The following is a 70,051-nucleotide window of genomic DNA, read 5'->3' on the forward strand; positions in this document are numbered from 1 at the left end:
GACGACTTTGGCTCTTCTCGGGAAGCGCAAACTGTTTCTAGCACAAGTGAGCCCCATGCGCTCGGCAAACTTACAATTACAGTGCGCAAATCGAAGGCACCTGTGGTGGACGGTTGTAAAAGACGCCCCACGCTGGGAGCCGTAGTGAAACAGCCTCACCGTCAGCCACTTGGCTGGCCGCTGGGCTTCCATCTTCCTCACACCTCTCCTATTAATTAGGGTCATTTGAGGCACATGGCCGCTACTGGCTATGCCTCCGCACCCCTGCCCGCCACCGCCAACCGGCACCACAAGCTCATCTGGGGTCTCACAGCAACAGCACGGACATGGAATGGCGCCATACGACACCCGGACAATACTGATACAGACCGTCGAGGCTGGTGGTTTTCAGACAGAGTACAATCACATCTGACCTGGACTGCCGGTCGGCCCGACCGCCAATTGACGCTTGCGAGTCGATAAACGTTTCCAGTCGACGAGGCGGGCGACCTTGCGTCATTGTACAATTGACAGAAACTTTTCTCTTGTTGTCGTTCTGCAGTGGCCAATAGCCTGTCATGCTCCACATCGATAAACGCCGTCTCTATCAGTATCTTTCACGCCGGACACGGGGCGCCGCACTTTCCGTGTCTTCGGGAAGCACAAATACAGCACGTGGTGGCAGCGAATTCATGCTACCTGCACTTGGAGGCCGGATATGTGGAATTGTACCCAGCAGGCCGGTGGCGTACCACAATCTCAGCACCATGGCGCATGAAGTGGCTATATAAGCTTCCCAGCCTGGCGCACAAGCGGGAGCGCCGCCATCTTCTCACCTGCCCGCCACAACCATCGTCGTCGCTGCCCTTTCGTCTTATACCCTTCTCCCTTATCTTCACGGTTAAATCGGGTAGCACACAATTCTCGTCACACGCCCGACCATGCCCAACCATGCCCAACCACTCCCAACCAAGTCATTGCCTGTCTCATGGTCTCCCAGAGCAGAGAAAATCGTTACTCCCCGGCGTGGAATCGCTAGGACTGCAGATCCAATCCTAAGCCCCCACCACGTTGCCACGCCACCGCTAGAGTGCGATGAAATGCTTCCAATACCGCACGCCGAGAACCGGTTACCCGCCTCTGCCCTGCCCGCCAAGGGTTCCCGCCACGTTCCTCGGGCCTCTCGTCTGCTATCCTCGCTGCCACAGGTACCTTCCGCGGAGGAAACACCATTCGTCGCTCACGCCACCCGTTATCGAGTTTATGCCTCTGACGAAGACCCATCGTTCTCGGCAAGGGACTTCTCCGACCTTGAAGGGACTGATTCGGACAGCGAGCCGGCCCAAATGTCGGCCGTGACGCAATCCTGCCACACGGCTCGTGTCGCCACCGTGACCTTTCTTGGGCGCCCATCCATCGTCGAGCTGTCACCAAGGCGGTTGCCGCCTGGCTCAGCTAGCTCTACCAGCCTGGACAGCCCGAGACGGCATTCGGTAGACATCGTGCGCGCGCGACAGAGCCAGCTCTGCTCTGCGCGCAGTCGGTCTCCTCGGCCTCCGCATTGCTGCCACCTCTCCAGCCCCAGACCATGCAGAAGAAGAGACGGACGATTCTCGCTATCGATCCATTCGCGGCCGAGGCAGCGGAGTCCATAGAGGCGCCCGAAACGCTAATGCCGATCCTGGCAAAACCCCTCCGGGTTGTGAAGAGGTGTCAGACAATTGGCTCCACAGGGATCACAGTTGGCATCGTGTAATTGATGAGAATTATCTTGAAGAGCTATCTGCAAGCGCACGACAGTGCGCTGCTCTTTATACACAAAGGAAATATTTGCTTTGTGGTGCAAAGTCCCTGTAATTGAAGCTGGTGTGCAAATATATGCAACCAGTGTTTGAGCTTTGACCTCAACCGAAGTCAAAGCACAACGCGTGCAGGCGCTCGACCTTAACACACGGATTATAGCATCGGCTTCCGCGGGCAAATATTCTCAGTGCAGATGTTATGCAATATGAAGCTTGCTCTATGTGCGACAAGAGGCGAAGCCAGCCCGCCCTTTAGCAAGCTGAAACGGAGCCTCACGGAAGTTCTCGCGACAGGTGTCGCCGATCGCATATCTGGGCGGGAAGGACGGCGTGCCATCCTCAGGCGCCGTCCCTCCCATGACCCAAGCACGCACAAGCTACCAGGGCATTAACGGCGGGCGCAAGGAGGAATGCCAGGGCCAGGTTGAGAATACGACACCATTTATCCCACAGCGCACACAAGACTCAGTTCTGGGTGTGGGCTGTCCATCAGGCGACCGTGGACCTGTACAGCATGAGCGTGACGGCAGCGCCACCCAAAACGCAACTTTACATTTGCGCCTGTATTGTCTGTCGCAGTGTGGCTTGCCAACCAGCCACCCAGTCATCTGCCAACGACTCAGGCTTCTCCACGACGCCGAAGCGCATAGTCATGAGTGTGAGTACGATGATGCCATGGCTCACTTCACTTCTACCAAGAAACGCAAACCGGCCCCGGGCGGAACCGCATCAGCGACGCCCGTGTCATTGCTCCCAGCCTCCGCGAGCACGCCATCAAGCGACTGCTTCCTAGCCCCTACGAAACGTCGACAAAGAAATCACGGTCGTTTCCTACTCCTACACCCATCATTGCTGCATGCCAGACAACGGGACTGCCTCATAAGAAGGAGTCGAAGGTGATGTGGACTTGGCCACCACACCGCGGTTAGACGGGACACATCCGGTCCTGGGCCGTCCAAAAGAATCAACCTCCGACCCGTGTCGGCCACATCGTATCCGTCAATTGCCCAGAAAATATCAAGAGACCAAGTAAAACAGCAAAGAAGGAGAATAAGAGAAAGGCCATCTCAAGACTAAACCAAATGCGCTGGAATTTGTTAGAAGTCCTGTTACGTCCCCTGTTCGTCGCCTCATGCCATAAAGGACTACTCTGTCCACTTCGCAAAGCCTCATGCGCTGTATTGAAGCTGCGTTGAAGATGGCTTCGAGTATCACCGGCACCGCAAAGCCACACGCTGAATAGCCACCAACACTACCTTCTTTAATTTGCAAACTTGCTCGTCTCCGTATTTTGTATCCCTCGTTCAATATGGGGGATCGGTGAGACGCAGAATGTACTCGACCAAGCACTCAAACCCGACCAGAGTTGAGTGTTCTGAGGGAAGGGTGTTAGGACCGGTCAGAAGAAAGAGGTTCGGAAAGGCGACAAACACAAACGCTGCATAGATGTGGTCAGTGATACTTCGCACTTCGTGCTGCCTGTATCGCATTGGGAGATCAGAGTGCGTCCCCCATGTACGCGGACGGAATGACTCTCGTTTCTGCCACATCTCGATAATACAACATCATTTCGCCCCTTGGTGATGCGTTAAACATTTTGTGACTTGAAGTCTTTGGTGAGGACTATAACATCCGTTCGCACTGTCTCGCTGCTGTCTGTACGGCCTTCGTCCGGGCCCACGACAGTCAAGAATTCTGAGTGCACAATTGACACGCTGGGTTGATGCAAGACCTCAAGGTATCCGTGGTTTAGAATTGGGCGCTGGCCACACAACGTTCGAGACAAGTATTCGTAGTGCCTCTGGCGGCGAGGTGCGCCGCTTGTATAGTTCCATAAACCTTGCATCAGTCTCTGGAGCGGGTTACCAACCGCCGTTGGTCCCGAAAGCCACTAACGCCAAGTCCAGTTTCGCGGCCTGTCTGTAGGCCCATATTCGATGGGATATCGAAGGCAATGACTATGGGCGCTGAACAATCTTGCTACGGACGCCCGGTTATTAGACCGTGTGGCTGGATGTGTCCCTCAGACACGTTCTACCGCATGTGGTTAGAATCGCTAGAGTCTTCTGGGAACTGCGTGATCCAACTTGTGCAGTAGTATGGTGCTGGCCGTGGACTTGTGGAACCACTGATGACCTGGGGTCTAGGCGTCAAACCGACCGAACTCGCATTAAGCAAGGTGCAGAACAGCGTCCAGCCAGCTGCCTGACCCCCTCTGGGTCTATTGCATACTGATGTGCTCGTTTTCCCTTTCCACGGCTTACATCATACCTGGACATTGATACGATCCTGACACCTATTCTTACTGGATTCTGACGCATACGACGCCGTCGAGGTGGTGGGCCGCTCACCGGGGCCACGACTTTGGCGATTCCGAGGAGGCTCAGGCCCCCAATCATCCGACAGGTCCTTGTCAATATCAAGCCGCTCACTCACGTAGAACTCAACAGCACTTGCTGCCTGCCATCGGTGGCGATAGCTTAGGCAAACCGACTTCTGCCTGCCACGTCTCAGATGCCTGCCTCAATTGGATCGGTATAGATTACCAACCTCAATTCTGTCATTAAATAGAAATTGCAAGTGTCTTTCGTTGCCCAAACTCACTGGGGACATTCTGCCCGGTCGTCTGTCAGTTATGCACACATGCAGTGCGACACGACCTCTACAGGGCTTTGCCAACAGGGAACGGTTCCAGTGTTTGCGAACGAAAGGGCCTCGTCTTTTAGTAGACGGCCAGGCCAGGGCGGGTGCTCCATTGCTGTTATGTTTTCAGGGCAGCAAATCAAGCCTTCCTTGCCACAGCATCAATGGCGTCGCTACGTCTGTTCGTCGACGCCACCTCGGCTCAAGACCTTGTAATGGCGCAGACGCCGCGTTTCAGCCACTTCTTGGGGTTTCGGGTAAATACAGTCCGCTGTCACATTTTTTTTCTCAAGTATTTTTTTGGTCCCTCGATCATGCTCGCTGGAATGCGGATGGCCTGTTGGTTGGCAGTCCATCGTCGTCCTCTTCTCCAGCTAAGTAAATGCTGCAGAGCCTGGGCACGGGTGCATCAGTGGTTCGTCGTGATCCCAACATGGTCCGCGCTAGCAGCTGGTCTGTATGCCAGCCGCGGAAAATTATGAACGGGACCAGAGGACCAACGCAAGCCACTGTTGCAACCGCTGGTCCGTGTACGCAGTAGCGCTGATGACCGCCGGATAGGTGGCTGTACTAGGCAGACCATAACCGCGTCCGTTGGCTTGTTTTCTTCATTCGCACCTTGTACTTCGTCGTCCTGTGCTGTTTCAGCTCCCTTTTCGGCTCCCTTCTCCGCACCCTGCCGACGCTACGCCGTGGAAGCGCGACTCATTACTCTTTTCCCCGACCGAGTCTTTTTGGCCATGCTGTGCTTTTGTCTCGCCTCCGACACCAGCAACCGTCTTTTATCGAGCATCATCCGCTCTGACTTGCTTCAGAATCTGAAGACGGCTGCCTGCATACGGCCCGGAATAACCCCGCGGCGAGGTCATGATGCATCTCTTGGGTCGGCATTGGCGGATCGACACACTCATCAATACACTGCAGAGCCGGGTGCCTGTTGTCATCCCACGGAAGAAGGAGGAAGGCAACGGCAACGGCAACGGCAACGGCAACGGCAACGGCAACGGCAACGGCAACGGCAACGGCAACGGCAATGGAGGTGGGAATGAGCAATCTGATCCGGGAGACAGTCACACAGAACTCATGGTTCAATCCGTAGAGTCATCTCAGGCTGTGATATCGCCGACAAAGTCAATGAGCAGTCTGCCCTCTCCACCTCAGACGACTACATTCGAGTTATCCTCCCCGGCCAGCTTCCCTACTCCCGATCCAGCGTCGTCGAAAGTTTCGCAACCAGGGGCTTCTGCGCTGTCGCATCCGCTCGGGGGGAGCCAGAGTGCAGCAGATCCGCAATTCTGGCTGTTTACACTAACACAACAGCCTGCAAGCCAGGCATCAATGGTTTCGATTACGAAGAATGCAGCTCCTCTGCCCTCCGTCACATCACAATATATGGAACCAAGCGCATTGGCCTCGCTAGCATTCACACCGACAACCAACATCCCTTCAATAGAACCGTCGCCGCCTTCAAGTAGTAGTGGACACTCAAGCAGTAGCCGTACCGTGCCGATCGTAACGGGGACGATTGGTATTCCCCCTTGAGCTGCCCTACTCTTAAATCTGCCAACGCTAACTTTTCCGTAGCTGGCCTATTATTTGTGGCCGTCCTAATCTTTTTGGCATGGAAGTGCCGAAGACGCAGTTTCCGCGACCGTGTCGCCGGCCGTTTACGAAGAGCAAGACTCCCAATTCACTGCAGTCAGCACCATACTGCGCAGGGTGATCCTCCCATGACCGAGTCCCTTCTTCGCAATGCGGCAGAAATAGGAACCAACGGGGACACCGGCAACGTGGCTCCCCCGCCATATCGAGACTTCCGCAGTACCGAGAGCCTACAACATTCAACCCAGTCATCCGTTATGCGGCCGAGTCCCGTCGTACGCTCGCCTGTCATCCGGCACACAGCCTTCGAAGATGGTTTCGTACGCCTAGTCAAGGGCGCGACAACACCAGTGATATACGCGAGCCTGTTACCGAGGACTTCACACAGCGCCAAACGAGTATCCGGGGCACACGATACACCTGAACTAGTCGAAAACAACAGTATCGTGCCTCTATGGCTTGTCCCTGGCACCACTAGGTCGATGCTGTTACCGTCTGAAACGGCATCGATGGCGACGGGTCAACGCCAAAGTGTCGCATCTCACGAGTCAAGGACCGTACGCTGGAGTGGTGGCGGTCGGTACACGAACCATTCTGGCTGGTCAGAGTGGTTCAGAGGGTCCAGATACGAGACGAGGACGCGTGATAGTGTAGGCAGTGAAGGAGGCGTGAGCATCGCCAGTAGCGGGGTGCTGACTCCAGCCTTCTCCGACTGGCCCATATTACCAGCGACGCCGAGGATGGCGTCTAGTGCCCGGGAATGGAGGGACAGGGTATAGTAGACAAAAGGCCGATAGGGTTCCTACAGTAATAGCTAACTTTCAGGGCCCTCCGTTACAGCAACCTAATCATACGGAGGAAGGCTGACAGCGACTATATGATATTATGAGCATAATCGCAAATGTCGGTAACGACCGCAGGCATGAGGTCGTAGTACGCTATCAGTTCCCCATAGTATTCCTTGTCGGATGCACCTGAAGAGCGCCAACACCTTTGCCACGCCGCCCTTGTCAATAAATCTCTGTACTTCGATGGCTCAAACGTCAGATGTTGCCAGAAGAATCTCCACCGTGCTCTCACCCAAGCCACCCAAGCCAACTGGAAAGACCGCAACTATATCTGGCGTGAGGGGTTGCCATCGCCAGGGTCATTATCGCCCAAGGTTGGTTTCATACTGTAACGCCACTCGGAGAGTTCGCTTTAGCTCTTGTTGCAAGAAAACGGAGGGAAAGCAGTTAGTAGGGTTAACGAGTAGAGATAAATAGAGCACATGGGACATGGGCGATCTAGGAGTAGGGAGCAAGCTGGCCATGGCGCGCCAGCCGCCGACGCGTTTGGCTAGCGTGGTAGATAAATAGTTGTTCAACATTGACAAGCTAACATCTGGATGCCCTGACATTCTCTCCCGTTCTTACCAACTTGGACAGTCCTTTTTGCATAGAGAAGACCGTAATTGCCCTTGTAGTGGATGGTGTCTCGTGCACTCTGATGCCGCGATATCTCCTAACGCCATTGGGAGCCCGGCGACTATACAGCGGCCTTTAAGACCTCTTCAACATGCAGGTTTGAACTTGTATGAGAGAACTTTGTGTTAAACGCACTGTTCGCTTATGTTGCCAGGTTCGCTGGCCGGATTTTGTTCGGAACGGAATCGGCACATCGATGCGTTCGTGGTGTGTTGCGCGCAACACACTCATCCATCTAAAAATAAAGACTCGGAAATTTCACGGATTACGGTTGTGCAGATAGAAGAAGATACAATGTCGAACATTCTCGTCTGCTTGATTTTGCGCATGCCAGAATCATGACTATGAAGTAGGTGAACCTCTGATACTGTAGGAAGAACGGGGCCTGAACAAGCAATATTGCTCTCCCACCGTGCTTTAACTCAGCACTGTTCCCAATGTACACTGGTTGCCACGTGTGTGCAGGACAGCATCGCGGTTCTCCGACAAGGACGGGACGATTGTCATGCGCCCATATCATGGCTATCACGCAGACTTACATGACATCGGTAAATTGTTTCACCGCGCCGCTGCCAGGGGTCTCCAGGGGCTATATAAAGGAAAACTTTGTGCGAAGATAGGAAAGGGCTCCTCAGAGATCAATACAGTCACTCTGGCGCCCTTATGCTGCTCAACACTCCTTGCTGCTAACCCCACCATGACAACGATGCATCTAAAGCATTATAGGATTACGAAGCCCTCATCAGGCTGGGGTTTAGGGCCGCGAAGTGTAGGCACAGTCAAGGACATGGCCTTTTACCAGTGCAATCACCTTATTGCTAGTCTTTGTCAGTCATGAACTGCCTAGCGGAGATCAACTTCGTGTCAGGATGGTGGATACGCTTGCGGTTCTGAAAGGTGGCGGTTTCAATTACACTGGACAAGTTATCAGTGTTTCATGTGAAGTAGTGAAACGAACCGGGGCTACAGGAAACACCGTTTTATTCTCGTGTGGCAGGACTATGCTGGTATGGGACATTCTAAGTGCAGATCGCCCACCGCAATTTCCTTCTCAATTGTGTCGCTCGACGGGATTCCACTGACAGGGCGTACAAATTTGAGACCCGCACCAGGCCTACCTCCGTCAATAGTAATCGCACGTCAAGTTTCAGAATAGGACCTATCTCTTCGGAAGGTTACTGCCGATAGCCACGTTTCGGGAACTGTACGAGAAGCAATGGTGGCGTCGGATGTTACACGGCAACAGCGCTGCGCAACAATTCGTTTGCTTCACTGGAAAGCTTGGCTTTGGAGAAGTAAGTTGCCGAACTGGTCCGTGCAACGGACGTCATCTCCCTGCTATACCGGGGAGCCATTAGTGTACGTTCTGGGAAAACTTGCCTATATTATGAGCTCCCCACACGGGCTCTATCTTTGCAGGCGACCTTTCTTGTCTTGGTGTCTGGATGTTAGCGGACAAGACTCGCAAAGGAATGCTTGCTTCCTAGGACCGGACGTTCTCGACCCAGCAAGAACCACGGCGATGACCGAGATCGTGACGACAGCACTTCGGTTTATAGAAGAGAGCAGGTACTAGAAACGGAAATCCCTGTGACTTTTGCAACGGTCAGGGGCCAGAAACCGTGGAAAGTTCGCTCGCGTGGTATGAAAGGGAACGGGCCGCCTGGCCTGGCAGGGAATGGCCCTCCTGGTCTGCAAGGCAATGGACCTCCCGGTCTGCAAGGAGACGGCCCTCCTGGTCTGCAGGGGAAAGACCCGCCTGGTCGCGCAGAGGATGGCAAGAGCCCTTCCACAGCAATAACGACGTCAACGGCCTTAAGTCTGTCGAATATGGTGGTAAATGAGACCTCTTCCCATCGGACAACGACGTTAAACTTACGACGTAAAGACTACTAGGACTATCTCCGCGACAACGTCTTTAACTACCTTTACTTCCGCACAAACTTCGTCTTCTACCTCTATTTCCACGTCAGTATCCGTAACCACCTCAGGGAAAACTTCTCTAACACATACATCCCCCGACAGTAGTCCAGTCCCAGTATTGGCTCCAGCAATTACTATCTCGAGCGGGTCACAGACGATGTCACTGCCACCAACTACAACAATGTCTCGGCTCAAATCAAGCATGACAACGTCGAGGAGAGAGCTGGAGACGACGACTTCGTACTCATACGAAAGGCAGTCTACCACTACTTTTCTATCTGTAATCAGTACCTCAGGAGTTGTATTGTCGCACAAACCGCCCACAATGAACACGACGACACAAGTCGTCTTCAGGGGACCCCCCGGAGGAAGTGGATCTACTGGTGTCGCATCTCCAACCGCAACAACGGCAACAGTCATCCAAGACGCAGAAAACATGAACCATGGCGGCGTGGGAATTCTACCGAGCGGCGTGAAGGCGGGAATAGTAGCCGGGGCAATCAGTAAGTAGCACAGTTCTGCGACAGTATCTGACTGACGGATGTTTTAGCCGGGATCGCTGTGTTAGCTCTGTTGGTTCTGCTCTATTGCAAGCGACGCAAAAGTGATACGGAGAAGTTACCTCCCTCTGTTATATCCTCCTTTTCCCACTCCATAACAGACAAACTCCGATCTCCAATGTGGATCGTGAGAGTACCGGGGCCAAATGAAAAGCAAAGGCCATTTAGACGAATCCAAGAGCAATATGGCGGTAACATCTCGTTCGACCATCGAGAAACGTTTTCAAAGCCCAAGCTTGCCTCACAGTATCGAAGAAGTTTTCGCAAGTCACTGACAAGGCAAAACTCGCTTGTCATAAACCCATTGGGCTTGAATCCTACCGTTGGAGTTTCGACACCAAAGGACTTCGGATCCTCCCCGGGTGCCCAACAGCAGTCAGGGTCAGTGCTCAATGCCAACTCGCTCCATCCTTTCCGAACGGACAGCAATGTAGATGGAATACCGCCGGTCCTGCCAAGATACTCCATGTTTGCCACGGCCCGCCTGTCGGTAAGCCCTTGGGCATCAGGGACGCGTCAGCGGCACGAAGATCTCGATAACAGCGCAATACAACCAGCCTAGAGATCCATATCAACGGATGTTGGACCCCAAAATTGCCACATCTCTCCGCGGCAGGCCTAAAAATATCGCGCAGGCGATTCCAGCACGGCTGTCTAATGAGGCTAACAGCCAGCCCAAGAGACGTATTGTCCCACCATTTGACAACTAGCTGAGCGACTGCACGAGTATCCTAAAGCCAAGGAGAAAGGAAAGAAAGAGAGTAGTGCGGGCAGGATCAGCTAAAGTTTGGCTGGCAGCATTGTGTTACCCAACCCAGGAGGTCCTGAAAAACAGCGGCGAAACAGTGTCGGCTGTTTGCGCGGCCCGTTTGTCACTGGCGTTGTCAATAACGGCAAGGATACGGGCGACGGGTTCTATGTGCGGTAGATTGAGAAGAACATGTCGGGAACAATCATGCTTTACCAACGTGCGCTTGAGTCTCGTGGTGCCTGAAGCTGTCAGAGGACGGCTTCGCGAGAAGGTGTGTTGATGGAAGTATCACACGGTAAGAGCCTGGAAACGGGACAGTGCCTGTCTCTATTTCTCACACCCGGAAAGACTTACATCTCCAATGTGTCGTCATGTCATCATCATCAGTCACCAGTGTCTACCGGGTGCAGAGAGTGAGCAATGAAAAAGAATTAATGGCCATCAATTGTTGACGGAACATGAGTGCCATTGAAACCAGACACACCTCGATTTCGGTGCAGTTGAAACGAGGACGAATATTGTCCCGAAAGTAACGGCGCTGGCTTCGGCAGGGACCGCTGCGAGACTCTAGTGCAAATGGCGTCATTGCGGTGGCCACTGACGCAACAGTAGCGTCGACCCTACTTAAGAATCGCAGATCGGAAGCAGCAATACACCACTCCTCGTAGTACCACAGTTTGAACGTTTATGCGCCTGGAGTGGCCGACGCTTGATGGACCCAGTCATTTACCTCATTCGCCACGCTGAGGCGGAACACAACGTGTCCAAGGACTTTTCGCAACGCGACCCGCCCCTGACGTCTCTCGGCATTGCCCAGGCATCATCTCTGGGGAAAATCTTTCCAGATCTCGGATCAGTTGCCATCGTGCTGTCTTCACCACTTAGACGCGCTTTGCAAACTACCCTAGCTGGATTTTCACACATTATCGCTCCGGACGGCATTGGCAACCGCCATATTGATGGCACCGGAACGGTGATCATCGATCTCGACTTGCAAGAAAGCAGCGATTTACCATGCGATACCGGATCTGATCGGGCTACGTTGGAGCAAGCCTTTCCTCAACTGGACTTCAGCGCGTTCGAAGACAGTTGGTTTGTCAAAAGCGGCTTTTATGCAGCCGACGAGACCAGTGTCGCCTCAAGGGCTAAAGTTTGTCGCGAGAAATTATGGAACATTGTTGTCTCCTTGCAACAGGAGATGGCGAAACCTGAAACGCAAAGGGCAGTTATAGTCGTCACGCATGGAGTCTTCATGAAGTATCTGTCACAAGATATGAGCATTGATCTCCCAAAGGCAGGGTGGAAGGCCTTTAACGTCCGTAAAGGCGTTGACGGGCAGGTTGTGCTGTCCCCTGTCTACCAGAAATAGTTACATCCGAGCTCAATGCCAATCGCATGTTCGCGAAAAGCGGTCCAGAGCAAGTAGCCGGCAAGAAACCGGCATTGACAGTATCAATCTGATACGACACCGTACCATGGTAAGCCAAGGACTGCTCCCATAATGTAACGGTCTCAACTCAGTGTATTGACAACTAGCTGAGCGACTGCAACGAGTATCCTAAAGCTAAGGAGAAAGGAAAGAAGAAAAGAAAAGAAGAGAAAGTTGCAGAAAGAAACACGAGCTTTTGAGCGGAGCTCCGGAGCCGGTGTGGGTCCGGTCGAGAGCGGAGCCGAGACCCACACGGGCCCAGCCCGTTACAACTGAGTACGTACTCGGCGGCTTAGCAAACAGCGATGAAGCACGACTGTACTCCAGATACACCTACACCGACATCTCCGCGAGCTTCTTTACTGCGGCTCGCGAGCGATTCAGTGGCCACTCTAATATTGAGTTTCGAACCCTTGATATTACTGAAGACCCAGTTCAGCAAGGTTTTGAGGCGTCATCCTTTGACTTGGTTGTAGCTGGCGACGTTTTGCACGCAACTCCGTCGCTGAAAGAGACCTTATCCAATGTCCGAAAGCTCCTCACACAGCATGGCCAACTGTTTCTTCTGGAACTGTGCCCAAAAATTAGGACGATCAATTTGTAAGTGCCATGTCTTTGTAATTCTGTCTCTGGTCGTGCTTTCGGATTGCCTGGATTGAATACTTACAGTGGCTTGACATGCAGCATTATGGGCATCATGCCTGGATGGTGGCTCGGGGTTCCCGACGGTAGAGTCAACGAGCCATATCTACCGCCAGACCAATGGAACGTTGTCTTGAGAGATGCCGGATTCTCTGGGGTCGATGCAGCTGAATACGACATGCCACAACCTTATCACGTAAACGCTTTTATGGTTTCTCGGCGGGTAGAAACTGCGCAACAGTCAGTCTCTGATCCGAGTCTCCTCATGGGGTACGGCCCGAACACGTTTTGTCGTCGTCTCAAAGTGCTCCATCGATCAGGTGACGAGAAGCGCGCTAGCATGACGAAAATGCTCTCCATCCTCGCAGAAGCCGGCTTTGATATTGTCTTGCAAGACGTGGAACGGTGCCGGGAAAACAGTCCCAAAGACGTGGACTTTTACGTTTCGGCCGTCGAGCTCGAGACACCCTACTTCGAGACCCTCTCTGAATCAAAGCTTGCTGCCTTTCAAGGGCTTATCGCCGGGCTAGGTGGGACTAGAATGCTTTGGCTCACACCCGCAGCGCAGGAGGGTATTAATGATTCAAGCAACCCTGCATTCGGACTATCATTGGGTCTGATGCGTACCTTACGCGCCGAACAGCAGTTGCGCATCAGTACATTGGAGATGGACCGCATCGACGAAATCAGTTTCCGGTCTGTAGCGAATATTCTGGACAAGCTCGCATACGATCAGCACGTCCATTCCATATCTGCGGAGGTTGTAGCACCTACAGGGTATGAGGATCATGAGTTCGTACTCAAAAGTGGAGTGATCAATGTCGCCAGATATTACCCAGTAAATCTGGAGCAAGAGTTGGTCAAGAGAATACATAAACCGAAAGCTTTGACCCTTGAGGCTGGGCGCATCGGCTTGCTGCAGACGCTCAGATGGGTAGCATGCCCGACAAGGGGTCCAGGCCACGGTGAGGTAGTAGTGAAGACGCAATGTGCCGGATTGAATTTTAAAGTAGGTCGCCCCTTTTCAATCTCATATCTCAGCCCTCCCCCGCACACCCCCCGCGGGGATATCGCGCCATATGTCCCCCCATGTGGAGAGGAAAAATAGTGTGCACAGATGTGAGCTGACTGAATGTAGGATGTGTTACTCTGCATAGGCGTTTTGGAGGCGCGGGACGCTGGTATTGGGCTGGAGGGCTCTGGAGTTGTTACTGAAGTGGGCAACGGGGTCGACGACTTTAAAACCGGCGACCGTGTCATGTTTTTGGCAAACAACTGCTTTTCCCCAGTTGACGATTCCAGCGAAGCGATGCGTGAAAATCCCAGTCTCGGTGTCATGGGAGCAAGCGGCTACGATGCCTTGCGTCTACGCGACAGTCACCCACAGTCTTCTGGACATTGGGGACCTGCGGCCGGGTCAGTCGATCCTGATACACTCCGCGTGTGGCGGCATCGGCCTTGCTGCTCTAAATATTTGTCGAAGTGTTGGAGATTTGGAGGTAAGAAGCACATCGGTCGCAAGCCCTGATTCAGGATCTGATTTTCTGTCATTATAACTTGTGCTAACCATTGTACGGCACAGATTTATGCAACTGTTGGGAGCAATGATAAAGTGAAATTTCTGATGGAAGAATTCGACCTACCCCGCCACCACATCTTCAACTCCCGAGACACCTCGTTCCTCGCCGACATTCGAGCGGCTACTGGTGGCCGTGGTGTTGACCTCGTCCTCAACAGTCTCTCGGGCGAGTTATTACACGCATCCTGGCTGTGCGTAGCTCCGTTTGGGAAGATGCTCGAGATTGGCAAGAGAGATTTCCTCGGAAAAGCCCAGTTGGACATGGACCTCTTTGAAGCAAACCGCAGCTTCATAGGTATCGACCTCGCCAAATTTGATTCGGATATGTGCAACCGGTATGTCTTCCGACTCTCCAACCCAAGCAAGCTCTCGAGTTTTGGGATAGGGACCACCAGCTGAAGTTTCCTCTGCAGACTACTGAAGCGGACAGTGAACATGCTAAGCTCCGGCGTCATAAAGCCAATAGAGCCACGTAAAGTTTTCACAGCTGCGGACGTTGAATCCGCCTTCCGCTACATGCAAAAAGGAGCACATCTCGGCAAGATTGTCGTTACCATACCCGAGAACGGTTCCAACCTTCCTTCAACCCCGAGACCGCCACACGCAGCTTTCAATCCGTTCGCTACTTACCTGCTCGTCGGCGGGCTAGGCGGTTTAGGTCGTGCGGTCGCGACTTGGATGGTCGAGAGAGGTGCCCGCCATCTTCAGTTCTTTTCGCGCTCGGCTGGAGACACGACCAGTGACCAGGCATTTTTCCGCGAACTTCGGTGTCAAGGGTGCACGGTCCTGGTAACCAAAGGTAGCGTCACGGATATGGACGATGTTGCACGCGCGATGGCCTCCCATGCACAAGACAGGCCCATCCGAGGAGTGTTACAGCTGTCTATGGTGCTGTGTGACAAGGACTTTGGCGACATGGATGTGCTTGACTGGGAAACCGCGGTAAAGCCCAAGGTACAAGGAACCTGGAATCTACATTTGGCAGCGCCTAAGGACCTCGCTATATTCTTCGCAACTGGCTCCATTAGCGGATCATTTGGCCTACCTGGCCAGGCAAACTACGCCGCCGGTAACACGTATCTCACGGCATTATTCCAGTACCGCCGAGCGCTAGGCCTACCGGCCACGATTCTACACCTCGGTCCGATAGAAGATATTGGTTATCTCACGGAGAACAGACGAAAGGCCCATGCTCTACGTGCAGCTGGCAACTCCTTTTTGAGTATCCGGGAACTTCTGGAAGCTTTGAACTGGGCTCTACTTCCCCGGCATTCTCGCGACTCGGAATACCAACTTACCATCGGCTTGCAGTGCGCTACACCGGTGTCGAACCCTGGTCGCGTCATTGGAGGAAAGGATGCCCGTATGGCAGTTTATCATGCCCAGGTGTCGTCGCGCAGTGTCAGCGAGACCGAAGCAGAGAATGGGCTGGACAAACTCCGGGACTTCCTTGCCTCATTCAAAGAGCAGCCTGAACTGGTCGATGATCCGGCTTCACTGGAACGGATAGTCCAGGAGGTAGGTATTAGGATTTACACGCTCATGCAGCGTCCACTCGAGGAAATTGACGTTGGCGTATCCCTAATGTCACTTGGCATTGATTCGCTGGCATCCATCGAGATACGTAATTGGATCCGGCGGGACTTTGGAGGACTCGAATTCAGTACCTTGGAAATCCTCAACTCCGGATGCATAGGTGACTTGGCACAGCTTATCATGGATGCCTTGAAAGCTGAGGTGAAATCCAAAGGGAGGACAGGGCAGGACAAATACTTGGCAATGAAAGCGCCATGAATCAGTGGGGATCAGACCAGATTACCTGTGCAAGGACAGGAGTTAGGTGTTGTGTGCATGCGGCCCTTGGAATCTAGGATAACGGTGCACAGCATTCATTAGATGGTTACGGCATGGCATGGCATGGATTTATTTCGCCCGGAGGGAAGTCCCTATAGTGCCTCAACTGTCACACACTTAGGTAGGAAAACCGTGGGCAAAGGAATGCTTAATTTCTATCTGATACTGGCATGAAGCTGCTGTTCTTATACCTGTGCCATTGAGGCCGTAGACATGACTCACTGTAGGCAACGGCGTCGTGCCTGCAGGCTGCACCTGTGCAGCCTGAAGCCATACCCGGTTGTTGGCCTTGACACCTGAGGCTCGTTCTTGCAACATCAACGCTACCTGATTGACAATCTGGTTCGCTTGGTACGTGACACTTCAAGCCCCAGAGGTAGAATCGTCACACGCTTATAAGCCAACCTCGTCGCTTGACCCCATGACAGGCCTGGTTGAAGGCCAGGTTCTCCAATTGTTCAGCATCCTATTCTCAGCAGCTGAAAAGATATGGCAGAAGGTGAAGAAGAGCTTTCCGGTGAAGGCAGAGGCCGTGACGCAACCCCCAGGAAAGAGACTTAGTTAGTTAGTTAGTGTATTTTCCGTCCAGCGGCCGTGAGGCCGCTCAGGTCCCTTTTGGGCACAGGACGTGCTGGGCTAGTGGGTCTGTCCTACGTTATCGATACAGGATCTAGTGGGTCTCTCAGAGATTACCTCCTCGCATCCCCTCTCCTCCCCCTCGCGAAAAGTAAACAAACCACCATCCAGCATTTCATCGGCTCAGAGGCGCTCCAATTCGTGCTCGGTGCCCGTCAGCGGGTCGTCCAAGCGCGGCATCCAAGTGCCGTGTTCTACTGGCCTCGAGAGAGGCCGTCGTCGGAGGCTGCGAGAACAGCCTCAATTGACCCGGGCGGGCAAAGGGTGGTTGCACACCCTCCGCCTGGACGGGTCGCAGTTGTGAGAAGCAACAAAAGAAAGAGAAAGAGAAAGAGAGGACACCATCCGCCTAGTGGCGAGGACACGCCCATTCGAAGAACGAGCTTGCCTTCGCCAGCTGGACGAACTTGTCGAAGTCTCTGCCTATTGCACGATTGACTGCCGCAATTGGTGAGGGTGCCAGCCTCATCCGATGTCGCGGCAGGATCTTTCGGCAATAGAAGAGATGACTTGGTTCTTTTCGTCGGCCACACGAGCATAATAGCCGCGCATCGTCGTGGTTGAATCTCACGTGGTAGTCGGCAAAGTCTCCGTGACGGGACCTTGCCGCAAGCAGGTGGTGGAGCAGTGGTCGTGGGAGCTCTATCTCTGGCGGGCAGCCGGTAGTAGGCTTGAGATGCAGTGGCTTGTACTGGTCGGGTGCAGAGGCGTCCCACCAGGCTTCAAAAGCGTCTCTGGACTGCTGCCGGGCAATCCTGCGCAAATGAGCGAGTGTTGGGAGAGCGTCTGCGGGTTCGGGCAAGGAGGTGGCCGCCTTCGCCAAGGCGTCCGCCTGCTCGTTGCCTGCAATGTTGGTGTGGCCGGGGATCCAGCGGACCTCTGTGGCGCCATGCGTCGTGGCCAGAGCCTGAAACTCGAGGAAGGCTTCCTGAGAAGAGTTCGCGGGCGTGCCTCTCAGGCAGTTTGCGACGGCGAGATTATCGAGGCACACAAAGATGCGTCGTGGGCTAGGGAGGTTCAGTGCAGCACGCAACCCCTCGAGGGCACCCTTGGCTTCTGCATCGAAAACCTCGGCTGGGCCAAGGCGACCGTTGCCACTCGTCAAGGTGAGTCCATTGCGATGAATCACATAACCGTACCCAGCGGCCTTCTCCGTGGAGAGGGATCCGTCTGAGTAGACGATGAGCGTCTCACGAGGGATAGACCGGAGCCATTCCAGGAATTCTTTTGCAGACTCGTCTTTGAACGCGGTCTGTAGGGGCGTCGCGTGGTCGTCGAAGCGGCGGGGGAGGAGCAGTGGTCGTTTGCTACGAGGTAGCAGCTGATCGCTGCGTCTGAGTCTAGTCCGGAAAGCCTCGCGAGGCATCTGGTACTTCAGCTTGATTGACCTATGGATGGTCGGCGGCTTCGGCTGCAGTGTGCGTTTTGCCAGCGGGTGTGCCTCATCCACACGCTTAAGGCGGGCTGCGAAGCGCATCCGGCGAGTTTCGAGCAACTGGGCGATCGGCGGGATGCCACTCTCACGATGCAGTGCGGCGACAGGCGTCGTCCTCCAGACTGGCAGGACGGCACGCATAGAGTTGTGAAGCGACTTGTTCATCTTCCGCAGCAGCTGCTGGATTCTAGAGGAGCCCTCTTTCCTGGGCTGGCTCCAGCGAGGGCTGCTCAATCCAGGGTACCAGGCCTCGGCGCCGTGGAGCAGCACTGGCTCGACACAGGCTCGGACGGCTCTTTGTATAGCGCTTGGGAGGGGGCCGTGTTTGGTGTTTGCAAGTCCGCGGAGATGGTGCGCCACGGCCTGCGCCTTGGCAGTCCATTTCTCGACATGGGTCTTAAACGTCAGGGTGCTGTCAAGCCAGATACCTAGCCAGCGCATCGCCTTTTCCGGGCGTCTCACGCCCTCGTGGAAGATAGGCGGCGACACCCTGGGTTTGGTTCGGCAGAAGTGCATGACCTCGGTTTTTGCAGGGTCGAAGCTTACTCCGTTGGCGGCGCCCCATGTTACGAGCTCGCTGACATGGCGCGACGCCCTGTTGGCCGTCATCTCTAGCGAGTTTCCTACGCATAGGATACCGGTGTCGTCGGCATAGCCGAATCGACCCTTCGGATTGCCCAGGCGATAGATCGGCTCTGTATAGAGCAAGAAGAGGATGGGCGAGACGGGTGAACCCTGCGGCAGCCCGCACTGCAGTGGGGAACTGGGTGTGGTAATGTCCTGATATCGCACGCACGCTGAGCGGTCTGACATGAACGAGCCAGCCCATCGTGCGAGGTGATCGGGCCATCCCTGCTGGCGCAGACGGAGGATCAGTCTGTTGCGGAGGACGGTATCAAAAGCCCCCTGAATGTCCATTGTCACCAGTGTGGCGACCAGTCCGCGCGCGAATGCTTCTTCGATGTCGTGCACGAGAGCAGCCACGAGGTCGACAGCGGATCTCTTCGGTAGGGCTCCAGCTTGTTGCGGATGGAGCACACCATAGTGGATGGACGCCCACGCTAGACGGCGTGCGATGAGCCTCTCAAGACCCTTGCCTAGGCAGGAGAGCAGCGAGATTGGTCGCCAGGCGCGCGGTGTCGACAAATTCCGACGACCCGGCTTCGCTATCATGACCACTTCCGCCTCCCTGAATGGTTGCGGATGGTGGCCTAGTCGGAGGCAGCCCTCGTAGAGGCGACGGACATGTTCGCCGATGATATGCCAGGCGGCTTTGAGCATATTGACAGTGATGTTGTCGGAGCCGGGGGATGTGTTTCCCGTGCGGATGGTCGCGTCCTGCACCTCGGCCAGTGATAGATCCTGGGAGAATGGTATCGCTTTAGTCGGGGCGACTGGGACCCACGGGTCGGCAATGTCGTCTTCTGAGGTTCGCCTTTCCAGCGTGGCTCGTCGGAGGGCATTGGCTTTGTCGAGCTGCGTTTCGTGTACCACGCCATCCACCTCGAGGGGTGGTGGTTGGAAGGCACCTGGCGACTTCAACCATCGGACGGCTTTAAACACAGATGAACTGTCGTTGAAGCTGTCGATGAGATTGCGCCAGTATAGCCGTTTAGCTTGGCGGACAACCCTCTGGAAGTCCTTCTTGGCGAGCTGAACATCCCGACAAAATCCAAGGGGATAGACTCTTCTGATCGCGCGGTATTCCGCTGCGGCCAGGCGGCATTCCTCGGTCCACCATGGGGCGCTGCGCCCTTGCTTTCGAACGGGGCGACCGGCCACCTTCGCCGCCGCTTGGAGGAGGCGCACCAGGGCGGATGCAAGAGCATCAAGGTCGTCGGTGGTTGTCGTCGGGGCTGGGATATCCACTGACCCATACTGGACGAGATCTACGAACCGCTTGATCTCGTCTTCCGTCGTGACGCGGACTTTTCCGGGTGGTATTGGCGCTACGCCCACCTCCGGGAGCGCTATGCTGAGCGTGAAGTGGTCGGAACTAGTGGCCAGATGGTCCTCCACGACTGCCTCGGACAGTGGTACATTCGAGAAGGCAAGGTCTATGGTATTTCCATGCGGGTTTGTAGGCACGTCGGTCGGGTTGAGCAGGCTGAGACGAGACTCTGATGCCCAGTGAGCGATGTCGTCGCCCCGGCCATCGAGACGACCGGTCTGCCAGCTGTAGTGTTTAGCGTTGAAGTCTCCCGCGACCAAGCACCTGCTCGGCGGGCTCCAGGCGAGGAGTATGTCGAGAGCCCCGTCGAAATCAGGCTGTCGGTAGCAGTTGACTATCGTCGTATTGTTGATGGTGAGCCAGAGAATGTCACGAGTTGTCGCGGGACGTCGTTGGTCGGCCGTTAGGCCGGGGCGTCGCCGGACGTATGTCATGACTCTTGGGCGGGTAGTATTATTGGTCCAGCTATCGACTGGGGAAAAGGTATCATATGCTGGGTGAGTTTTGGTGAGACAGCAGCCATATTTAGCCTCTGTCCATGGCTCTTGCAGCAGGACAACGTCGTATTGCTCAGAGTCTGCAAGGGCGAGGGCGCAGTCGTGTGCTGGTGGGATCTTTCCCACGTTCGCTTGGAAGATTCGCAGATTCTTCTTGCCGTTTTGTGGAGCACGGGTATGCCTCGTCATGGGTCATGCGCGATGGGGTCGATGCGTCGCTTCTTAGAAGGAGAGGCAGGCCCGCTCGCTGGCCGAGGAGTCGTATCCACGATGATGTATGGTGGGGTTATAGTCATGGTTGGGCTGAGAGTCGAGGTCTCGCTCCCAGCTCTTGAAGTGTTGGCTTCAGGCTCGATTTGGCTGTCGTTGGGCTGGGGAGCGCTGGGGGGCGAGCTGCCGGGCATGCTGCCGGGCGTGCTGCCGGGCGTGCTACCGGGCGTGCTACCGGGCGTGCTACCAGAAGCAGAAGGGCTAGCGCGGTCGTTCGTCTCAGGAGCGCTCAATGGCGCCGGTCTGGGTGAGGGGTTCACGGTCTGAGGCGATCCTCCGTCCGGTTGGGAGAGCGCGAGAGCGCGTTCGCCTGAGCCTTGCCTTGCCTTAGCTGGGCCGATAGCTGGGCACCCATTTCTCGGACGCGGGTTTTCTCTTCCTTGGTCAATCGGCGGAAAGCGCCATGGGATCGTATGGGACGTGCCGGGCATTTCAGAAAATCTGCGGCATGCGGTCCGAGGCAGTTGCCGCACTGCTCCGGCGCTACGCAAGAGGAGTCGTCGTGTCCGGCCTTTCCGCATCGCTTGCATGTCGGTCGGCGGTCACAGCTATGTCGGGCGTGGAAATCCCAACATTTGTCGCATTGGCTGGGCACGGTCGGTTTGTCAATGTATCGGGCCAGTCTGCTGGAGCCAAATAGCCTCCAGGGTTTCTGGGTGGGCTCGAGGAAAGACACTATGAGCGTCTTGTTTGGAAGGTCATTTGAGTCGTGTCTGCTCGGGCGAATGCTGACGGGTGTCAGCCCGGTTTGGCAGGCAATTTCGTCCTTGACTGCTGTGTCGTAGTCGGCTTCATTGCCCTGCAGGTCGGTGAGTCTGCGAGGGCAACTGGATACGACGTAGGTGTACCATTTCTTGCTGACTTCGACGGATTTCGCGCCCAGGTCTTCCGCCCATTCGGACTGGCGCTGAACGATGAGATCTCTGGTGGTAGCGTCCGCGGTGCGAATAGCCCAGCCCGAGTTTACGGGAAAGGCTGCCGGAATTTGGTGGAGGTCGATGCCGGCTTTCGCGGCGATGTGGGTCCGGATCGCGTACGATTCGCAGTTCCTCGCCGGTGCTTCGGCGTCGAGTCGTACGAAGACCCGGAGGTCCTCTTTCGGTGGGGCGGGGATTGGTCGTCCCTGGAGACGTATGTCGGCTGTTTGTTGTGGTGCGGGCAGCGGGGCCTCAGCAATGGGAGTGGCGTGGACCCCAGGGGGCTGGCGAGGGCTGCGCCCAGCGACGACGCTGCTGTACGTCGGCGCCGTCGCGGGGGGCAGTATGGAGAGAGACTGGCGCCAAAAGTCGAGGAAGCTGGTGGCGAATTGGTTCGCGAAGGTGTGCTCAATCCCGGACGTGAATTGCTTCGCGGCCTGGTCAAATGATTCGCAGAATGCGTGGAAGACTGCTAATTTGGCGTTATAGGCATCCGTTTGCTCTTGGGCGACCCTGTTGGCGCCTTCGACGATGGAGACGGGCTCCAGAATGGGTTCCAGCGAAGGCCTGTACGACGCGTATGCGGGCTGTGCCCCTTCCGTAGCAGCAGAGTGGGAGAGTCGGAGTAAAGGCGAAGATGGCGTCCGGGCCGGTCGCCGGGGCGCCGGCGAGACACCGATCGGCCGGTCCACAACCGGAGAACTATTTCGGAGCTGGGCGGCACGGGCCCGGTCGGCGAGAGTTAGGGGGATATGATTGTCCAGATCGAAGGGATCTGAGCCGGCATGCGAGCCCATGGCAGTTGCCATGGCCGCTGCCAGAGCCAGCGCAGCGCGCGGCTCGAGGTGTTGGTGGTGCAGTTGTTAGTCAATTTGCTGTAAAATACGCTACTTTCTTAACAATTGCATGCCAAGAAAGTATGATGACAAAGGAAGGTGCCGAAGGCCTGCCCAATTCCTGTCAATTGGTGCAGGGTAGCGGCAGATAGTGGGTGCCTCAGGCGCCAACGGCAATCATTTCGGACGCCCCGCAGTCTCGCCAGCATCTCATTCAGAACAAATCACAAGGCAGTTCCCCGACTCCTCGAAGTCCCGATTGTGCTGAACCCAGAAGCATTGTTGCGTCCCACTTTGGGCATTAAGCGGCTGCGGACCCGTCCCCCGACTGGGTTCGCGCCTGCCCCGTGGGGGAGCTCGCTGCGTGTTACCACTGTTCGACTGCGCTCACTATCGATGAGAACCGCGAAGTATACCCGGAAGACTTCGGCGCGGATCTTCACACATCGACGAAGTAAACGAAAGCAGCGAGCGGGATAGCGACGCGATGGACGCCAATTGTGAATGCGGCCTCGAGGAATGCGGCGAGTGTCAGCTATATTCAGCCGCGGCAGATGCCTCGTCCGAAGCGCCTCAGTACTGCGTGCAACAGAGTCTCCAAGAGCGTCAGGGAGCTGCTTCCGTTTTCCTGTGTCCTCCTCTGCAGTGGGCATATGCTGGGGGCTTGCCGCATTCTTGCCGTGGCTGTGGATTTGTTCACTAGTCAACATGATTGACACAAAGTAAATCAGGACCGGCTCGGATACCGTCACCAGCGAGGTGCCTATGGGAATGGCACACCATGGCATGCGAAGTGTACAGGTGATAGCAAGGGTTGGCTCGAACATGGTTTAACAGCCCAGACAACGTAGATTGCGGTAGTGCAAGGCCGGAACGCTCGACGGGGTAGAGTTCAGGTGTGCCGTTGGCGTGACGAGTCCGACTGGAAGCAATTACGCATGCTGTAGCTTATCGTGTAAGCCCCGAAACACCTCGCCGTGGAGCAATCTCATGATAGTTTCAACTCCGTAGCCCGCCTATTGAACATTAAGAAGTACTGGCCCCGGCTGACGCTTTCAACTTTCTGGCCACCCAGTCCGACGCCGACTCCTTCAGATAGTCCTGGATTAATCGGCAGTCACAGCTGCCATGTGCCATGAGCATGTTCTTGAGAAGACACGTCTCTGCCATCTGGTCCGACAGCGCCTCCAATAGCCTTCGATGCTCCTGTTCGAGAATCTCGTGCTTGGCCTTGAGCTTGTCCTCCTCTTGCCGCCTCCGCGAGCGGCACTTGTAGGCGGCGATACGATTTTTTTCGCGGACGCGTAGCGTCTTCGCGTGCTCTGCACCAGAAGCCTCGGCGTCGCCCCTGGTGCCGGGTCGGCGCCTGGACTTGGTGCCTGCATCTGATTGGGATACTGCCGTGGCGACGGCGGCCGGCTGGGTCTTTCTTGAGCGCCCACGCTTGTTGATTGTGGTCGGCTTGGTCTCCGGTGAGAGCGGCTCAGAGGGCCGGGTGGCGTCGATAGCCCCGTTTTGCGCCAGGACACTGCTATTGCTACTGGGCGATGAGCGATCCATAGGACTGGTGTCCATCTGGGTGCGGAACAGATCGGAAAATTGTGTCCCATTGTTGCTGCGCTCGTCCATAGCATTCCTGCCGGCGTCTAGGTCAGCCATGGGCCCGTCTAGACATGTCAAGTAGTCGTTGCCACCGAACACGTCCGTGGACAACGGCAAGCTGTCCTGCTCCTTCATCATCGAGCCATTATCCGGCGACCCGCCATTCCATTGGCAGCCAAGTTGGTTAAATGAAATTGACTTGTCGCTGCCATGGGGAGGTACGTCCAAAGGATCACTTGGTGCCAGTAGTGTCGAGTTCATACCGACTAATGTAAGTGCCCTGTGAGTCGGGGAGCTCTAAACACGACGCTGCCCGTCATGTACCACTGGGAGAAACGTCATATATAACACGCTCAAAAGCATTAACAACCGGCGGAAAAAGAACCTGACCTGGCGGGTCGCAGAGTGTCGTCAAACCAACGAGCTGTCACCCAGGGAGCATGTGCTGCAAGGTGCTGAGTTAAAGCGGGCGCGATCTCGATTGCAGCACGTTGAGGTTGAACGTCTGGGGATGGGATGACGCAAAGGCGAGATGTTGGGTGGTCGTCCCAAACGCATTGACAACGGGCGAAATTGACGCGCAACGCGCGCCCCATCATATGTGGAGAGGCTGGAGACTAGCGCTTGACATGTTCCCAGGTACCCCTACTGCCGGAGCAAAGCGTCCGGACAGTAGCCTTTGTGCCTCCACAACAGCCATCTGTTGCGTTTCGATATGGCCGCATTGAAACTTCGACTACTCTCAAACACAACCCTTATGTGTGTCCACTTTCCTGACGTATGTCCTCTTTCCTGAAATGTGTCTGTTATGTGCAAATACTGTAACTTGCTAGTTCATCTCACCGGCTGCGTTCGTAATATGGAGAACTGAATGGGTCGGATCGAAGTCTTCCCGCAAGGTCGGTCATATACCGTTGCAAACGCTCGCCTGGATGTACTGTGGAGGATATCCAGAAAACAGACACCCGCGATCTAGAAGCTGCAGCTCGGATGGTGAGTGTCATATGGATGACTGGTTCATGGCGGCGATATAGAAAAGGGAAATGCGAAGATAAAAACTCCATACATCTGTTATCCATGAATCAAATGCACAGGCACGTTGTCCTACTGCTATACGGCCCCATCTCAAGGACAAGCGAAAACATTACTGATACCGCTTCGAATATCTCCAACGAGCCGTAGTGTCGACCCGTCTGTCACATTGAGCTTGCTTCTCTCTCTTTCATCTGCGAATAACATTCCTGGCTGTTACATTGAAACACAGCGCGCACCTTGGTGCATGCGGCACTGCTTTCACTGCCAGTGTGTGTGCTTTGGCAGACAACTCGAAACTGGAAGTCTCTGTATCGATCCTGGCGGACCCAGTGGCACCAGAAATTTTATTTTGGTTCGTATGCCAAGTGTCACTCCCCGGCTGCCGTTATCGAAGCATTCTACATTCACGTCCCTCTAGTCTTGGCCGACCGCTGACTCCAATCAGTCCATCGATTGACTCGATTTGGCCCATATTGCTTTGGTTGGTCTCTTGTGCTCCGGCAAAGCTTTCAGGCGAGAACTGACTGCAGGAATACGCAGGAATTTAGACATCCTGTCGGCATACGCTGACGGATAGTGCGTACCAAGCGTTCAATAGTCTGCGCATTGCGACACTGTTTGTTCTGAACCTGTGTCGACGAAACTTCCCGCCGACGGGCTCTGTCCCTCGACGACATAGCTCAGTAAGTGTTAGAGTGCCTTGCAACCTACTATTCGCTTACAGGGAGCATCCGCAGTAGTTCATTGGTGGAGGTTTTGAGCCGACGAGAGGTATCAGTTGAAGCATCAAATACGCCCTCTGCGTTAAGCAGCTGGACAAATTCCATCACGCCGTCCCTCGTTTTCTCATGGACCATTTTGAGTTCGTCAACCTTTTTCTCCAGCCTTGAAATGATTGCATCTTTGCGCTGACGGTACGCTCGTTGCGCAATCCTTATCTGTGTTCGTCGGCGCTCAGTAGCTGTCTGATCCTTTGTATGGATCTGCGGCCGACCTCTGAGCCGCTTCCCCTCGTCATGATGCTCTGTATTGTCGCCTCGTCTCGGATCCCGTCCATGAACAGAGCTGCTTGTGGGCTTGGCCTCCCGGATAGGGGTTGTATGAACATGTGCAGTGTCGGTGCCTTCATGCGGCACAACGGGTTGCTGGTCGAAGTTGGATTCCGAGGCACAACACTGCACGTCGCCGATGCACGGAAAGCCGCCGGTTGACAGGTCGTCGACAGGACAAGAGAGCGTATTCGTACCGACGGCTATAGCGTCGACATCGCTAGTGACTAGTCGGTCCGTTTGTTCGTTCAGTAGAATGGAACCACGATCGTCCAGAGATGGCAGAACTGCCGGCGAGGGTGCCAGAAGTGCTGTCGCAACCCCCGAGGGGTAGAGGGAGATGTGTTCGTGCGCATATGTATCATCAACAGCCTTGCATTGCGACGTCAGGGTACCTTGGAACCCTAAAATGAGCGGAGGTGCAGCTTGGGAAGTGTGAGTCGTGGTGCACTGACCGTGTACTCCAAGCTTACGGTGGCAGAATTGACTACACTGATGGATCGCTGGGAAATAAAGGCTGTGTGACACGGGCAAGTAGTCGCTGGGGCTGAGATCTGGAATAAGGACGTTATCCCGACAGCTTGCGCGAAATGTGTTGGCGTCTTGAGTTAGCTGTCGACGGACGCAAGAACTGTGAGGGTTAGGCTGGCTCTGCTCTACTCTGGCTGCCCAGCAGAACCTGAGAGAAAACTCTTCCCAGGCTCACCACGAAGGATTGGCGACGGCAGCGACGCGAGGTCGCTTGCAATTCTACAACTTGCGGACGCGTGCGAGGCTCCGACGAAAGAGCATCGTTGAGCCGTTGATGTGAGGGTAGCAATCATTACGCAGGTCCGGGCAAGGAGGTGGCCGCCTTCGCTAAGGCGTCCGCCTGCTCGCTGGCTAGAGCCTGGAACTCGAGGAACACTTCCTGAGACGAGTCCGCGGGCATGCCTCTCAGGCAAGTTGCGACCGCGAGATTATCGAGGCACACAAAGATGTGTCGTGGGCTAGGGAGGCTCAGACAGCACGCAAGCCTTCAAGGGCACCCTTGGCTTCGGCGTCGAAGACCTCGGCTGGTCCTAGGCGACCGCTGCCACTCGTCAAGGTAAGCCCATTGCGGTGCATCACATAACCATAGCCGGCGGCCTTCTCCATCGAGACGGACCTGCCTGAGTAAACGACGAACGTCTCATGTGGGATTGACTGCAGCCATATACGCGGAGCTTGCGCTTACCCGCCGAGATGAGGATGCCGGCGATGCCCAGCAACACAAATGATGCAATGAAGGGGTTTCAGACAATAGGCTACACAGGGATCACAGCTGGCATCGTGCTAATTGATGAGAATTATCTTGAAGAGCTAGCTGTAGATGCACGACAGTGCGCCGTTCAAAGCACAAAGGGCTGCAGTCCGCAAGGAAGACATCGGCAACTTGCTCGCGACGAAAGCCGCAAGCGGTTTGCAAGCGGTGGAGCGTCGGTGCCGTGGCGGTGATGCACCAACTGCCTGAGTAGAACCGACAGCGATCGCGAAAATTGGCCCCATTGTGATTCGGGCGCGGAGGTACGGGGCGATGATGGAGCGGACCATTGACGCGGGTGGTTGTCTGCTTGGGGATGAACCTGCTGCGTTTCCTCGCCCCGAACAACAATAGCTTTTAGTTGCGGTTTCTTAGATACGGTCCTGGGTATCGTCATGAGGCGCTGCAAACGCGTCCTGCGACAGCAGTAGCGATATGACGCGTGACTATCCAGCGCTAATCTCTCCTATGATCAAGGCAATATTGTTTTACCGGTAAAACTTCCCCCCTTTTGACGTTGACGCGGTACTCGCCGATTACCATACCCACGTCTTCCATAGTGAGCACCGGCCTGTTCTGGGTGCCGACCTGATTGCCGCCGCCGTAGCCTGGCCTCTGCATGCCCGTGGGTGCTCTGCCGGCTGAGCGCCGGCCTGGTGCCCGTGAACGGATAACCGTGCGGCGGTGCCAAGTAAGCTCATGGAGTTGCCGGCATTGCTCGCGCTGCGGATGCGGTTGTGCAGGAACAACATCGGTGGCGACGTCAGCGACGAACTTTTGAGTCGCGAGGGCGAGGAGCCGCGCGATCCGCTGGTCCGTCTGCGGTGCCGGCGTCAATCCTGCGCAGGAAGTCACGCAGCGACGCAGTCTCCTGTAACGATACCCGAGACTCAAGGCTGGCGGGTGAAGCCACAGGCGTGAGCTTCGACTGCGGCGGCTGCGGTAACCGCTGGGGCGGCTGCGGTTGGTCGTTGACCGGAAGCGTCACCTGGGAGTCAGCATTTGCCGGCGCACTGCTCACCAACATGACTTGCGGTGGGTGTTGGTGCTCAAGCGTGGATGGGTTCACTGACGGTGAGTGGGTCAATGGTTTTGGACGCTGACGATGGAGACACCTTCAACACAGGAGCCAGGGGAACTGTGTTTGGCATTAAACCTCTCAGAGGCAGATCGACCCTATGATCTGACCATGATGACGCGGGCAAATAAACAGGTTCTCGACCTCGCAACGGGCCAGTTCGGTATGATACCGTGGTAAATGGGAGGAGGGACGGAGGAATACGGCGTGCTCCATCTCGGCAGGTGATGGATGGTGTTTGACGAGAGCCTTTGTCTGGGCTGAGCATGGGCCCTGCACAGATCTGGTTGGAAGCTCATGTGCCAGATGAGGCGACGCACATGATAACGAATCGTTACGTGTAGCGGGGACACAAGTTTGCCACCGCTTCCCACATGTCGCGCAACCGGATTTGTTCGTTCCCGTGTATCTGTCCCTGTACAAATATTGTATGCGGGTATTCCTACGTCCCGTGACGGTACGAAGCACAAACGCCTAATGCACTCATTGCAACGATGTTTCTCCGTGGACCATATCCAGGAAGCTACGGGTATAAGACGCCGTGCGCCAATGCAATCAGACCCAGGGTATACCTCAGACCAAACTCTCCATTCCCGACGCCACGGTGCTATTCAAATACTCTGGCGCTCCGAGGCAGACCGCGTATGTCGGAGGACGCCATTCAGGGGCTTCTGTGTTGGCAACCCCACATCGCCGTCGCAGGGTGTAGGAAGCCACTTGAGCAGCTTCTGCATGAGCAATTGTCGATTGACCGGTTTGGCCAGGTAATCGTTGATGCCCTTCTCTAAGCAACGTTCCATGTCCCCCCTGAGCGCGTAGGCAGTCAAGGCGATGATAGGTATGCGCGAGCCGCTGTTGCGTATCTGCACCGTCGCCTCGTAGCCATTCATCACTGGCATGCTGATGTCCATGAGACACAAGTCGAAGGCATCGGGAGAATTAGCAAGCGTCGAGACGGCTTCAGCACCATTCGAGACGACGGTGATGTGTTGGAAGCCGAAGGCGTGCAGCATCCCGACCAAGACCTTTTGGTTGATGATGTTGTCTTCGGCGGCAAGGAGTCGTGTCTGTGAGGCGATTCTTAGCAAACGCGATAATGGTGCCGCGAGATTATTTCCTTGCGGTATTTGCTGTCGCAATAACTCTCCTTCGGGCTCAGTGCTAGTCTGTTGCGGCCCATCGACTCGATCTAACTTTACGGTGAACCAAAAGATACTTCCGGGCTGCTCGGGATTGGGTTTGTATCCAATACCCCCGCCCATCAGTTGAACAAGGGACTTGGAGATGGACAAGCCAAGACCTGTTCCCTGGCGACGCTTCTGATGTGTAGCGTCGAGTTGCGTAAAGGGTTGGAAAAGTTTCAGTTCCGATTCGCCGCGAACGCCCTGTCCCGTGTCGACGACCTCGGTCATGATGGTGTGTGTCGTGGTATCTTGTGCTTGTAGAGACACGCGCACAATGATGTAACCCCGTTCGGTGAACTTGCCAGCGTTGCCGACAATGTTTTCGAGAATCTGGCGACAGCGCAAGGCGTCCCCTTCCGCCCACTTTGGCAGGTCCGTGGCTAGATCCGTCTTGAGGGATACGCCTGGTTGTACCGTCGTTTGGAAGCTGCGCACGACCGACGTTACCACTCGCGCTACTTCGAATTTTTCGTTTGTGATGGAGAAGCTCCCAGCCGCAAGCTTGGAGTAGTCGAGAATGTCGTTGATGACCTGCAAGAGAACGCGCCCCGACTCTTCAATGATGTTGGCCGTCTCGAGCTGCTCCTCGGTCAGGTCGCTATGTAGAAGAAGCGAGCAGGCAGAGAGCATGCCGTGCATAGGTGTCCGGATCTCGTGACTGATGTTGGCGAGGAAGTCGTTTTTCAACTTGGTGCTCTCCTCGTAGGCGGCGATGAGCCGCATCTCGGCCTCTTTGCGCTCTGTGAGGTTGCGGGTGACTTTGCCGAAGCCTACGTGGATACCGTTCCGGTAGACGACCGTGATGATGACGTTGGCCCAGAAGCGGCTGCCGTCTTTGCGGTACCGCCAGCCTTCTTCCTCGACGTGGCCCTCGCGCAGGCAGTTCTCGAGTTCTCGCTCGGGTTTATGGGACTTGAGGTCCTCCTCGTCATAGAAGATGGAGAAGTGCTTGCCGATAATTTCATCCTTCGTGTAGCCCGTGTTCAGCTTCGCCCCAATATTCCAAGTCATGATGTTACCGCGCGTGTCGAGCATGAAGATGGCATAGTCCTTGACGGCCTCGACGAGGATGCGCGACGCCTCATCGATGGGCAGCCAGCTCTGACGGATACCGCCGTCAGTAATGGTAATGTGCACCTCAGATTTCTCCTACTCGAAGATAAGGCAGAGCAGGCAGTTGTCTCTGTGGATCGGGGTGATGCGCGCGGTCCAGGGGACGCCATTCGGGTCGGTATACGCTGCATGGCAGAGGCGAAGGTTGCGAGTCGAGACGGCGGTTTCGATGGCGAACGCGATGGGTATACGGTCGAATCGCTCCGTCGGCGACCCGCGGTAAAGAGCGTCAACGAGGTCCTCGCCGACAATCTGCTCCCGAGAGCAGCGCCACGCCCTGAGCAAGCCGGCCGAAGCCCTCTCCACGCGGTACGACGGCGACACGACCAGCGTCGGCTCGGGCGAATAGTCGAGAATCTCGCTCATGGCGAACCCAAAGGCGATGAGTACATAGAGAAGCGGAGCGGCAAGGGAGTCATCTAGGCAGCGTTCGCCTCGTCCTCTCCACGCAGCGAGCAGGTTCCAGGGCGTGTGCTGCCATGCGCCTCCAGGACTGGAGGGGCCACCGCACATGGGGTATTCAGCCGCAGGAGGGGACCGGAAGGGGGGCTCCGCTGGGGCTGAGAGGTGGTGGTCTCGAGCGTCCGAGGCGTGACGCCAGAAGTATTTTCTCTTCTTTCCGGTCCAGCACCCACAACGAGGGCTGAGCGCGACTGTGTCTGAGGTCACGTTCCGCCCGCTGTGGCATGATGCTTGCGGGGTGCGGCGATGCAGGATCTCTCTGGAGGTCCAACCATGGTGGAGGTGGTGGCGAAATGCGATGAATTGCGGCGTGCTCACTCTAATCCAGGTATCACACCTGCTTGCCGGACTTTGGCTGCCAAGCCGCCCCCCGGAGCGACTGCAGAGAGGTATCCAGGGGGATCTGCATTCCGAGTTGGGAAGGTCAACCCCCCGAAGACAGAAAATTGGGGGCGGAAGCTCAACGGCCCCTGCCAAGCCGAGCTTCACCGTTTGGCTACATGGCACCTTTCAGGGACTGCCGGCATCTGTCTTGCGTCCCATTCACTGTACGGTTTGGCCTTGTATTGTACCCAGCAGGCCTCTCAACTCGGTTAGCAGACATTTGACGGCCGTCTCATGGGAGAAGTCGCCGCTTTGGTCATATACACCAACCACGCACGACTGAGGATATCAACGACCCCTTCTGATTTATCGCCTATTAGTGCCCGCTGCCCCGAGGATTGGTATTCCTGGTTGAGTTCTCCTGATACTAAGACATGGATGATTCGTTGATTGTCATCGGTGTTCTTCTTCAATTGCTGTATTTCAGCTCGTAATTCGCTTCGATTCCCGTCGTTCCCGATCGTACAGACAGGCTTCATCGGCATCCGTACACCCTTGATAACGCAAATTGCCATCGCACTGCACTTAAGGTCATTCTGATGTTCAGGATACATCGAAAAGACAGGAGTACGCCGTTTGAGTGCGAGCGGAGTGTTTTGGGGATATACCTTTGCTCGCTTCTTGCGACATCGCTGACGAGCCAGTCGTACCAGATTTCGAGGCATCACCCCTGGGCAACTTTCGAGATTGTGGCGCTTATAGCATAGTATTGTGACAGACACTGCGGTGATTGACGCTGCACGTCTTGCTCATGGGCAACGACTGAAACGATGTGTTGGAGCGGATAAGATGTACGGAGACGCGAACGGATGCTCGAGGTGAGTTAGAGCAGGCAGCGCCGCTGCTTTTCGTCGTGCTGTTCCGAGATTGCCGGAGGCCGCTTGTGAGGTCTACGCTCATGCAGCAGCGCTCAATGCGATGCGAAGCTCCAGTGTGGAATGAAAGAGATCGATCACACTCAGCTTCTTCGCGTTAGTGGGTTGTAGAATGGTAATGCGCCGGAGCAGGTAATCCGGCACACAGGGTGTTCCGTTTGCATGGCGGCATAGAGTTCACGGAATTCATCAATGCAACCCCGAGTGCGTCTGCTCACACCACAGGTGTACATTCAAACTTCATAAACGAGCTGCCCCAGCACAAACCGGTGCTGCGAGTAATGGCGTGGGGGCGGTTTTCGCATGTCTCCAATACATTTTGTCGGGGGCGACTGTCTCCTTTTTGGTGTTGTGACTGCTTTGAGAGATATTGTCAACATAGTCTGTTCACACTGTCAGAATTAGCTCCTTCGAGCAGCAATAATATCCGCAGCGTTTGCGAGAAGTTCGGCAGCCACAACTGTGTCGGGCGTAAATGCCGCTGCACTTGTCCCATCGCCCAGAGCGCAAGTGTGGCAAAGTGGACACCAACAGCGACGAAATTGCTCAGGGTTGTGGCATGATTAGACGTGCATGTCAAAGGATTTGCCCACTTCCGGACCAATTCCCCTCAGATCGAGGCCAGTGCCTAACTGCGGCGCCGGTGGAGACGTCATTAGTTCAAGTCAGTTGTTAAAATTATCGTCAACACATTCAAGGGGAAACCCTGCTCTCGCGCGGACGAGACATGCAATTTGCAACAGCGAGTATCTCCAAAACAACGCCACAGCATGGATAAGGAGGCCCTGCACGATGCCCGAAGCCTTCGTTATTTCGCTTCACGGGCGTTCACCGGGTCCCTGCTTGACTCCATGGGCAGGCCGGATCTCCGGGGCCCCTTGTCGCTGCTGAACAAGCCACCCAGCCCATGTTTTCGCAATTACCCTTCATCCATGCGTACTCGTCGACATTACCCCCCCTTTTGACCAGCAGCCACCTCAAAGCGCTGCCGAGCGAGGTCCCACGATGGAGGAAGAAGCATGCAAATTGCGACCGTCTTGACCCCAGTGCCTGGCAGCATTCTGTGATCCGTCGCCATCTGCATTTGAATGCAGTCCAAGCCTTGGCAGGTATGCAAATGCACCCTGGAATCATGTTGGGCAGACCGCCATTTCCACACAGAAGGATTCCCGGGAGGAGAAATACAAAATCCTCAGGGACGCTCAGGAACGTCAAGGTGACGGCGATAGTCTGAAAGGCCTTTATAGCGTTGTGTGCGCTGTCATTATTGTCGCGAGTCTGTCACCAGCCTAACCCCACCCCTACCCTGCTCACATAAATGACATACCCAGCCCACGATTGTCGACCGCTGCCTCCCAGTCCCTTTTGGCCGTCCACCCCGAAGGATATCCAACAGCAGCCCCGTCGGTACAGCCGGGAGCACCATCGGTGGGATCCTCACCACGAAGCCAACCCCAACGGCAACATCACCTTTTGCGCTCATACCCGTCACCTCCCGAAACATCTTACCGCCCTCTATGCCTCACCGTGAGCCCGAGTCTCCTGTGCTGAGCCACCAGCCCTTGAGTACCATGGGCGGCTCCAATGCGCCTCCTAAGACGCCTCAGGACGCGGAGGTTGCCGAGGCGCTCGACATTGCCCGCGAGAATCCGGACGGCGCCTCTGATCCGATGGTCAGCAAGATCCTGGAGTACGCGTTGTCACAGATCTGGTGCAAGGTCAAAACCTGGCCAGACTGCTACGTCATGGCCCGAGATGAATTCGCAGTCTTCAACTACTTCCAGCACCGGTTCATCGGCGACAAGGATGCCGTAGCCGCTAGGAAACGTTACTGGGACAACCTCCTGGCTTAGATGGGCTGCCTTACGACGACACGACATGACTTTATGGCTTCCATGCCTACCACGCCTTCTCACACCCCGTTTGCCAGACGTTTCTCGGGCATTTCTCAAGAAGACTCGTCTTATTGCAGCCGGCCGCGCAAGGGGAGAAGCCGTGGTTCCACGTCGCAATGTGCGTGTATCCGCCGTCAGCAACTGCTCCTTAATATAGCTTAAATATAAATGTTATACGGCAAATCCCAGCGTGCAGTCTTTCGCACCGATCCCCCTGCACCGGCGACTCAACGCACTCGAACAGACCCACGGCAGAGACGCGCATACAGCCACCTTGCCTCGCATCGAACAATGGAGCACAACAGGCGCTATCCCAGTACAACGGCGGCCACATGTCAACTCAATAGCATGAAAACCAACGTAACTGCGGACACAGGAGCCGAAAACCTGTTTTGCTGTTTTGAAACGTCATCTGAGGCCCCTTGTGTCTATGCGCATGACTGGCAGTGCTACCTCCAAAGGTCCGCTTAAAAGCTGATGCTCGTCTCTTCCTTTCTGTTACCCCTATTTTGAAAACTTTTCATTGCAGTCGCTCGACTAGTTATGAACACATTCCGTTGAGACCAGTTAGAGCGAGACGCAAGGGGACACGAGGGGCGGCTGAATACGAGGGGCGACCGAGCAAAACCTGTATTAAAATGCGAGCAGATCATGATGTTCTCGTCATGGGATCTGAACTGTAGGATATCCAGGTCAGACTATGTAGACTCCTGCCGCCGCATGCTCCCAGAGAAGCCTGGAGCGCTTCGTGCTCTCCCAGCGTCAGAATACCAGCCAGCGGGTTGCAAGCGCATTTCGCAAGTCCCACGCATACAAAGCCCAAGCCCAACCTCGCCGCCACGCAGCTCTGGTCTTCCAACTATGGGGAGTCGGTACGGAAACCCTCAAACGTGAGTAGCGCCGGTTTGAGAATGTCGCGCGTCATTACGTACTTGGCTCGCTTCGTCACATCTTCCTCCTTTGGACCACTACGGCCGAAGTCCATGCTGATCATAGACGACGCATCTTTCCAGTGTTATGTAGTGCTGTTATACCTTCCCTCTTACTCGCCCGACCTCAACCCGATCGAGGAGTTCTTTGAGAACTGAAGACCTAGATTAGGCAAGTGTGAAAGTATCAAAATGACTTTGTCAAGGACGGCTCCATCTCCTTCCTTAGTACCGGGAGTTGTTTGTACATATCCAAGCCGACTCCTTACCCACATCTGGTTCCGGTGCTCTGGAGCACCTCCGAAGACTGTGTGCCGATCATCATGTCGTAGCCGCCACTTGCTCGCCCCTCCGGGCTCGGCCGACGGCGGGGCGACTAGTACTAATAACGTGAAGTCTTCTTAGAGGAGCCATTTGCGATGCGGTCGATGGCCAAGCCACCGATTATGCTCTCCGCAATATGCCTCCCTCGATTTCAATCCTCCCCCTTATTAACGAGCGTGTCTGCCGCACCCACGGCGGCCCTAATGGCGAGAATTGACCGATCCGGGTTGTGCCGCGCCCGGACTGCCTCCACCAAGTCTGCCGCCGCTGCGGCCGTTGCCGCTTCGGCAAATCCGTTCCCGCTAGACCCTCCCGCGCCCGAGTGTTGGCGACGGTGGTGGTGGTGGTGGCGTTGGCGCGAATGTTGGCCGTGATGGTGACGGTCGAGCTTCTCGCGCCCGTCTGCCGACCTCAACCTTGTCGGCCTCGCGTCAGGGTCTCGATCATATGTGTAGTGCCCCCTCGTCAGTGCGCTCAAGGTGGTTTCCTTCTCGACGGCTGTGGTGTTCTCGGCGGCTGCCGCGCTCATGGTTGTGGTGCCTCTGCTCGGATCTAGGCATCAGGGCGGACTTGGCAAATATCTCCGGCCTCGTGCACGCCGCCCTGCTCGAGAGCGTGGACAAACCCGTCGCGGCCTGTGCTGCGATGTCGAGTATTCGTGACGGCGAGGCATGGCGGTCGTGAAACGGGGCCGGTTACGTCGAGCTTGGACTTGCCCACTATAAGCACGGATAGGAGGTGGAGGAGTCGACCGTTGGCAACCCTCAAAGTCAATTCACAGGGCGGTCGGAGACAAGGTTCGAAACAATCAAGGGTCTGTGGCGACGGGCCCGCTTCAGGGACACGAGAAGGCAGGTCTATATACGCTATAAAGGACTTGGCTCTGGGTTAGAATGTGATCTCAGGCCTCGACATACCCTCGCCACAGCGCAAGACTTGCGAGTTGGTGATTGATGCCTTTTCGTTCGCCGGCTCGCCCTGCAGCTCCAGAACAAGCGCGACACATGACGTTGCGCCGTATCCGTACCTCGCGTCCTATCGCAGGTTTGCTGTGCTGTTCATGCACAATGACGTATGTGTCGTTTGCACCAGCGGCCGCGTTGCAATATGGCACGGGTCAAAGGGGTCAGCCAGCTTTCGGTTGTCCCATTCACGCCCGCGCCAGTGGTGCAGAGGCACAGCGCCGCAGAGGCACAGCGCCGCAGAGGCACAGCGCCGCAGAGGCACAGCGCCGCAGAGGCACAGCGCCGCAACACGTCACAACGACGACATGTCGCCGCAGCTTGTGGTGCGAGGCGCCTCGGTACGGTGTCTGCCAGAAAGCAACGACTGGATGCGAGGCTGCTCCCGCATCTAAACCCTTTGGAGTAATTTGTGTTGATCAGACGAAAACCCCGGTATCGAGGACACACTCGCACAGAGGGCGCCGAGTTCCTGGTGCTGGTGCAGCGGTTGTACGGGGAGCTCGGCCTGGCGCAGACGGTCCGCACGCGAGCTATCAATACTGTGTCCAGCGCTGATAGTAGGGTGAGGCCGGTATTCTACCAAACATAGCTTCGACGGCCTGCGCTAGGGAACATTAACTGGTCAATCGCCAATCGGTTTCCTGCTCCAGGTTCGGTGTCGATGGCGGGGGCTCATAGATGATCTGGACGACCCTCGACAACATGAGCAGAGTTGCCGCATAGCGGACGGCATGGGTGAGAGCGATTTGAAAGTGGCAGGTCTGGGACACAATGCTTCAGCCCAAAGGCGCCTGTCAGAGCACGCTGATTGGGTGACTGAGTTGGGAGGCAGCCAGGTGGCACTCCCTCATGCACCTACCATTTCTTCCTTGTGCCCTGCGCTGCTGTGCCGCCGTCAAGCAAGTGTGGACTCCTTGTGCAACCCCGGCAGTATCTAACAGAGAGGTAACCTCCGTTCATATTTACTAATGTACAGCGTCGTCAAGGCGACGGCGTGTTATCCGCAGCTTAACATCGGTTAAAGCATGTTTGCTGGTGTCCCCGTAGCGATGCTCGCAATGGCGCATTTGTCGCCCAAGAATTGGAAAGTCGGGTCGCTCGTGGGTTTCCCACTTCCATCACGAAAGGTATTCATGCAGTGAATGAGAGCTCAAGTGGTACAGAGCTCGACAATCATGTCTCTGATGCTTCCAGTATCCAGTAGCTGCCTCGCAATGCACAGCCCCGTCCGCGAAGCCAGCCTCGGCCCCAGCGACCAACCTGGCCCTTCGTCGCCTATGCCGACTGCAACCCGAGTCAGTCGTACGATTGCAGCCCGCCCGTCTGCATCAACTATGTCATGGAATGGAAGGTGACCTTCAATAACAAGAAGGTTCAAGTGCATACCGAAGAGAACCTTGCGGTGGCGCCGAGCGAGTTCTGGAGTTCATGGCAGAGGGCACGATCTATGGTGTTAAATGGAATTGAGACTGCTCTCTACCCGCGGCTCAGATCCATCTACCTGACGCTAAGTCAGCAAATCTTGAGAGGCCAGCTCTCGTTACTTCACTACGGCACACCAGGGCACGTAATCCTTTCCCTGCACCTACTTCTGCAAGTCATTGAACTTTTGCTTCGAGTAAACCACTTCCCCATCATCGAAGATACGGACGGATGTGCGCCGTTTGCCATCCACGAGTAGCTGTGCATCCACACATCGTCTCCTATCCCCTGGAATGCCGTGCAAAGGCCCTCTAGCTAAGTCAGCATGGGATCATTTCCGATGGACCGGTCACCCACTGAAACACGATGCCATTGACTGGCGCCAATTTGAGGTTTCGGGATATAGTAAGCCTAAGTATATTCTGATATCTCTGCAGGCCGCATCTCCAGGCGATGTGCAAAGCTCTGCCTTTAGCTACGCATCCTAGGCGCGAGAGCTGAAAAGACAGAGAAGGGCGTGAAGATCCCAAATGCCGACGCGACGCAAACGCGGGTGAATGAAGATATGGCGCCCGGCAGGTGGATGCCCGCATCCACGGCAATACCGGAAGGACGGTCCAAGTTCGGGAAGTGGAGCGACAACACTTGAACATCTCGACTTCGTCGATATGTGACGCACCACCAAGAAACGAAACGAAATCTCGTTCAGTTGAAGCTCAGTTCAGGTTTGAAGAATGCAGAACACCTCAATCCATTTAAAGTGTTGGTTGAGGAATTCATCAACAGCGGTACGGCAGGTTCCGTTTGCCGTGGGAGAGTACATGAGTTCTAGCCCGTTTCAAGGCTGCAACCAACTGGCGAAAGACGGTCACAAGGCTTCACCATTGGAACTTGACAACAACCCATCCATTGCTTGGGGGTTCGTTCTCTCACAGCACAAGTACATGCCTCGTCTCGCATCAGCGCAATGGTTGTATGCTGGTTGGCGCCCAGCTTGCCGTGACATCGTCAGGTGATCGTTGAGATGCAGCCACTGGATTGAGGTACAGTGGTTCCAGTGCTCCAGCCAGAGGCGCTGACGAATTTACTAAGGTCAGGGCTCTTGCGGGCCATCCAATCCGTCAGAGACGCTGGGCTTGTTAGCCGTGAAATGCCAGCCATGAACGCAAACCCTGCGCCAGCCAATTATGCCGTGGTGACTCTGACCGATACTTGTCGGGTTTGACCACAGGTTCAGAGCAGACCAGACGTATTCGACTGCCACGCGCCACCACAATGGGCCGAGCTCTCGTCGGGCCGTCCCGCCCTGGCGCCATTGCGGGGCCAACACCAGGCACGGGGCCCACGAGAGTGGCCAAAATTCGGCCTGCTCCTTTTGCGATTTGGCCACGTCACTGGAGCAATTGGATTCGCGTCGTGTTGTAGAGCGCCGAGTATCCTGAGGTTGCTGCGCCGCGGAGTTTCAAGTGATGCAGAGACGAACCAATCAACTTGGACTCAGTGTGACGCGTCAATCGCCATGCTGACTCTGTGTGCAGGTGCATCAGCACAACTCTGGCTCCATGACCTATCGTACCGCTCTCTCTGTGCATCCCTCCCTGTGAGAGTCGCAGTATCGCCGTGCTCCATCCTCAGCCCTGGCGGTGGCATAGCCCCCCGATGGAACACGAACAGGCAGCGCAACAGAGCCGATGAAGTACCCATTGCACTCACCTGCTCGCCGGCCGCAGTCGCACTAACAAGGCTGATGCTGCAAGTTTGGAGGCGTCATTTGCGTCGTTGTCCGAGGTCGATGTCGGCGGAGAGGGCAGACATGTCGTCGGCGATTCCACTCTGTTGCGCCTGCGGATCGCCTGCATGACACCTGTGTGCTTCTCGGGCTTGTGGTTAAGGTGCGGTATTTGGCCGACAAATACTGGATGATGCATTGTCGCTACGTATCGTACTTCCGTGCTGATGGTCAGAGGCTACAAAGTACGGAACTCCATTGCCAGGCCATTTATCTCCTGGCGAAAGTTGCCCGCTCGCCTCAATGGCGTTTGGCATGACAGGCGAATATTTGGGAGCCGAGCACACTGCACAAAAGTCATCTATTTGGACCAACTGCGAGCGAGCACTTACGCTGACCATCGGAATAATGGCTTCAGAACGCCCGTTAGAACGGATGTTCGACAAGTTGAATCGACATTTCGCAGCCCAGGCAGGAGCGCTGCACGCCTCCCATGCAGGGCATCGCCTTTTTCACGGCCACGCCCTGCACCACCAGTGAACCTATTCAAGATGTCTACTCCTGTAACTAACGGCCTTCGTCCAGCTGCAAACAAAAATGCAGCAGAATGCTATAACGATAAGCGAGACGGCAATGAGTGGCCCTAGAATAGAAAAGACCGTGAAGCCGTACGATGCAGCCTGAAAGGCGTCATTGCGGCCAAGAGGCTCTGTTGCGAGCCCGGCCTGCAATGCGGTCAAGACAATAACAATGTAGTGCGACGCACTAGCCAGCCAGGCAAAGTTGTCACGAAGTAACTGCCATAATGATTCCAGCGGCGCACGTAGCCTCGCAGCGGGGTCTGCGTGAAGGCGTACATCTTGTTCAGACGGCTCAGACGCAGCTCGCCGTACTAGAAACGGGGGCCAACATGTGCATAGATGTGCTCCGTATCCAGCTGCTCGACGCACGTCCTCCATGCGGGCCATGAGAGCTCCGGCAGAAGTAGATGTTTGTCCTGATGATGCAGAAGTTGCTCTCGTGGGAGATGACCGCTGCGTAGGAGAAAAGGAAGCCAAGCGCGCGCCATCGGAGGCTTTGGCACTCGCACTTTTTTGTGCTGACGACAACATTCCCGTCACATCTGCAGCCACCTCTGCAGCAGAGATATCTGGCCCAGAAGCTGGGTTCTAGGAGGAAGCGCGGGATCGGCTTGAGGAACATCTGACCCGTCGTCCAGTCGTGATGCATGTCCATCCGCTCCGCGACAAAGATCTCCCGACCTAGCAAGAGCTGGCTGTGCAACACCCGGGGCGGCAGGGCAAGCCCGCGACCCAGACACAGTCTTGGATGCTGCTAACCCGCTCGAGGTCGAGCTCCCTCTCAACACAGGCCGCGATGTGCCGACCAACAGCGGCCAGGTCACCGGACTCTTTGCGGTACGATGCGGGTAACAGCGACAGGAGCTGGTGGGGATCGCGTCGGGACGCGTCTGCTTCGCGATCGTTGTCGTGCTCGGGGAGCCGAATGTAGAATGGAGGTACCTATTAGTCGATGCGCTAGCCGAGACGGGCCAGACGGATTGTACGACGAGCGCATACCAACCACTGGCGGCTTCTCATTTCACATCCACATTGCTGATTGTCAGCCATCGTCTGTTGACGTAAGAGCTGCTCCTGTGACTATAGCGGCGTCGGCGTGATGGACACGCAGAACCGTTCGTCTCAGAATTTGCTGTTGCCATTCCGCGGCGAGAGTAGAGGCATTATGACTGGGTATGAGCACAAAACACAACTCCGCACCGGGCTGGTAGCTGTAGAGATGGCGGCGAGACGCTGCAGCAACGGAGTGTCGCGGCACATTGTGTCCAAGCATCTGTTGGACGACAACGAAAGATGGAACTGCAAGGCGTTGCATCTGGACCAAGGAAGACCGCTTACATCATCACCCGACGACCCTTGCGCTTGGTGCCCTCGTTTCTAGGGGGCGACAGCGAGCTCTGCTGCCTCCGCTCGGAGCGTCGTCCGCCCTCTGCAGAGCGAGGAATTTGCTGAGCAAGGTGTCATGTCCAGAAACGTCTGGCTGCCGGATGAGTGCATCGTGTCGCCGGAGCTAGTAGACCCGCGATTGGTAACGCGAACCTTGCAGAAGCGCCGTGGCGCCGCGGCGGGCTGGACACCAAGGTGATGTGGAGCGTGCCGTGCAGACTCACAGTGCAGCAAATATCGATCCTTATGCGTATCCGGGCACTGCCCAACCACCGTGGCAACAACGGCGGGAATACATCGCATTCCGGGGGGCCGCGGGGCGGCTGGCGGGTCGGGTTGGCCTGGGGGAGAGCGGTTTGTGCGCGGCTGCCATGGGTAGGTCCTTGCCCCCCCTCGCCAAGGTGCCATCCAAGCAGAGGTCGCCGTCGTGATGCGGTGCACCACAACGGCTGGTTCCAGCGGAAGCGATCGCTACCAATCACCCCGCCAACAGGGAGGGATATGGACCCGCACAGCCGGCTCCCAGGGTTTGGTCAGCTCCGTCCGGCGACATTGCAACTTCATCCACAGCTCACGACGCTGTGGTGGATGACGTTGCCAAAATACCCTCTCCATTCTGGTACAGATCGGAGCGGCCTTGCGTTTTCGTGGCCAAAATTTACAATCATCTCTTTCCAAACCTATGGAACTGGCTCGTCAATGTGCCCGTGTTAGCGTCGAGGGCGAGACTCATCATCGTTCGGGCCTTGAGAACTGTTGTCGCACTGCACGTGTGCATGACTAACTGACGACCGAGTAGAAGGTCCCCAGCGAATTGGGCAACAAAAGACTCTCTTGATTCTTCTATCTAACGATTGACTGTAGTCGGTATTTTATACCTGTGCCGATTGAGGCAGGCATCTGAGACACGACAGGCAGAAGCCAGGTTGCCTGAAGCTATCGCCACCGATAGTAGGCAGCAGTGCTGGTAACGGTCTACGTGAATGAGCGGCTTGACATTGACAACTGTCTGGCCAGTTTAAGCATATAGGGCCAGGTCCCGACACCATGCGCGCTTCAAACTGGATAGAAAGGGTGAAGAGGACTGTCAGGAGCCGTGATGAAATCCCATCGACGCAGTCTCCAGCACTGCCTACTAGTACGTCGCCGTCGAGATTCCAGGAGCTTGGCGGCGACTGAGGCTGACTGTACCGCAGAAGCTGGGTACACCCCCGGACGGCAAAGCGCAGGCCCATCCAGCAATTCAACAGAGCCGTCTCACTCTGCCAACCAACTTCCCTCCAACCACCAAGCAACTCCGCCGGGCCGAGACCCGATTGTAGCCAACCTACCATCCCCATCGTCCCACGGCCCGCCATTGCCGCTGTCAGTTGACCCTCAAACTGATGTACTACCGGAGACCGAATCCGGAGAGCAGCAAACCCAGGGCACATCCACATCGCAGAAGATGTGGAATTGTGCGTACGACAGCCTCAAGGAAGATAGTAGCACAGTATCGCTTGTCGAATCGTATGTCCGGACTCTTCGCAGGGTTTTGGGCACCGGAAATGATACAGATGCTGGCGATGTGGTTGGATTGGATGATCCCGATACGCGGCAGGGCGTCTTGAAGAAGTTGGTTGAAGCGGGACAGACGAAGATCGCCACCTCATCGAGAGTTGCGAGGGGAGTAGGTAATGTTGTAGAGTTCATTCAAGGGGTAAAACTTATCATTGACGCTGCCATCGGAAACATACCGCAGGCGGCTCTGCCGTGGGCCGGTGTTTGCGTTGGGCTGCAGGTATGGAAAATCGTTGCGACGACTTGCTCCAGCTGACTCTCGAACTAGATCCTCTTAAATCCTGCGAAGGCAACGAAATCCAACCTTGCCGGCATTACCCACGTCGACTCAAGAATGGAGTGGTATTGCGCTTTGACTGAGCACCTCTTGGAAGACAACAGCGTCAAAACCAAGGACGAGACACACACGGCGGTCCTACGGCAGCTTGAGGAGAAGGTCTTCGCGCTTTACAAGGCGCTTCTCCTGTATCAGATGAAAAGTGTCTGTTGTTATTACCGACACCAAGGGTATATTTTCTTCGAGCCCTTGCGTATTTGGACGATTGGGATGGCGACCTGCAGACTGTCAATGACGTTGAAGAAGCGCTCCGGGCCGATTGGGAGCAGTACAGCAAAATCCGTGGGCATAACACTCTGAGCCAAGTTCTGGATCGTGCCGAAGGAATGGAGAGCCTGCTTGGAGACATACATCAGACCCTGCAAGAGTTTGTCATTCAGCAGAAGGCCATTCGCGGACATGATATGGAAGCAGCCTGCCGGAGAGATCTGTGTGTCGTTGATCCACATCACGATATGCAGAGAATTCAGAACAATAGAGATGAGCTCTTGGAGGATGCGTACGAATGGATTCCTCAGACCGACGAGTATACGGCGTTTACAAAGTGGTACGAGGACGGACATGAACGCTCACAGCGTCGACTGCTGTGGGTAAACGGATCCGCTGGCCCGGGGAAGACGATGCTCATGATTGGCATCATTCGCGAGCTTTCCCGCCAGTCCGCTGTCCTCGCACCAACGCTTTCGTTTTTTTTTCTGTCAAGGCACAAACAGGTCCCTGAATAACGCCACGGCCGTCCTGCGATCGTTAATTTGGCTGCTGGTCATTCAGCAGCCAAAACTCAGCTCTCACTTGCTTCAGAAGTACGAGCAGCGAGGTGCCGAGCTCTTCACGGACCCAAACGCGTTCTTCGCTCTATCAGAGGCCTTCCAGAACATGCTCCAAGACCCTCAATTGTCACCGGTATACCTTGCGATCGACGCTCTGGACGAGTGTGAGCAAGACCTGCCTCACCTGATCGAGCTTATCTCAGCGTCCTTGACTCTATCCGACAAAGTCAAATGGGTGGTCTCTAGCCGCCCAACAGTCGAGCTGAAAACTTCGAATGATGCAAATTCCCTGGTCGAGCTAGATGCTCAGAGGCTTAAAGAACCGGTCAACGTATACATCTGCCACAAGCTCGCCAAGCTAAGGAGCAGGAAAGGATATACTGACGCGATCTTGGCTCAAGTTTCAGAACAACTCCATCAACGAGCAGAAAACACTTTCCTCTGGGTGGCTCTTGTCTGCAAAAAGCTCGAGTCGGAGTATGGATGGCACGCCGTCAACATCATCAAACAGATGCCTCCCGGTCTGCCAAAACTTTATGAGCATATGATGAGTAAACTCGAGGGAACAATGGACCAGGAGTATTGCAGAAGTGTCCTGGCGGCTGTTGCTCTTGCTTACCGGCCGCTTTCCCTTCCTGAACTTCGCGTTTTGGGCTGGTCTCGAACCGGAGATTGACCCCAAGACCATTGCCGAGGAATGCGGTTCGTTTCTAACAGTTAAGGAAGGAACGGTCTATTTGATCCATCAAAGCGCCCAAGACTTCTTAACGAACGACTGGATTAAGCCAGCCGGAACTGCAAAGAGACATACAGATATTGCCAGCCGCTCTATTGAAGCAATGTCGTCAGTTCTGCAACGAAACATGTACAGGCTCGACTACTGCTCTAAGCCGCACGAGAAGATACCTACCTAGCCAGACCGGATCGCTCCAATTGGACACTCCTGTGTCTTCTGGGCCGACCATCTCTTCGAGAGCGGCGGGGTCTCCGATAGCAGGAGAGGGTTCGCCAACGACGCAGCAGTGTTTTCTTTTCTCAAGAGCATGTCCTCTACTGGCTTGAGAGCTTGTCCCTCTTGGGAGCAGTTCCTGAAGGGCTGCGGTCAATACAAAAGCTTCTACATGGAAGACGCCGAGAAGGTTATCCGCAGTCACAGATCGATCATAGATCGAGCTCCGTTGCAGGCGTATGGCTCCGCACTCGTATTCAGTCCAATGTCAAGCGAGATTCGGAAAACGCAGTGGGCGAAAAGGCTGTCCTTTATTGCGATGAGTATAGACACTAGACAATACCCGGACGCGCACCAGCAGACGCTCGAGGGCCACAGCGGAGCGGTCAACGCCGTCGCCTTCTCGCCCGACGGTAGATATCTCACGACCAATTTTAGATCGCTCCGGCTCTCACCCACATCGGCCCCACCAGATCAGCGTCTTGATAAGCACCCTACAGTTCAATCATTGTATGTCGATAACGAGTGGATAACTATAGGTGGAAAGAAATGTTTATGGCTTCCCAGCGATTACAGGTCTCCAGCAGTAGCTGTGCATGGGAATAAGATCGTCTTGGGCCGTTGGTCTGGCGGGCTGACCTTTTTGGAAGCCAAAGTTGCATGAGTTACTGCGATGTGTTGATAGAATCGAGCCTCTTGTTTGGTGTGCCTTGTTTGCATAACAGGGGGCTGGGGATAGCTGGCAGTGTACTGTCAAAACATCCCACACGCGTTTGCCAATCTGACCGCACCAACGCCAGTCGTAACTTGCATCTGAAGTGTCGTCTGCTTTGCGAACTAACGTTCAACGCCATTTCGACTTTTGAATTTCGTAGAGTACCGCACCTGAAGCGACCCTTGGGATCGCCTCGGGTATTGTTCCGTGTGCCGTCAATGGATTTCTGTCCACGAAGGCTGAAGCGCTTCCTTTAGCTTGATGATCAAGTCGTCTTCATCGGATGTGAATTTACTCTGCACGCCACTATGCCGCCTCTTTGAAGCGAAGCGGCATGAGTTGCGCCTTGCAGGACCCTCGTCGGATTTCCGGAGCTTGGCCTACAATGTTTGGTGCATAGGTCTCAGTCAAACTGCAACTGAAGCGTCGCCACGCCATCGACCATAATGCGTCTAAGGAGGATATTCTCTAATGCCCACTCCCCAAACTCCGCAACTTTGGAGACATCATCCGCATCCTTGTCTGTAGAAGGTGATGCAGCCGGTGCGGGTAACGTCTTTCTTGGCGGTTCCACTGCACGGCGCTTGTGCGGGCGTTGCATCGCGTCTGAGTCCTAGGTCCAGCGATCGGCATGGCGCTGTGTTTGGCCGGACAAAACACTAGATGATACATCATCGCTGTGTGTCGCACTTCTGTACCGATGGCCGGAGGTTCTGAAATAGGGAAGCTTACCTTATCGTCAGGCCATTCTTCTCCACACGAAGCTGCCCGCTTGTCTCAAGGCAGTTGGACAACGCTCCTTTCCAGCTGCCGTCGCCAATGAGAGGCCACTGGTGCGCCGTCGAGCGCACAGTCATACATCTCATCGCCCAATGCCTCCGAAGAGCAGATTCTCTGATTCGAGCCACATGAACCAGATACCTCCCACGGTGCATCAGTTTCCCCTCGATGGTAAGTTGTGAGGGCAGGATCGATCCGGCAGAGGTGCAACTGTAGTCATGCGACGCATTGCTCCCGTGAAATGTGTGCGATGTAGGCGGGGTTGTCGGTGATGCTGTTGGCGAGACATGAGACTGGCTATTTGTGGAGGCTGAGCATTTCGCATCAGCAACGTTGTGCCCGTCGCAAATCTGCTCCGCCGGCGATGCGAGCAGAGAGAAGTCCTTGTCCTCACGCGTCCAATCACCAGCCGGTAGGACCTCGATGGCTTCTGTAGTCTTATTAGCCTCCATCCAGTCGGCACGGGCTTTCCAGGATAGCTTACCAGGACTACTCCTGCTCGGCTGTTCTTTGTTGGAAGAATTGATGAGCTTCTCCAGAAGTGTAAGTGTGTTGTCCGCTTCCGATGCACCTAGACCGATGCTGGGTCTTCCATCTTGCCCGGCAGTGACACCTAGACTCAACTCGGGGTCAAGAGACATGCGACATGGCTTGTTGGAGGACAGTCCAGAAACAGCGACTGCGGGTAAGTTAGTTTGCACGGCACACGCCTCATCGTATGGTCCTCTCGGAAGCGTTTTCCTCCTGTGCTTTCTAGATGCGATGTGGCGTGACCATCGTGAGGAGTGGCTGGCAAACTGGTTCCAAGATATCTTATGTGCCATTTTACGGGATCAAACAATCGTACCTGTAACCCCCAACGTGGGGCACCCTTGCTCCGTTCTTCATCCCGTCCTTCTTGAGGTCCGTCACAGGTTAGGCCGCATTGCCCACCACCCATAGTGAAGTGGTACTACCGTATCTATCTGTCGGTGAATAATCTGGTCACAAATGCAGAGACAACCTCATGAAGTATATCTGGTGCTCCCACACGAGACTCTGCAGGTGACGGCTCCGCTAAGGCTTTCTGACTTGTCACCTTTCGCTGAGAGTCTCCGAAACATAGCCCAGCTGCCTCTAGGCCTACGCTCTGAAGAACATTTCACGGTGACCGTAACTGGTTGATGTTCACCTTGGCTCGAATCAACGAGTGTACCGCTGCAGTTGCGATTATTCTGACATTTTAACGCACATTAAAATCGTCTCCAAAAGCTGATTTTGTTGCAACGGCTTCGACAAGTACTCATCCATCTGCCCTTGCATGCACTTCTCCCGGTCGCCAATCATTGCATGCGCCGTCAATGCAATGATAGGCGTCTTGCGGGCTCCTATACTCTTTTCATAGTCGCGAATCATGGTGGTGGCTTCAAATCCTCCCTTTGACACTGTCAGAGGGTGTCTGAACAGTTTAGGAACGGCTCTTACCATAATTGGCATCTGAATATCCATCAGAATCACGTCAAACTTCTTCTCCTTGACGGCCTCCACAGCCTCCAACCCGTTCCCAGCCACCGTAACAGTATGTCCATATTTCTGCAAGATCTTGACGGCAAGCCTCTGGTTGATAGTGTTATCCTCGGCCAGGAGGATCTCCAGCCTCCTGGTATTCTCGGCAATAGCTGGCGTGGCCCTGTTTTCAAGCGCAGGGATCATGCTGGTACCCAAGTCGACCAGCTGGCATGGCGTCGTCATGTATGAGGTGATCCCCAGTTCCAGACAGGTTTTCAGGTTGACGTGAACCACTGGTGCCAATAAAACAACGGGCAAGTCTTTGAACTCGTCCAATGCCCGGAAACTCCGCGCGGTATCAATCGAGTCAACAAGGATGGCGTCGCAGTCGTCAGGCATTGCACTGCAGGTCCTCATGTGAGAAAGCACAGACGAATTCCTGAGACTCAAAATAACTGGCCGCAAGCCGAGCTCCTTGAGCATTGCTTCGATTTCTGTGGCCGTGTCAGGGAGCGCCCTGTCAATAAAAAGGACCCGATGGCCGTGATAGGGCTGCAACTGTTTCTGAATGAACTCGGTAGCACCAGAGGCGAGTCTCACTTTGCAGGTGAAGCAGAACCGGCTTCCTTTGCCAGCTTCACTGCTAACAGAAATGTCCCCTCCCATAAGGTTAACGAGCCTTTTGGAGATCGAGAGGCCGAGACCTGTACCGCCAAACTTACGTGTCATGGAGCCATCGGCCTGCTGAAATGTCCCAAAAATGTGGTCCAATTTGTCGTCTGCAATGCCAATCCCTGTATCCTCGACCACAAACTCGAGACCGTATTCACCGGACTCGAGTTGAGATAACCCCGCATCTTCCCTAATGGTAAGGCTGACCTGTCCATGCTCGGTGAACTTGATAGCATTGCCCACCAGGTTCATGATGATTTGCCTAAGGCGGAATGAGTCACCGACGACGTAATCCGGAATGGAGCTGTCGACCCTAAACGTAAGGTCCAGATATTTCTCGTTGGCTTTCACGGCTAGCGTTTTTAGCGCGTTGAAAACTGTCCCCCGAAGCGTATATGGTATCTCCTCCAGCACCATCCTCCTGGCTTCAATTTTTGACAGGTCCAGAATGTCGTCGATGATGGTCAGAAGACTATTTGCTAGGCTCTTGACGATGTTGAGCATCTCCCGCTGGTACTGCGTCAAATCTGTGTCAAGCGCTAGCTGAGTCATGCCAATTATGCCGTTCATCGGTGTCCGAATTTCGTGAGACATATTCGCCAAGAACTCCGACTTGGTTTTGTTCGCCAACTCGGCCGCTGCACGGGCTTGAGTGTTCCTCTGGATGCTGTCTTTGAGGTTGGAAATCATCTGGTTGATCTTGCGCTTCAGTTCATCCATCTCGCCAGATGCCTCCACATCCACAAGCTTGCTAAAATCGCCGTCGGTTGCCAGATTGGTGATGTCAGAAAATGCTCGCACTTGGGTTGTCTGTATATGGTTAACAACGACTGAAGATAGATCAGAATCTCTCGTGGCATCCAGGTTACCTACTAGATTGCTGGCCATTGTGTTGACATCGGTGGTAATCTCTTTCCAACGTCCATCGAGACCAACGACGTCCGCCTGAGCTCCCATCTTTCCGCCGAGCCCCACATCTTTTGCAACTCGTTGGACCTCATAGCAGAAGCTTGAGAGGCGTCCGACCATGTTGTTAATCGTCTCCTTCAACACCTGGATCTCCCCATTGGCTTCGACCTCTATTGTTTGGCTCATGTCTCCGTTGGCGATGGCCTGAGTGACCGTAGATATGCTTCTCACCTGAACGGTGAGATTCGACGCCATGGTATTGACATTCTCCGTCAAGTCTTTCCACTTTCCCTCCAGGTTCGAGACTTGCGCCTGCCCGCCGAGGGTGCCTTCAGTTCCAACCTCGCGGGCCACCTTGCTTACCTCAGAAGCGAAGGTTCCCAAGCGATCCACCATCTGGTTGATCGTGTTCTTCAACTCGAGAATCTCTCCCTTGGCTTCCACACTGATCTTCTTAGTAAGGTCCCCCTTTGCTACCGCAGTAGTTACTTTGGCGATTTCGCGTACTTGTGTAGTCAGGTTCATGGCCATGTAGTTGACGTTCTCCGTGAGGTTCCGCCACGTTCCCTGGACGTCATGTACCGTGGCTTGACCGCCAAGGCGGCCTTCCGTACCCACTTCTTTGGCGATCTTTGTTACTTCTCGAGCAAACTGCTGGAGTTGGTCCACCATGGAGTTAATGGTAGATTTGAGATCGAATATCTCTCCCCTACAGTCGACTTGAACTTTCTGCGTGAGATCGCCTTTGGCCACGGCTGTCGTTACGTTTATGATGTCACGAACCTGCGTCGTCAAGTTGTCGGCCATGGCGTTGACGTTGACGGTCAGATCGTTCCACATGCCCTGTACTCCAGCCACGTCGGCCTGCCCGCCAAGGATGCCCTCGGTGCCAACGTCTCTAGCCACACGAGTGACTTCAGAAGCAAATGTTCGTAGTTGGCCGACCATAGTGTTGATTGTTTGCTGCAGTTCAAATATCTCGCCCTTTGCTGGCCTTTCAATCTTCTTGGTAAGATCGCCATGGGCTACTGCGGTTGTAACCGAGGCAATCTCGCGGACTAATCCAGACGATCAGATGACTATGTGTCAAGATGTAAACGCGCTCCACGTACCCTGATCAGTGAGATTCTGCGCCATAACGTTTACTTGTGCAGGGGATTAGCTATACAGCCCGGCGATAGAAGACCAGGTGAGGTCTTACCGTTGTCCGTGAGCTCCTTCCACGTTCCGTCAACACCGTCAATGATGGCCTGCCCGCCTAGTAACCCTTCAGTCCCGACTTCACGGGCAACCCGGGATACCTCGCTCGCAAATATTTGCAGTTTATCCATCATGGCATTAATCGTGCGTTTGAACGTGTGTATTTCCGGATCCAGTTCATCGGCGTTCATATGCACTTTCATGGTCAAGTCGCCACGGGCAACCGCAGTGACAATCTGGCCTATTTCACGAAGCGCTTTCTGGAAGGCCTCATTGGCCTTTTGATGCTTTAGCAGCTCCCTTTCAAGAGCTACAAAGGCCGTTGGTTCATGAGAGAGAATCACCCCTTCTGGCGATTGCAACTTCGTGGGAAGCCGGGTGTCTGGGTCGATAATCTCCTGATGTTGGCCCTGAAAGGGCCCAGACCCGCCTCTTGTGGTTTCTTGTCGTGTACTGACCGCCTCTTGTTCTGCTTTACGACGTTTAGGTGGTCGGCAGCCGGTGTCTGCTCCGTCGCCACGGATGTGGCTGAGGCTGGTGTTGGCATTGCGAGGGCCATTGTCGGAGTCTCGCAGAGCATCGTGCAAGCCAAGTAGAACATCGGATGACGCTGATATGCTGTCCACAAATGCGGGCTCTTGGAGGTTGCTCATTCGAATAGCCAAGACTTGCAGTTCCATTTGCAGCCTCTCCTTCGCGTGACTCTTGCTACCCGGCAGGGTAATTCCGCGTCCAGCCCACTCAGCCAACGCAAGAGATCCTGTGCTGCCGGAAGCAAGAGATGCAACAACGTCCGCAACAGCGTTCAAAACTGCGTCCTCTGTCATTGTAAAATCGTCGCCGAAGAGTCGGGAGACAGTGAGTTGGTTGATAGGGAGAGGGGTAGGTGGTGATGTGGATGGGTATCAATAGTGGATTAAGGTGGTGTCAATCGCGGGATGGTGAAGCCCGGGACGGTACGAAATTGATGAGCAAAAAATGAAAGTCGTGGCAATGGGCTGAATCAAGTTGCGGGCGGTGGCTTGGGCCTGGGCGGGCCTATTGACAGGATCAGGCGGCGTTCCAATGTGACGGTTACGTCCAGCGGTGAGACATGTGGCTGACACCTACGCGATGTTGATAACGTTCAAAGGGCAGCAACTGGCCGCGCATAGAACTTGGTCTACCGCATAGTTCTACGAACTTGAAAGCCACTGTCTGGCCGAATTGGTTGACAGGCAGTGGCTCGCTGAAGTATGTCAATAGATTTTGACATGGTACACCGAAAATTCCTTTTGCTGGTATGCCCAGTATCATTGATGCCGCCACACAAATCAAGACGATAGAAACTGCCATTAGTGGCGTCGGAATGGGGTGACCACGCTTGCGAGAATGGGCTCAGCCATTCGCCACGCAGTCAGCGGAAAGGCATAGCACGCTGATCATGGCGAGTATGAGTGGACGTCAGAAAACGACAAGCATGCGTCCGCTATGCACCAAAGGCTGACAGTGTGACGGGTGGTTGCACCCCAAGCTAGAAGGGTAGACTCAACCCACTGGAAGCGCAAGCCACGCCATGCACCTCCGGAGTACTCTGGGACCTGGAGTGGTGTTATTGGGCTGGTAGAACTTAACCGCCATTCGCACGCCTGGCCCGTCACGATTGCTGGCGTCTGAGGCAGGGGCCTGGCTGCGCAAGAAGTGGAGGGGCCGGGAAGTGCGCGGGACAGAGCGGGCGGAGAAGGACAGGGAGTAACTCGAGTACCTTGTTTGGCTGCCGGATGCGTGTGTCAAGCCGGTTCTCGACCCAGTTGACACAAACCGCACGCCAAACGCGCTGCCTCAGATATGATGGGTAGCGACCGGCCTCGGCAGCTCGATGCCGTTCCATGCCGCCCGGGGTGCATTCTTCGTGTTCTACAGAGAACGCATTCAGTAAGGCAGTCTCATCGTACACCTCATCCATCAAAACTTGGATATGCCCGTCGTCGGGCTCGTATAACGAAGAGCTCACTCCCGACCGCCCCGGCCGCGCCATACTCGGACACGGGCACACGGTGTGACCTTCGTGGTGTCACAATAGAGGAGCAGCTCGCCATAGAGCTGGTGGCAGGGGAAAATGCCTGTACAATCACTAAACCCGCCGAGCGTGGCTCAGGCCATTTGACAAGATGCGATACTGTTCTATCGTACACTTTGCTTGTCATGGCTCGACGAACCATGTGGACCGGTCCAACAGCGGCTTGATTTTGCAGATACAAGTCGGTCAACTGCTGAGACAAGACCAGCTGACGGTGCGACAGGTGTCGGAATTGCTCCTGGCCGGCTCCCACGTATCCTACCTGTCGGCCTGCTCGACGGCGGGGAACAAGGCGGCCCGCTCAGACGAGGCGATGCACGTGGTGACTGGGCTCCAGGCGGCAGGCTTCCCGCATGGGGTGGGATATTTGTGGCCGTCGATCGACAGGATTTGCGCGAAGGTGGCACGCGAGGTTTACTAGTAGTTTGGGCGGTCGGCGGGACCGACCTATTGGGAGGGCAAGGTGTGGCATGTGTGGTGCCGGATGCGGTACTGGCGGTGCATCAGTGCGACAATTTGCAGTGTAGCTGGCCAAGCACCTGTGAAACAAATGGCGGCAACGCACCGGGTTGCGGCACACAGACGATGCAGGAACAGCGGGTTCACGGCAAACGGTCGGGACAACTTCATCTAGTACGCAAGGAACCCAGCGGGGCGAGCTGGGTGAGCCAGGCATCTCTACAGCGCAGAGGGAGGGCCGGTTGGCAGCCACGTTGGATGGCTGCATTTCATTGGTCTCGCCTCACAAACGGGGTCGCGCCTCCGTCAACCATCGGCGTCAAGCCACGCTCACGATCTTGCCCTCGCCAACCTCACCCCAGAGCGCGTCAACAAAGCTCGTGGAAGCTTCCCGTTGAACGTACGAAGCATGTTGGCTCAAGTTGAGTGAGGGTCGCCACGGGGAGATATTTGGGCGTCGCCCATTGCAAGCGCTCGATGGTCCCGCCGCTTGCCCGACTCGACCAATGTCGATTCAGTCGAACGTCATGCCCCTTCTCGGTATCGACAGACACTACTCGGGCGATTGCGCCGCATGGCGAGGGACGACTGACTGGCCAACGCGCTGCCAGCAATATGGAGGACACGTCGTGCGTCACGGGCTCATATAACGCTCCGATCGGACGATTCCCGCCATATCGCTGCAGCGGATGACCGTCGCATCCACATACACCCGTGGTGCAGTACGCGTCATGAGCTTCTCATTGGGTGATGCCGGTCAGCTTGGACACAGAGGTGACTGTGATGATCAGGGTTGGACCAGGATTTGATCGGTGACACGAGGTGTTGCACAACATGACTTGTGGCCAACGCTCCTCCGCCCGGCATCTGCATTTCATGGCGGAGACAGCTCTCAACATGGCTTGGGCTGGCTTTCGCTCTTACGGAGCAGCGGCTACTTTGTCAACTCAGGATGGGGTATGGAATGAGCCGAAGTGCATTTGCTAACTCTGCTCAAGTTCCTTATTGACTACGAATCGAGGGGATGTGATAGGAGGCTACGCAGCAGCCGTCAAACTCCGGAGAGCCTCAAATGCTGGCGCGACGCCCTCGACATCCAAATTGCCTCAGGGCTGGTGTGCTCCTGCTGCCAGGCTCGACAACCTCCAGATCCTGAATCATCCGCAACATGCGAGCCAGTTGTCGTTCATCTGCCTGTCCAGACGCCACAGGCCGGTGCTTATACGTCAAGCGGCGACGATTGGAAACTCCGCCGTATACGATATGGTGCAGGCCATCTCTTCGTGGGAGACTACGACGGGCGAACCTCTGTTGAAAGTATGCTCTCGCAGCTTTCAATGCGGTGTCGTCTAGGGGCGTGATGTGCTCCAACTTCTCTTGACGCATCATATCCGGGTCATCGGCTGCCGTTGCAGTGCTGGTGGGCGCGAACACGGCGGACACCATTTCGTTCTCCACTGCTGCAACGGCGGTATCGTCGACCGTCATTTTGAGCCCCCCTGGAGATTGCTGCTATTGAATCGCAGCTCACAGTCGATCTTCATGTTCTGCTGCCGGGCTTTGACCGTCGAGCCGAATCGCGGGAACACATGTTGCTGAGGATGGGTCCATGTTCGTGACTTTGGCTGTGATCGGGCTCGAACACCGGTGATGACCGTGTTTGGGATGGTGATGAAGGAAGGGAAAGGCACGAGGAGCGACGAAGAAGCGGGGGAACGGAGCTGGGAGAGAATGCTGGATGATGCCTTGACTCTGTTGGAGGAGGCTCGGACTATCAGCTGACCCTGGCTGCATCAACGAGCGGTGCTGTGTGTGCATCTTTGGAGCCGCCGAGCCGATCATTGGGCAAGGGCGTCCGCGACAAGGAAGAAGGCTGCCAGGGCAGGGGCTCAGCATTGGCAATTTCGAGCGCCAGGCCATGTACGAGATATGTTGGAGGTGCAGGCCAGTAATGGGGTTGTCAGTTTTGAGCACGGGAGGGACCGCGGTACCTTCACAACATGACCGACCCTGTCTCAGCTGGCTCTTGGGGATCTCAACGAGGCGTGGCGTGCCACACGACAACTCTGGGCGCCACTTCCTGTTCCTACTCCGTAGCCAGCTGCGGAGAAGTCCACCCACCGATACCATGCGTGTGCCTTGGCTTGTTGGCTGCCACAATATCTAAAGACGGAGGCGAGTTACACAAGAGGACAAAGGTCAATGTTCATTCGTTCTAGATGGAGCTCAGTCGATAATGATAGGGTCTTCCGCCGAGCCCGAGCCACCATGAAAAACCGACTTCCTCCTTGTCAAATCCTGGACCCATTCATCACAAGGCATGTGGACATGAAAGTCGACTCGCTTGCTCCACGAACACGTCTCGGACAAGTCGACATAGACAACTGTCCCGCCGTGAGCAGATACAGCACTCGCAAAAGTGCTGGCGAGTCGCCTTGGACCGTGAACCCGAAGGCTTGTTCCAAGAACGAGAAGAAAATCAGGCGGTGCGGCCACATCCTTGGCGATGATGCTTCCAATTGCCTCACCGTTCCGATGCTGCCCGTTTAGCAACACAATGTCTGGTAAGAGGTGACCGATATGGCTGCGCCTTTTCCCAGCACTTACTCTTGCCTGGCAAGAGGCGGCGCAGGATGGGCATGGCACAGATTCTCCAGCCGTGATGAACGCTTCATAGTCTGCCCAATTACTGAAGAGGCTGCAGCAAGAAGGGCAGCGAAGGTGACGCAGGGAGCCATGGAGCGGGATACAGTTGTATCCGGAGTCAACCCCCACGGACAGTCCTGTCCCTTCCTCAAGCATGTCAATATTCTGCGTGTAGCATCGAAGAAGTTGGCCTCGGATGCGCAAAGTGTCGAGCAGACGATGTGTCTCCGTCGGCCCCGCGATGAGGGCTTTCTGACGAAGCTCCCACGCGACTTTGAGCAGACGAGCACGCCCTTCTGGGGAATTTGCGGCGCCTTCGGTGAAGACCTCTCCCTTCCTGTAGAGGCCATTGTTCGACCGGAAGTCCTGAGTAAGTCAGACGCGTCCCAGCCTTTCCAACTGCATGCCTACCGGAATCTGCGCGGCTGTACTGACGCCAGCACCCAGCAAAACCACGACCTTCTTTGCTCGCGCGAGGCAGTCTGCGACACTCTGGAGGCCGTCTTCGTCGCTCGGATCGTGTATCGTTTGGTGCATTGTCGCTGGAGTTCTTCCGGTCGTCTGGCTTATCCGGATGATGAGTTGCCACCGATGGGTAGGATCAAGAGCAGTGAAAGAGAAGGATTTCGAGGAGGGGTCGCAGGGCGACTACCCGGCTTTATACCTGGCGATCAACTTGCCCGACGGCGCGTCACCTGCGTCGGACGAGGGCATCCTGCCACTTCATGCGGGGGAAGTCCGCTCGGAGGGTGTGTCACCAGCAATCTGGTCCCAGTCATGCTTGACAGCTACGTCACCAACGGCGGACACGGTGAAATAGAGACGTAGAGCTCATTGGCGTGTCAACTTCGGCTGCCGACAAGGAAGACGCTCCTACCACAACGACCAGCATCACCGCGCGGACATACAGCAAGAGGAGCATATGAGGCTGCTTTGTGTGTATCTCTCTTCCCGGACAATGCCGACAAGTACGTGTCACTCTCTCTTCCCCTCTCGGTTGCGATGAGTGTTGTTGACTATGACGCGACAACGAGACCGTGCAGCTTCTCTGTCCAGTCGAACACGTTGTCGTGCTTGAACCCGCGGGATACAAACAGGCGATTAAAGAGGTGACGAAGGTACGCATAGCGTGGCCTGTCTTCGAAGCCCAGCGAGCGAACGTACCCAAGATATGTGGCAAATTCCTCTGGTAATCCCTCGCACAGGCTGCTTGGTGAAGTTTTTGTCTTCATGTCTTTGATCAAATCGTCCTTCTCTTCCTCGCTTGCCGCTTTGCAGCCTTGCCAAGGCAGGGAACCACGAATGAAGTACAAGAGGACGTATCCAAGTGACTCCAAGTCATCACACCACGACTGCTCTGAGACGACCATAAGAAAACTGCGGGATGCTGTAGTTCGATGGATACTCACTGCGTTTGTTGTGGTTGTTGATGCTGGCGTATCGAAGGGTGCGGCCGTGACTGCGCCCCTCTGAAGCCAGGCCGGAGAACTCCTGCGCTAGACCAAAGTCAATCGTATATAGCACGTTCCCTCGCCTCCCGACGCCCATCAGAAAATTGTCCGGCTTGATGTCATGATGCAAGTATTGCTTGTCGTGGATGTACTTGATCCGCGAGATGGCCTGGTCAGCGACGAGAAGTACTGTCTTGAGCGAGAACCGACGGCCGCAGAAGTTGAACAAGTCTTCGAGTGAGGGCCCGAGAAGTTCCTGGACCAACACATAGTAGTCATCCTGCTGTCCGTACCAAAAAACTTGTGGTATGCCGGGCCCTCCTGCGAGTGCTCTGTAGATGCTTGCTTCGTCTTCGAGGATCCTTGGGTCGTCACGCCTGTGCACAAGCTTTATCGCGACCTCTTCATTCGACAAGATGTCATCGCCTGCCCGAGTTAGTCCAGCGTGAACAGGAGCCACTTGGAGGGGCCGGCGGCGATACCGTCATAGACAAGACCGAACCCGCCCTCGCCAAGTTTAGACTTGATTTGATACCTTCCATTGACGACTATGGGCTGTACGCAATAAGATACTGGATTCCGCGCGTTTTTTGTCTCAGGCTGTGCTTCATACCTTCATCTTGCTGCTCGCGAAAGGTGGCGACACACGGCGGCTGTGGAGGGAGTCAATGGTGGATCAGCTGGAGTCAGGGGAGGCGGGATGTGCCGGCGACCCGGCCCACTATTTATCCGGAGCCGCTGATGCCACCTGATGCCACCTGATGCTGCCCCGCGTTACCACGCGTTCCACTGGGTACATCACGCATAGCACTCCTGCCACCTATGTGCACGGTCGGCCCAACATTAGGTACAAGTGCTCACCTCGCTTGCCTCCCATGATGGTACGGCTCATGAGACGATAACACCCTCCTACATGCAGGCCGGGCGACTAACGGCTGGCCTGCAGTTGTCCGAGTTACGAGGCGGTCTGACTCCGCGTCCAAGCAATCGGCCGGACAGCGCGTCCCGACCCAATCATTGTCGCCTCACATGACAGCCCCTGCGCATGTTAAAACGAGGCTGTCTGTCCCGACCAAGGCTTACCGATGGCTCAAATCAATCACACTCCTGCACTGCATTCGCCCATGGCGGGCGCGTACAAGCGCAAGCGGCACACGGACCTTCCCACCGAAACCAGCCCTCCGGCGAAGAGGTGCAAGTTCACGAGAAGGCACAGAGCGACACCGTTTGCCCCGTCATTTTGGGACAACCTCTCGAAGGTGTCCCTTACATCTCTTGCCCTGCGAGAGATTGACCGGCGGAACGAAGAGCGGCAACACTTGCCGATTCCTGCAGTCTCCGGAGAAGTGGTTTCCAAGGACATCGCTCGCTTCGCAAGACACGGCGGGCCTGATCTTCGCCATCTCCGAGGAGTAAGTGCCCGTTGTCAGCGTGAAGCGTGATCTAACAGGTTCTAGTTTCAAGCCCCGCAACCCATTGCCGTTATGTCGTCAACTCCATCCTCTACGAAACCCCGCAGTCGACAGACGGAGTCAACGGGAGCGACTAGCGTTACCCCGAGAAGCAGGAAATCGTCCGCGTACGATAAGAACTTTGAAGCACACCTTGCCGAAAATGGTGTGTATATGAACAATCGTCGATCGAAGCCGAACAACGCGAAGGACATCCAGAATGAACTGGCCAAAGAAAGAGCATCGTTGTCCCCATCCAAGTTTTCCGATGGAGCTTTTGAGGCTTTTCAGCGGCAAAATGAGGATGCGGTCTTCGAGGCTGATGTAATGGCGACACTAGTGCCTCGACTGTGCGGCACATCGGACATCCGCAGCAAACAAAATGTTCTCTTTACGGAGCTCAAGCCCATCACGGATGACAGCGCGGTGAAACCGAAGCCGGACTTCTTTGACGGAGCACGTCTGCTAGAAGACCTCAGCGGGGAACTCAGAGCGGATGAGGATCTCCGCCTGATGGTCATACCAACGAAGCACTCTAGCGTCCCCGTGGCTCCGAATTTCTTCTTGGAAGCCAAAGGGCCAGACGGTAGTTCGGCCATGGCCCAGAGACAAGCGTGTTACGACGGAGCGTATGGGGTCCGCGCTATACACACTTTACAAAACTACGGGGAGACTGAGCCAAGATACGATGGCAATGCGTACACATTCAGTTCAACATATCATGACGGCCTGCTCAAGCTCTACACGCATCATGTCACAGCGCCAGCCAGTGCTGAAGGGCGGCCGGAGTACCACATGACCCAGCTTGACACCTGGGGAATGACCGGTAACATTGACTCCTTTCGGCGAGGCGCCACCGCCTTCAGGAACGCCCGAGAAATGGCAGAACGATATCGTGGCGCCTTTATTCAGGCCGCAAACACAAGAGCAGCTCCGGCGACTACAGTGGACAATGCAGGCGTCACTGCGGCACACGAAGAGACCTCAGCATCTGCGCAGCTCGAAGCTTTGGAACCAGCAGACCCCTCAGAGCGTGGTGCTTGGCAGGATGCCGACAATGTGCTTCAGCAGCTAATCGCCGACGGCGAAGGTGAGCGTCCTCCAGGCGAAGCCGAGACAACCGCCATGCCCCGGTACCTGCGGGCGGAGGAAGACTCGCAAAACCTGAGCCAGGACTCGGGACCTCGGGACCATGATGACCCATCATTGAGTTTCGCGTCCAGTTTCACGTCTTTCGACACTGAGACCCTGCGTTCTAAGCGTCCCAGGCAGTCACTCAGTCCACCTACCAGGTCTAAGAGGACTCCCCCTTTGACTGAGGCGAAGAAAGGCGAGCACCGACGACAGCGATCATCTAAGTAGCGACGTCATTGGGCTCATTCACATTTTGCAAGCGGATTATTTGGCCTCCAGGCACAGCTCATCGGTACCATCTTCGAGCGTGACGAAGACGGGTGGACGGCGGCGGTGGCGATGATCAGTAACGGGACCGCAATCGGGTCTGGGGCCGGGGATTCTCTTTCACGGCGTCACGGTTCACACCTCGGCGGCGGGCTCTCAATCCTTCAGGGCATCTCTGTAGCCTCTCTTCATGACATGCCGATGGCCCAGTTGTCTACATAGCACGAATCAACCCTTAGATGATGGTGTTGTCCTTCGGGTCACTCACCACGCCTCACAGGTCTGTGTTGGTGGTAGCCTCCGTCACGGTGCTGTGGGCGCCCCAGTCTGGCCCGCAGCCGCATCATCATATCTCGCACTCGCTCGAGTATGTACTTCTTTAGGTTTCTGCGCTGCTGTGTCTCTTGTTGGCGAGCATATTCGACAGGGAGTTGCTACGGGGGCATGACACTTTGGCTACGGGGGCATGATCCTAACGCGGGCATGATTTTCGTGGCATTTGATTGGGCGCGACCCAGTTTTGTTAGTGTCTCCTGGCCGACCAACCGGTCGGACCTGTACCAACGGCCCGTAGCGATCGATCGACGGGACGCGACGCGATCCAGCTAACCCATCCACGATTAGCCTCTGCGTTGCCAGTCCCTCCCCCAGCAGGCGCCTCATTACCATGTCCAGACGCGAGCTTCCATTGACTTCAAGTAGTGAATCAGGCCATCGAGACCGAAGCTCCAGCACGAGTGAACATCGCCCTCGAAAACGGCAGCGACATAGTCGACAAGGCGACTCCTCTCCGCCAATATGTCCGGACAGCCCATCGTCAGCTGATAGCCCTTTGAGCATCGGCGATTACAACGGCATTGGTGACGAAGTGATGTGATGTGATGTGATATTATTTAACGTCCGGGAAGCTATTTAGCTAAAGCCCCTATCGGGGCAAAGGACGTGCTAGGCTGATGAGAGTCTATCTACATTTGGCATCAGCTCCAAACCGTTGTGCTTCGCCAAGTTCCTGCCCGCTGGTCCAGGTTAGCAGTCACTGAGTTGTGGCTGCCTCAGGCACCAATGGCGCTCATTTCGGCCGCCCGCAGTTTTCGCCAACGCGTCCTCATTTCAAAATAAACACCATCTAGCATCTCATCGGCTCAAGGCGCTCTTTCGTCGGAGCCTCGCACCCGTCCGCGGGATGTAGAGTTGCATGCGACGTTGCGTCGCTGTCGTCACCCATCTTTCTGATGGGTCTGGGAAGGCTTTTCCTCACCGGCTGCGTGCACAGCCAGAGCGGAAGGCCTCGGCCGGGTGAAGGGCGGTCCCACGCCCTTCGCTCGACCGTGACCAGCAGTTGAAAACATACAAAAACAAAACAAAAAGGAAGAAAGGGAGTGTTGTTCGCCTAATGGCGCGGGCAGATCCTTTGGAAGAAGGAGCTTTCCGACGTCATCTCGACGAAGGCTTTGAAGCCCTTGCCTACTGCATGGTGTATCGCGTCGGCCGGTGAGGGTGCCAGCCTCATCCGGAGCCGTGGCGGTACCAGACATCCCAGTAATGAATATATATTCATTCTTAAGGGCATATTCATTCTTAAGCTTATGCATAAGAATAAGAATATAGGGGTTGGCAATGAATACATAATTCTTATATTCTTAAGGATCTGGACCACCGCACCGCGCCGCACCGCGTCTCACAGGGCGTCCTCATCATCCTTACTTACACCCACGTGTTTCAAGTTGATTGCTCCGAACGAAGGCTCCAGAAAGATTTTAATAAGTTGTAACTACTAAGCAGCCCACCCGAATTCTCCCGCGCCATGTCCGCTACAACATGGAAAGGACGCAATCGAAAACGTAGAGCGACAGATCTCAGCCATGGACGTCAACATGCCCTCACTGCCCCAATTCAATTCCCCCTCAATCTCTTCCTCCGTACTTCCCTCGGACAGAATAAGTGGAGCTTTTATATTCTTAATAATTCATAAGCTTAAGAATGGATATGAATATAACGGCATGGTTATGAATACATAAGAATATGGCAAAATTATGTATTTATTCATTACTGGGATGTCTGGGCGGTACCTTCCTGCAGTAGAATGGGTGCTCTGGTGCTTTGCGTCGTCCGCATGAGCAGTCAAGACGCGCGTCGTCATAATTGAAACGCTCGTGGTAGTCGGCGAAGTCTCCATGGCGAGATCTCGCCGCAAGGAGGCTGTGGAGCGTTGCCCTTGGGAGCGCCAGCTCTGGAGGACAGCTTGTGGCTGCCTCGAGGTTCAGAGCCTTGTATGACTCTGCTGCTTCCGTCGACCACCAAGCTTTGAAGGCATCTCTCGATTGCTGCCTCGCAAGTCGACGCAGGTGGGCCAGCGATGGCATGGCTCCGGGTGGTTCAGGCTGCAAACAACCTGCTTTGGCGAGGCCGTCGGCCTCCTCATTGCCTGGTATGTCGGTATGTCCTGGTATCCGGCGGACCTGCACGTTTCCGTGCAAGGTTGCCAGTTCTTGGAACTTGGTGAACTTGTCCTGCGAAGAGTCGGCTGGGTCGCCTCGCAGACAGCTGGCAACAGCGAGATTGTCGGTGCAGACCACGAACTACTCGTGGGTGAGTCGTTGGCAACATATTGAGTCCCGAGTACCCTGCACGGGAGCTGGAGCATGGGCAGTTCCTTTCCTTGCCTGCGGGCCGTTCCTAACCCAGGTCGCCGTTCCGGGCCAGGCGCTGGCCCTGGTCCGGGTCCTGGTTCTTGGGGCCCGTCGTCACGGGGCCGGCCATCTGCCGTGCCACAGAAGGAGCCACCGAGCGCACTGGTGATTTAGTACTTCAAGCGGCGTGGATGCAATGTGCGCAGCTTCAATATCTGGCACAGTGCTGGTGTCATATTTGAGCCTTTAGCCCTTGCCTGTGCTTGCGGTTCAACCTCTTGCGCATGCAACGCCGTACTCACGCACAGTCAGGGCTCCCCTGCTTGGATGTCGGAGCGCTCGCAGGACAGCTTAAATCCGGCCGGGTGGCGTCCGCCCCTGACACAGGTGTTGCGAAGGCCCTGGGCCGTTGGATACTGTATTCCGCCATGTAGAGACGCAGCAGTCTGCTATGAGCCCGAGTGGAAGGGGCCCTCCAGCAAGGGAACCCTGTTATCCGTTCAACATCTTTCGTCGCAATCCTTGGCCGCAGTTCCAGTCCAGCATACCTACCTGCGTCCAACTCCTTGGCGAGCCAGCGGGCCAGAGACTGCGTCACAGACCGGAAAATTACTTTCACTTCGTCGGCTGCAACCTTCGAGCCCTTTTAGCGGTGAGTATTGGCCACGACGGTCAAAGGGCGCTTCGAAACTGATGCTAGAACTAAGAACGACTCCAGCATGAGGTACTCGGGCACCGGCATCGTTGCCAGACCACAGTCCTCTCGGGTTTAGATCAGGAGGCATTTATTCTACCTGCATGCCCTTTGGCATCAATAACCCCCTCGCTCCTTTTCAGCTTATCGAGGTTTAAGTATTGTAACTATCCTTATTCTGACCTCTAAGTGGCCTCGGCCTTGCCGTCCTATGATACAGCGTTTTCACTACTTATCCGTGCTAGTTATTTACTTCCCCAGCTTTTTGTTTCTTTGTCTTCTTTAGGTTCTAACTTGATGTGGTATTACTGATGCCTATGGAATCAGTATGGCCTGAAGTCCTGGTGGCTATCTAACAAAAACGCCTCATCATCAGCATGGCCTGTCAAGACCTAGAAATCTCCATAGGTAGTGGCCGCCCTAACGATATTCACGCCTCAACGAAAGCCAAAACCTCCTTCACGAAGCTTTCAGGATTCTCTTCTGCGAGGTAGTGGCCACTGTCCTTCACAGTCCCAACCTTGACGTTCTCATACATCTCCTTTGCCATGCCCTCCGCCTCAGAGGCAATAAAACTATGATCGCCCGATAGAATCATAGCGCGCACTTTCACCTTCCCGTTCTGTTTCAGCGATTCCCGGTTGTGCTTTCCATCTTCGGTAAACGCCCGATAGCTAAGGAAGGCACATCGCAAAGCATCGGGCACCTGGTATTGCATTGTGTAGAAGTCCAAGACCTCGGGAGTGAAAACTGCCGAATTCTGCGTCAATCGATCGTAGAAGTGCTTCAAATATATCCTCTCTCTGCCCTGCACGAGCGCCACCGAGAATTCGGGATTGTGGCTTTGGAAATCAAAGTGCCAGAGGGTCTGCGTGTGTTTGATTTTGTCGAATAGTGTGGTTCCCGGGAGAGGGCATTCCCCCCAGATTACGCTGGCGACATGGTCTGGGAATTGAGTGACATAGGCGTGGGCAATAGTGCCGCCAATATCATGCCCGACAACGTGCACCTTCTCTGCGACTCCAATATGCTTAGTGAGCAGTTGGAAGATATCACTCGCGAGTTCTTTCTTGGTGTAGCCGGTATCACCCAAGGGATGGGAAGAGAAGCCATGTCCTCTATAATCTGGGGCGATGACGTGGTATCCAGCTTGAGCGAGTGGTTCGATAACGAAGCGGAATTGATAAGAGCTCTGAGGAAAGCCGTGGATTAGAAGGATCGTTCCTTTCTTCTCCTGCGAGGGTAGGCATTCTTGGTAGTACAGCCTGACTTCCGGGTCCTCTCGACTAAGATGTGTTTGACGATGCATCGTCTTGACAGAGTTGTTGAAGGGCATGGAGGTCAGATTCAAGATATTTTTTGGCTTTTTCTGAAGGTAGATTCGAGTTTGTATTTCGGAAGAGTATCAGACTGTGGAAGAATTTTTTGAGGGGATGGGATCCAAATATAGTTATACCACAGTACTCACACAACAACCCCCCGAGTCCACCCCGCGAGGACTTTAAATATGGTTCAGGTCAGGTTCCAAACCCCGGGCCGTCAGATCTCCAGAAGCTTGCGGAGTGCGATCAGTAGCGCGGCTGTTCAAAGCTCAAACAGTCTTACTAATTAGCCACTTAACCGTTTTACCAATTAATCGCTTAACCACTTAACCGTCTTCTAATGCCCTCATAACTCACGAGTACGCCCAGGAAAATCGGCAGAGCTGTTAAACGCTTAATTTAATAACGCTGGGGCGGTCAGCCACATTTCGCCTCCGCAAAGCCACATCTGAGTCAAACCTAGTCAAAGCTTAACCCCCGCAGCCATCTGGGAATAACCCGGCGCTGCCTTGGTACCAGGGAAAGCGTATATGGCCGCCGGCTTTCTATAAAAACTGACTCCAGGTCCATCTCCCCAGACCTCACGATTTCTGAAGTAAACTGGTCGCCGGGAAAAAAAAACCGTATCATATACAGCCAATATGGGTTTCCAAGCATGGCGGAGTGTTCCTGGGAAGCTATTGCTCCTGATTCTCAACCTTTTTACCGCCACGGCTTTGATTTTTGAAGGTTATAATCAAGGTGCGTATTGACGCTCATTCACAACATGGTTACATGTTACCAAGCTGATAGTCATGGTAGGTGTGATGGGTGGTGTCAGTGGTACATCAGATTTCATTGAAGTCACTCAGATTGGTTCAGACGGGGTGATCACCAACGCGACCAAGCAAGGGTAAGTCATACGAACCAAATTTACTTCTTGCCATCTGACCATTTTCTAGAGGACTTGTTTCCGTTTACTATTTCGGCTCCATGTTTGGATGTTTCATTGCGGGATGGTTCGGTGACAAGTACGGTCGAAAGAAGGGCGTCTGGCTCGGCGCTCTCTTTGGCATACTCGGAGGATCTCTCATGGCTGCAAGCCAGAACGCGAACATGTTCATCTGCGCTCGAGTTATTGCTGGCATTGGAATTGGTTTCATCAACACGATTGTGCCGCCATGGATCTCGGAACTTGCAACGGCTCATAACAGAGGCTCAAATTTTGCTCTGATCTTCACCTCTAACTGTGAGTGTCTTCTCCTTCCAGCTGGGCTTCCCAGTAGCTTATCGTTCTAGATATCGGTATCATCATTGCCTACTGGCTCAACTATGGTGTTCAGAACACTTCAAATGTGTCCTTCAAATGGAGGTTCCCGTGTGTTATCCTCCCCAATTTTTGCAAGACCATAGCTGACACATACAGACTGGCTTTCATGACAGCACCCCTCATCCTCATCGGCACTACTGTGGTGTTCTTGCCAGAATCGCCGCGTTGGCTCATTGCTAACAACCGCCGAGAAGAGGCTGTTGACGTTCTAGCAAAGGTTCGTGGCGATCTCCATCACAACGATCCTGCTCTTGTGGCGGAGGTTGAGCAGCTCGAGGCCGTTGTGGCGGCATCTCATCACAAGCGCAACCGCATTTGGAATATTGCCTTTGGCCGCTATTCCGGTCGTCTGCACCTCGGTCGTCGTGCCTGGATGAGTTTCTTCACGCAGCAGATGTTGATGTGGAGCGGGATTATGGCCATTACTACCTACTCAGGGCAACTCTTCCACCAGGCTGGTTTCACTGCATCCAAATCTGCATGGATGTCCGGTTTCTGCAACACATTGTGTGGTGTTTTCGGAACCCTGGCAGCTGTAAGTAACCCTTAGCTACGTGCCAAGGAATGTGCATTTTGTACTAAAATATCACAGACCCTTGTCATTGATCGCTTCGGTCGAATCAAGAGTATGTTGACGGGATTTTCGTGCCAGGGAGTTGTTCTCTTCATGTGCGCCGCTTTTCTCAAAGTTTCCAAGGACACAGATGATGTCTCCAAAGCTGAGAAACTCGGTGTCGCCTCTGCCACCATGTTGTTCGTCTTCTTATGGATCTTCACCATGGTAAGCCACCCTTAGTATGTGTGCAAACCATTTTCTAACACGTCATAGTTTATCATTGTGCCCTGCTTTTTATATGCAACAGAAATTTGGCCACAAGAGGTTCGGGCTCAAGGGTACGCCTTTGCAATATTTGGATGGTAAGTCATGCTATAATATACAGAAACGGTCGATAGAGTGTACTGACGACGATTCTCAGGTCTGTGGGCTCTGGCCTTACAACTTTGCTCATCCCCATCATGTTGGCAAATATAGGATACGGAACTTTCATCCTTTTTGCCTGTTTCAATATCAGTGAGTACCTTACTGCCATTCTTACTTAGCCATATACTAATAATGATCTGTCAGTTGCAATACCTGCAGTGTATTTCATCTACCCTGAGACCAATGGCCGCTCTCTTGAAGAAATGAACTTGCTTTTCGCTTCCCCTTCGCTCCTGGTTAGTGCCAACAAGCGAGAGTACGATAGGATGCTCAACGAGGCTGGGGGTAACGTCGCTGTTGCCGAACGTCGCCTGTTTGATAGTGCCGATGCAGAAACCAAGGAGATTGATGACAGGGCCGACTTTTTGAGTACTAGCGAAAAGGAAATGACAGGGTACTCCAAGGCCAAGGTATTGACCTCGGAGAAGTAGAGGGCTGGTGGGATAAATTTGTGAGACGGTAGGAGTTTTCTATGTGTTCATTTGTAATCTTTTAATACAGAGAGAATTAAATTCGGAGAAAAACGTCGTCTAACTTAATTACTATATTTATATATTAAATACCTTAGTAGCTTATATATTTTCTTTAAGTAGCCTAGGTATGCGTTTTGTCTAAAAGGTCAGTCTTGTACACGTAATTGATATCCTAGGAAGCGCATTTGGCGTACGTCGGACGCTGTCCGTTGCACACCGGGTTAGTTTCCTGAGCAAAGCCCGATGGTGGCACGGCTAACACTCTTGCCTCACTTGCCGCCACAGCGGCCGGTGGCCCACGGCAACAAGCGAGATTAGCAGCGGCAGCTCAGGCGCTTAAGAGCTCCTGGAGCTCTCTTTTTCTTGTTCTCTTTCCCTTTTCTTATTCAGCTTTGGATATTCGTTACAATCGCCTAGCCAGTTGTCAATATACTCGATTACAAAAAGTGGACAGAGCATTGGGCATAGGCTCTTAAGCAAGGTTTCATACCTTTGTCTTACGCCTTTGACATGCTAAACACGCAGATTTAGTAACGCGCTTCCGCAAAGTAGAGGCGGAGATTTAGTAGGGATCGTCTTGCGTTCCTTACGCTTTACAGGAAGCAGTCTCCGCTTCTTCTGGCCGGATTCATCCGATTTAGCGCGCTTTCTCTTGTTTAACATATTGGAGCTATTGGAGGCTGGGGCACGGGTTACCTTAGCCAAGTTCTCCACTTTGATCCAAGGTTGCTATTGTTGAAGGGGCACGGGCGGTGCCTCGTAGTCAATGCCAGCCGGTTTTCCCCAATCAAGACAATGCGACCGGGGTTGCGGTGCACGCAATCTCCCCATGGCCCGAGCGCTGGGACGTTCAGAAACAGCTGAACAATCGAAATGCGCTTTCATTGGGCGTGCGGCGGCTCTGCCAGAGTCGAATTATTGGGCCCCACTATGGAGGGGTCACAGCATTAATCAATATCTCAATCTGAGTCGCGTACCGCGTCATGGACCCCGCGTGCATGTCGCGTAAAGTGTTCATAGCCATCGCCGTGACATGTGCTTGAGGGTGAACAGGCCCTGGCAACCTACTACAACGTCCACGACAATGCATCCATTCATCCATCTCCCAAAGTTCCCCGTCGTCATCTGCAAAACGTGCGGCTATGCCTGCGTCGCAGATAAAGTCGCCGGCCGCCTGCTAGCGCGGCATCGGAACCTGCCAGTCGCGGGACGGCGCGCTGTGGAGCACACCGTCAAGAGCATTCCCGACATTATCCACCAACGAGACGAACTGGGCAGACTAGAAGTCCCACCTCCAGCCATACGGGCGATCCCGCATCTTGCCCCACCGAAGACTGATGGGCTACGATGGCGAAAATGTCCGTTTGTTTCGCGCCGTCTCCAAAAGGTCCGGGCGCACTGTCGCTCGGCGCACGACTGGCAAAACCCACGAAGCAGGAGGAGGCCAACTCGCAACGAATATGCGCATCCGGACAAGCCGCGGAAAGAGGGTGTCAGATGCCAACGCATTTTCGTATCCGGATCGGGGAGCGGTTGGTTTGAAGTAGGACGAACGGCAGGCGACTGATACACTGGCGCCCGGGCGCGTTTTTCTCCACAAGGCCAGCGGCCACCACAGCCAACCGTGAATGCTGCAGCAACACAACCAGAGTCGCCGACGCAAAGAAATAGCAGATTACCCAACCGAAGACTCTATGTTTTGACAAAGGTACAACGGTCTGTGCTAT

At 54.9% G+C, this 70,051-nt stretch overlaps 9 protein-coding genes across 9 annotated transcripts; 4 read left to right on the top strand and 5 right to left on the bottom strand.

Annotated features, from left to right (window-relative positions):
• Positions 1-5,294: 5,294 nt before the first annotated feature.
• PLICBS_004091 (uncharacterized protein) lies at positions 5,295-5,463 on the top strand (the record flags this gene model as incomplete). The annotated part of the gene is made up of 1 exon (XM_065600396.1): positions 5,295-5,463. A coding segment is annotated over one exon (169 nt), but the record flags the coding sequence as incomplete, so codon positions are not given.
• Positions 5,464-23,798: 18,335 nt separating this feature from the next.
• On the bottom strand, positions 23,799-24,509 carry PLICBS_004092 (uncharacterized protein; the record flags this gene model as incomplete). Its single annotated transcript, XM_065600397.1, has 1 exon — positions 23,799-24,509. The coding sequence occupies one exon, from the start codon at positions 24,507-24,509 to the stop codon at positions 23,799-23,801; it is 711 nt and encodes a 236-aa protein (XP_065456469.1).
• Positions 24,510-29,429: 4,920 nt separating this feature from the next.
• Positions 29,430-31,481, bottom strand: PLICBS_004093 (uncharacterized protein; the record flags this gene model as incomplete). Its single annotated transcript, XM_065600398.1, has 2 exons — positions 29,430-31,101; positions 31,156-31,481. The coding sequence occupies 2 exons, from the start codon at positions 31,479-31,481 to the stop codon at positions 29,430-29,432; spliced, it is 1,998 nt and encodes a 665-aa protein (XP_065456470.1).
• Positions 31,482-34,353: 2,872 nt separating this feature from the next.
• PLICBS_004094 (uncharacterized protein) lies at positions 34,354-34,689 on the top strand (the record flags this gene model as incomplete). Its single annotated transcript, XM_018327997.2, has 1 exon — positions 34,354-34,689. One exon carries the CDS (start codon positions 34,354-34,356, stop codon positions 34,687-34,689), a length of 336 nt encoding a protein of 111 aa, XP_018173392.2.
• A 13,698-nt stretch (positions 34,690-48,387) lies between these two features.
• PLICBS_004095 (histidine kinase osmosensor) lies at positions 48,388-51,650 on the bottom strand (the record flags this gene model as incomplete). Its single annotated transcript, XM_065600399.1, has 3 exons — positions 48,388-51,305; positions 51,360-51,392; positions 51,449-51,650. The coding sequence occupies 3 exons, from the start codon at positions 51,648-51,650 to the stop codon at positions 48,388-48,390; spliced, it is 3,153 nt and encodes a 1,050-aa protein (XP_065456471.1).
• A 5,977-nt stretch (positions 51,651-57,627) lies between these two features.
• Positions 57,628-58,939, bottom strand: PLICBS_004096 (uncharacterized protein; the record flags this gene model as incomplete). Its single annotated transcript, XM_065600400.1, has 3 exons — positions 57,628-57,968; positions 58,021-58,488; positions 58,924-58,939. 3 exons carry the CDS (start codon positions 58,937-58,939, stop codon positions 57,628-57,630), a joined length of 825 nt encoding a protein of 274 aa, XP_065456472.1.
• Positions 58,940-59,186: 247 nt separating this feature from the next.
• On the top strand, positions 59,187-60,875 carry PLICBS_004097 (uncharacterized protein; the record flags this gene model as incomplete). The annotated part of the gene is made up of 2 exons (XM_065600401.1): positions 59,187-59,474; positions 59,520-60,875. The coding sequence occupies 2 exons, from the start codon at positions 59,187-59,189 to the stop codon at positions 60,873-60,875; spliced, it is 1,644 nt and encodes a 547-aa protein (XP_065456473.1).
• Positions 60,876-64,668: 3,793 nt separating this feature from the next.
• PLICBS_004098 (uncharacterized protein) lies at positions 64,669-65,574 on the bottom strand (the record flags this gene model as incomplete). Its single annotated transcript, XM_065600402.1, has 1 exon — positions 64,669-65,574. The coding sequence occupies one exon, from the start codon at positions 65,572-65,574 to the stop codon at positions 64,669-64,671; it is 906 nt and encodes a 301-aa protein (XP_065456474.1).
• Positions 65,575-66,354: 780 nt separating this feature from the next.
• Positions 66,355-68,282, top strand: PLICBS_004099 (uncharacterized protein; the record flags this gene model as incomplete). The annotated part of the gene is made up of 9 exons (XM_065600403.1): positions 66,355-66,452; positions 66,502-66,788; positions 66,839-66,911; positions 66,966-67,404; positions 67,462-67,495; positions 67,559-67,650; positions 67,699-67,787; positions 67,847-67,941; positions 67,996-68,282. 9 exons carry the CDS (start codon positions 66,355-66,357, stop codon positions 68,280-68,282), a joined length of 1,494 nt encoding a protein of 497 aa, XP_065456475.1.
• Between the last annotated feature and the right edge of the window lie 1,769 nt (positions 68,283-70,051).

This window comes from Purpureocillium lilacinum (genome assembly GCF_023168085.1).
Source record: "Purpureocillium lilacinum CBS 284.36 DNA, scaffold_3, whole genome shotgun sequence".
NCBI classification, from domain to species: Eukaryota; Fungi; Ascomycota; class Sordariomycetes; order Hypocreales; family Ophiocordycipitaceae; genus Purpureocillium; species Purpureocillium lilacinum.